The sequence below is a fragment of the Babylonia areolata genome, chromosome 4 (assembly GCF_041734735.1).
Source record: "Babylonia areolata isolate BAREFJ2019XMU chromosome 4, ASM4173473v1, whole genome shotgun sequence".
Classification (NCBI taxonomy): Eukaryota; Metazoa; Mollusca; class Gastropoda; order Neogastropoda; family Buccinidae; genus Babylonia; species Babylonia areolata.
This window is the reverse complement of record NC_134879.1, coordinates 59,282,005-59,354,093: the sequence shown is the minus strand read 5'-3', so window position 1 is coordinate 59,354,093 and position 72,089 is coordinate 59,282,005. Positions and strand designations below refer to the sequence as shown.

General features: G+C 44.7%; 2 protein-coding genes across 5 annotated transcripts in view; one reads left to right on the top strand and one right to left on the bottom strand.

Annotated features, from left to right (window-relative positions):
- The window catches only part of LOC143281346 (uncharacterized), a 25,885-nt gene extending 7,973 nt beyond the window's left edge, over nt 1-17,912 (bottom strand). For 2 of the 3 annotated variants that reach the window (XM_076586548.1, XM_076586549.1), the window contains exons 1-7: nt 17,774-17,912; nt 15,955-16,056; nt 14,762-14,867; nt 12,906-12,986; nt 10,035-10,132; nt 8,139-8,830; nt 1-2,338 (exon numbers count right to left, since the gene is read on the bottom strand). The exon at nt 1-2,338 is cut by the window's left edge and continues 905 nt beyond it. In XM_076586548.1, the coding sequence (XP_076442663.1) occupies nt 1-2,338; nt 8,139-8,830; nt 10,035-10,132; nt 12,906-12,986; nt 14,762-14,867; nt 15,955-16,056; nt 17,774-17,824 (3,468 nt within the window). In that variant the 5' untranslated portion in view covers nt 17,825-17,912. The remainder of the gene's footprint in view (nt 2,339-8,138; nt 8,831-10,034; nt 10,133-12,905; nt 12,987-14,761; nt 14,868-15,954; nt 16,057-17,773) is intronic. The other variant, XM_076586550.1, reaches the window with a different exon arrangement.
- Nucleotides 17,913-19,602: 1,690 nt separating this feature from the next.
- LOC143281786 (solute carrier family 35 member F6-like) lies at nt 19,603-61,107 on the top strand. Of its 2 annotated transcripts, none has more exons than XM_076587082.1 (13): nt 19,603-19,733; nt 20,678-20,769; nt 22,367-22,434; nt 23,538-23,593; nt 23,776-23,837; nt 34,250-34,329; nt 42,790-42,925; nt 45,513-45,607; nt 50,966-51,010; nt 52,890-53,070; nt 55,367-55,449; nt 58,589-58,631; nt 60,772-61,107. In XM_076587082.1, exons 1-13 carry the CDS (start codon nt 19,639-19,641, stop codon nt 61,029-61,031), a joined length of 1,296 nt encoding a protein of 431 aa, XP_076443197.1. In that variant the 5' UTR covers nt 19,603-19,638; the 3' UTR covers nt 61,032-61,107. The 2 variants fall into 2 exon arrangements, with proteins under 2 accessions (XP_076443197.1, XP_076443196.1); XM_076587081.1 differs by lacking the exon at nt 50,966-51,010 and adding an exon at nt 50,448-50,492 and having other exon boundaries at nt 60,772-61,106.
- Nucleotides 61,108-72,089: the final 10,982 nt, after the last annotated feature.

The window sequence follows — 72,089 nt, the reverse complement described above, 5'->3', positions numbered from 1 at the left end:
CGGACCTGATCTCTTTGGGGAGGACGGACCTGATCTCTTTAGGGTGGATGGGCCTGATCTCTTTGGGGTGGATGGGCCTGGCTGGGTACCCGAGGCACTGGGGATGCAGGGACTTCCTGGCTGGGTATCTCCGATCTTGGGGGAGCTGGGACTTGCTGATTGAACCCCTGCAGTTTTCGGGGTGCTGGCATTTCCTGGCTGAGTCACTGATGCCTTAGAACTGCCCAGATACCCAACTGATGTCTTTTCATAGCAAGGCATCTTTGGCTTACAACCTGACTGATGTCCTCTAAAGTGAAGATCAATGACAGAAAACAAAGCTTCATGGGATGAAGAGGACGCAGAAGGGCGGGAGTAGTGTATCACAGGCAGGGTGTCTGAGGAGTCACAGACCAACTTGCTGCTGCTCTGCCCACAAGGTTTGTCTTGCAGACTTGCTGAGGGAGACAACCACCGTGACCTGTTGCTGGAGTGACCTCTCTTTCTCGCTGTCCACTTTGAGCGTCCTTTGTCCCTGGCTTTCTGTGCTGTTCCGGCGCTGCCTGTGCTGGTGCCTGAGCTGTGCCTGCCTCTCCGCTTCCTGCTGTCTGTGCTGGTGCCTGAGCTGTGCCTGCCTCTCCGCTTCCTGCTGTCTGTGCTGGTGCCTGACGACGACCAGCCAGCAAGGGTGTGACGGGGATGCCCAGTGTTGCTGGGCGGATGATCAGGACTGCCAGACACAGGGGAACTGGGACTTTTGTGAGTGCTTCTTTTTCTCACTTCTGGACCGGGGGTATGTGTTGGTTGTTGATGAAGACTGGGGTCAGTGCTTTGTGTGAAGGATGGCTGACAGGAGTGAGGACACTGATGCTGTGTCAAGGTACCTGCGTCTTCACAGCTGAGAGGTGGACACTTCTGTTTGGGGACGGAACCGCCACAAGTGCTTTTAGGTGTCTGGAACAATGGCCTGTGCAGTGAGAAGGCACTAGGACGGTGTGAGCTGAGGGAACACAATCCCCTCTTTGTGGCCTTTTTCAGTCCTTTTGATGTACCTATTTCAGTCCTTGTCTTTGGAGCTGTTTTCTCATCAGGTGATGCATACTTTCTCCGCTTACTTCTATCATGATACAGTGAATGTTGGCTGTCTTTACTGCACTGATTTTCTGACATCTTTCCACTTTGACTTGATTTCCCTCCGTCTGTCACTGCTTTGCCATCTGTACTGAGCGGTCCGTGATCACTGTCAGTCTGCAGACTGCTGGCTGCTCTTTTCACCCCGCTTTTTGAAGAAGGTGAATAGTTTTTCTTTGAGGGTGATTCTGGAGATGAGAACCCCAAATCAATATCCACCACCTGAATGACAGGTTTGGGTAACTGTTTGGAATGCTCAAGTTGAATACATCTTGATGAAGGTGAAAGGTTTGAAATGCTGGCTTTGGTCTTCGGATCACACTGGGACTTGGATGTGTTGTTGCAGACAGTGACCTCACTACTGTTTGCACTTTGGGCGTTCTGTTTTGAGACAGTGGTGTTCCTTGACAATGGGGAGCTGTGGGACTCTTTAGACCTAAACAGGGACATTTTCTGTGTGTGTCCTTGAGCACCAACACAAGTCAAGACCTTGATCTCCGGGTCAGTGAGGTCAGGTAACTCCTGGTCTTGTAAATCACCAGTGCCAGGGATGGACTCCATGGGTGACGTCAATCTCTCTCTTCCACCCCAGGTGGACAGCTCTCTGTCATCCAACTTCTGTCTGTCTCCAGACCCCAGCTCAGAAGTCTTCCATTTGTTCCTGGGCTTCAATGCTACCCTTGTCTGTCTATCTAGTGACTCCAGTTCAGGTGATGATGGTGTCTCTAAGGACTCTAATGTTCTCTGTTTATCTGGTGAGTCCAGTTCAGGTGATGCTGGTGTCTCTAAGGACTCTAAGTCCAATGTTCTCTGTTTATCTGGTGAGTCCAGTTCAGGTGATGCTGGTGTCTCTAAGGACTCCAATGTTCTCTGTTTATCTGGTGGGTCCAGTTCAGGCAATGCTGGTGTCTCAAAGGACTCTAAGTCTAATGTTTTCTGTTTATCTGGTGGGTCCAATTCAGGTGATGATGGTATCTCTATGGACTCTAATGTTCTCTGTTTACCTGGTGGGTCCAGTTCAGGCGATAATGGTGTCTCTAAGAGCTCTGACTTCTTGACTTGTAGTTCCACCCTGTCTACTAATCTGTCCTGTCCATCTGAACGCTTCGCACCAGTGATGGCTGCGGTGGTGACAGCTGTTTCTTCTCCAGAGAACTCCCTTCTTTCTCTGGCTTTCGGTCTCAGTGTCTTTAACAGCTGCTGATGCCTCTCCTCTCTCTTCTTCAGGCTGTCAGAAACAAAATACAAGTTACTGATTAAATCAGTGATATCAAATGTTAGCAGCTGTGCACTGCACCAACTATACATACAAAAGACAAACTTGTACAAAACTATCAGTGTCATACTGTGGTAAATCTCTTTACATATCAGATACATAATCGTTCCTGTAATTAAATCACGTATAATATAAACTAATTACAATATTATTATAATAAATAATTATTCATTTTTCTCTGCCTTGATGTTTACTCCCTCAATTCCTCCACTCAAAAAGGAAATTAAAAACAAAAACAAAAATAATAACATCAAAACCATGTACTTAGATTACTTAATTAGGAATGAATAACTAAAATAAACCTTACAGACATGTACATAGATGCAGGATGAGACAGAATAAAATCATGCAAAATTTGAATGCTGTGTCTATGACCCCTTCAATACCATGCTGATGCAGAACACACACATTACACATGGTTGCTATGCTATCCTATTTATTTTATTAAGGAACTAAATTACTATTGTCAGATTTAAAAAATATGTAGAAGTGTGAAGATGCAAAGTGACATCAGAAGGAAAAAAAGAGGCATGGAAAAGTGAAAAAAAAGGAGGATGAGACACTAACAGACAGGTAGGCAGACAAAGACATAGACAGACAGCATCAAATCAAACACAAGAGCAGTATGATGATGAAAATTGACACTAAGATGTATAGTCTTTGAATTACAATGTTCAAACTTGTGTGATAAAAAAAAACCCATTAGAACCAAGACTGAACCAACAAATGCAGTTTGTGCAGAACAACATCATAAACAAGACTGAACCAACAAATGCAGTTTGTGCAGAACAACATCATAAGTTTGAACTTTAAAAATTAAAATTAAAAACCTAATTTCACCAGTTAGTGCTGTGTTGACTGATGCTATACCCAAACATCCAAATAGGTGTACTTTGTTTTGGTGACAACATAGCAGGAAAGTCATCTTCAGAGCAAGGTGGGGAAAGAGGGGAAAGGTGGAGTGGGGTTATCACTATGTACAAAGTGAACATTTTCTATCCAATTTTTGCTCACCACTGGAAACAAGTGTTTGGTCAACCGTAAGTTGTGAGCTAGCCAACAACTACTGGCATTGCAAAGTTTAATGATAATAATACAGATCTGTCAAAGTCCTACTGGCACTGCAAAGTTTTATGATGATGATAACAATAATAATAATAATAATGGTATTTATATAGCAATGAATCTTGTGCAGAGACAAATCAAAGCGCTTTTGCACCAGTCATTCACAGGCATGCATAACTCTAAAACTGGAGAAACTGAAGACAAGGGAGAGGCCGGAAAGGGAGGCTATTTTGGGAAGAGGTGGGTTTTAAGGCCAGACTTGAAAGAGCTGAGTGTCTAGACTTGACAAAGCAAATGAGGAAGTTCATTCCAGAGAGAAAGAATGGTGGCCAAGAGTCGAATGTTTGAATCTGGGTAGATAATACAGATCTGTCAAAGACCTACTGGTATTGCAAAGTTTTATGATGATAATACAGATCTGTCAAAGACCTACTGGTATTGCAAAGTTTTATGATGATAATACAGATCTGTCAAAGACCTACTGGTATTGCAAAGTTTTATGATGATAATACAGATCTGTCAAAGACCTACTGGTATTGCAAAGTTTTATGATGATAATACAGATCTGTCAAAGACCTACTGGTATTGCAAAGTTTTATGATGATAATACAGATCTGTCAAAGACCTACTGGTATTGCAAAGTTTTATGATGATAATACAGGTCTGTCAAAGACCTACTGGTATTGCAAAGTTTTATGATGATAATACAGATCTGTCAAAGACCTACTGGTATTGCAAAGTTTTATGATGATAATACAGATCTGTCAAAGACCTACTGGTATTGCAAAGTTTTATGATGATAATACAGATCTGTCAAAGTCCTACTGGTATTGCATAGTTTTATGATGATAATACAGATCTGTCAAAGACCTACTGGTATTGCAAAGTTTTATGATGATAATACAGATCTGTCAAAGTCCTACTGGTATTGCAAAGTTTTATGATGATAATACAGATCTGTCAATGTCCTACTGGTATTGCAAAGTTTTATGATGATAATACAGATCTGTCAAAGTCCTACTGGTATTGCAAAGTTTTATGATGATAATACAGATCTGTCAAAGTCCTACTGGTATTGCAAAGTTTTATGATGATAATACAGATCTGTCAAAGACCTACTGGTATTGCAAAGTTTTATGATGATAATACAGATCTGTCAAAGATACTGGCACTGCAAAGTTTTAGGATACAAATCTGTCAAAGTCCTACTGGCACTGTAAAGTTTTATGATGATAATACAGATCTGTCAAAGATACTGGCACTGCAAAGTTATATGACACAAATCTGTCAAAGTCCTACTGGCACTGTAAAGTTTTATGATGATAATACAGATGTGTCAAAGTATTTTCCAACATTTCAATGTTTTATGATCATAATACAAATCTGTCAGTTTCAAACTGTCCCTGTCCTCATCAGCGCTTTCTAACAAAATTATGATTGGGAATCAGACCTATTATCCCATTTCAATTATGTCATCTGACTCATTTAAAATGTTACATTTAAAAACATGACTCAAGACACAGAGAAGCTATTGTGTTTACACTAAGTGTGAAGGTCTTACACTGTCTGCTTTCACACAAGTGATCTTTTGACCCATGAAGGCTTTGCCTCTTGTTTAATAAACTATACAGTAAGTGAGGATGATAAGATCTGTTTGCACCTGTGATGTGCTGGCTCATACAAAAGCGACAACAGCTGTGTTTTACAACTCCCGATGGCTTTGATATCAGGCTGACAATCAGGATGTTGTCAGTACCAGGAGTCAGTGTTTTCCGAACAGTGTATTTTCAGTTTCTGTCTTAAATATTTTCTGTCAAACTAATCTTTTGAAAACCCTGAATATCAATCTTATAATTTTCAAAAATAACAAACTGCTCCATTAACAGACTCTGGCAGTCACTATACTGTTTGAAAAAAAATACTGGTGAAAACTAATCGTACTGTTGCCAGCCAGAAAACTGGAAGCAGACGTGACTACAGAAGTAGCCAGTGGGACAACTGAAGTAGGCTGTGATTTCAAACTAATCAAGATGACCAGTGTTAATGTGTAATACACAGTATGTCACATGGTTTGACAGCAAGCTCCTCACAATACAGTTCAAGTTCAGTCCAATAACCCATGGACATGGGGCAATACCAAAGAGTAACAGAAACACTGATGGATGGAGTCTCCCGCTGGACCGATGGATGAGTAGGCAGGCAGGCTTATCTGTCGGTGTGTGTCCTCATATGGGAGAAGAGGCTGATTCTGGATGCGCAGCACTTCCCACAGGTGTTGCAAGGGAAAACGTCTCCAGAAGTTGAGCCCTGCTTCCTTCGCTCATGCTTCTCCTTAATGGCCAGCGTTCTCTTGCTTTCAAATGTCTTTATGACACGAGAGCACAGCATCCTCCAGCGAGAGCAGTCAAGGGCACCAGTTTCCCAGGAAGCAATGTCTATGTCACAGGCTCTGAGGCAGGGTCTTCTAACGTCATGGTGGCCTTCCTTCAGCTGGCCATACAAGAGCATCTTCGGTATCCTGCTGTCTGTCATGTGGACAACGTGTCCTGTCCAGCATAGCTGGCACTGGATCAGCAGGCTTTCCATGCTGGGCAGGCTGCTCCTCTCTAGGACCTGGAGGTTGGAAACCCTGTCTTGCCACTTTATGCTGAGGATCTTTCATAGGCATAGATATGGACCAAATTATTTTACTCGTTATGAGAAAAATGTGTTTTGGAAGGATGTCTTTAATGCCTTGAAAGATTTTGCAAACATGATTTGGCCACAAAATGAAGCACAAATGTTGGCTGAACCAATATTTTATAATAACAAATTTGTTTTGAATAATCTTGAACTAAACAAAAGGGAATGGATTTGAGAGGGCATCTGTAATGTTGCAGATCTTTATCAAGAAAACAGTAACCTCATGTCATATGTGGAATTTCCAGAAAAGTCTAACATAACCACAAATTTCCCTTCCAATGCAGGTTTACTGAAAGTGATCAAAATTGTCTTGCTAAAATCAAGCATACAAATAGAGAGTAATATGAGAATGCAGTTCCCCGCCTTTTTGACTGAACTATATTCAGTACAAAAAGGTAGCCGTAAATACGACGATCTACTGGGTCAGGGAAAAGACCTTCCTAATTTTTGTCAGATATGGAACAACAAATGTCAGGGAGACATCAACTGGAAAATAGTTCTGAAGAAAATACAAAAAAAAAAGAAAGAAAAGAAATTAAATTAAAGTGGTTTCAGATCAGATCAGTTCATAGGATTCTAGCAACAAATATAATTTTGAAGAATATTGGTTTAGAAATCGAAGATACTTGTACCTTTTGCAAGCGAGAAAAAGAAAATATGCAGCATACTTTTTGGAACTGCAAACGGGTGCACTCCTTCTGGCTACAATTTGAAGGAACTCTGAATGAGAAATGTCTTCACCTCACACTCAGTCACAGAGTTCAAAGTCAGTAAATCATTCATACTCTTTGGTTATTTGGAAAAATTCAAGTCAGATGATGCCTTTCATCTGGTAATTCAACTCGCAAAATTTTTCGTATACAAATGTAAAATGAATAAATACCATTTTTTAATCCTTTTATATATAAAAATATGATATTATATTGAAAAGTATATTGCTGTAATCAATTCTGAATATAACAAATTTACCAATAGTTGGTTCTTCTATACACCACTGTTTGATGATGTGCATGTTTAACATGGCTAAAAACTATCTTATCTGAATCTATAATATTCTCGTATTCAACTGAATAAAAGATATCATAGTACATACGGTGTATTTTCTTTTCCTCGTGAAAAAATTAAAATACCCCCACTTTTTTTCCCCCTCCCTTGTGCTAATCATCTTGTTCCCATGTGCAGACGTGTAACACGAGCTTGTGTGTGTGTGTGTGTGTGTGTGTGTGTGTGTGTATCTATGTCATCATAAGTCTGTGTGATTTCATGTATGTCTTGATTTAGTTTATTTACTTAAGCGTCCAGTTGCAAAAGAAAAAACAAAACATCTTTGTACATTACATCAATATGAATGTATGATATTATGATGTCAAACTATCAATGAGAAGACCTCTTGTGACACTATGTTTAAAACTGTAAACCCAAAGATAGAATTAAAAAAAAGAAAAAAGAAAACACACCCTAAAAACAGAGAATAATGGTTTTCAGTTTCAGTGTGAAGGAGGTGTCAAAGTGTGCAGGCTGACCCATATCATAAGCCACACCACACTGATCTACTTCTAAAAAACACAGCAGATGCCTGCCCTCTGAATAAAACCAGCATGCTGGTCTGGCCTTGAGACCATGCCTTAACTTTCAGTCAAAACTAACATCAAATCAAACACAATAAACAAATAAATAAGTAAATACATTACAGCATAACAAAGTGAAAGATAAATAGAGGGTATGTGGTTGATATAAAATATTGTAACAAATGAGACACACTTAATGAACTTGCATACACCTACTCACGTTCACACACACAAGTGTGCAAATGTGCACACACGCATGCATGCACGAACACACACACACACACACACACACACACACACAAGCACACACGCATGCACACACACACACACGCAGAGATACACACCACACATGCAACAACATGCAGTCTCACAAACACACAGGCCAAGCACTCAACAAAGACAAAGGGACCGTGCACAGTGTTGACGAAGGCACTCACATGTGATGGTGACCAGCACCATGTGTGACGTCAGTCCTCACACAGTCTGCACCGTGACGGTGACCTGCACCATGTGTGACGTCAGTCTTCACGCAGTCTGCACCATGTGTGACGTCAGTCCTCACACAGTCTGCACCATGTGTGACGTCAGTCCTCACACAGCCTGCACCGTGACGGTGACCTGCACCATGTGTGACGTCAGTCCTCACACAGTCTGCACCGTGACGGTGACCTGCACCATGTGTGACGTCAGTCCTCACACAGTCTGCACCATGTGTGGCGTCAGTCCTCACACAGCCTGCACCGTGACGGTGACCAGCACCATGTGTGACGTCAGTCCTCACACAGCCTGCACCGTGACGGTGACCAGCACCATGCGTGACGTCAGTCCTCACACAGCCTGCACCGTGACGGTGACCAGCACCATGCGTGACGTCAGTCCTCACACAGTCTGCACCGTGACAGTGACCAGCACCATGTGTGACGTCAGTCCTCGCAGAGTCTGCACTAGCCTGGGTGCTGGCTGCACCACAGGAACACTGGCTGATCAACGGCACCGACGACACCACCCTCATTTTGGTGTTGTTCGTGGTAGTGGTGGTGGTGGTGGTATGCGTGGTGATGGTTGATGACACTGGCAGGAAATATTGGCTGATGTCAGTGTGGTCTGCACCCTCTCCACTGTGAAGCAGCTGTCAACATGACAGATGTAAAATGGTCAGCACTGTCCATGTGTAAACAGCTTGTTATTTAAAAAAGCATGCACACATTGACATGCTGTGTCAGTAGCCATTAGAATGTAGTACATCAGCCAACACAGACTGACAGACAGCCATGGTCTGACACACAAAGAGGGAAGTTCAACCAACACAGACTGACAGAGAGCCGTGGATTGACACACAAAGAGGGAAGTTCAGCCAACACAGACTGACAGAGAGCCATGGACTGACACACAAAGAGGGAAGTTCAACCAACACAGACTGACAGACAGCCATGGACTGACACACAAAGAGGGAAGTTCAACCAACACAGACTGACAGACAGCCATGGATTGACACACAAAGAGGGAAGTTCAACCAACACAGCCTGACAGACAGCCATGGACTGACACACAAAGAGGGAAGTTCAACCAACACAGACTGACAGACAGCCATGGACTGACACACAAAGAGGGAAGTTCAACCAACACAGACTGACAGACAGCCATGGATTGACACACAAAGAGGGAAGTTCAACCAACACAGACTGACAGAGAGCCATGGACTGACACACAAAGAGGGAAGTTCAACCAACACAGACTGACAGACAGCCATGGACTGACACACAAAGAGGGAAGTTCAACCAACACAGACTGACAGACAGCCATGGACTGACACACAAAGAGGGAAGTTCAACCAACACAGACTGACAAAGAGCCGTGGATTGACACACAAAGAGGGAAGTTCAACCAACACAGACTGACAGACAGCCATGGATTGACACACAAAGAGGGAAGTTCAACCAACACAGACTGACAGACAGCCATGGACTGACACACAAAGAGGGAAGTTCAACCAACACTGCCTGACAGAGAGCCATGGATTGACACACAAAGAGGGAAGTTCAACCAACACAGACTGACAGACAGCCATGGACTGACACACAAAGAGGGAAGTTCAACCAACACAGACTGACAGAGAGCCATGGACTGACACACAAAGAGGGAAGTTCAGCCAACACAGACTGACAGAGAGCCATGGACTGACACACAAAGAGGGAAGTTCAGCCAACACAGACTGACAGAGAGCCATGGATTGACACACAAAGAGGGAAGTTCAACCAACACTGCCTGACAGACAGCCATGGACTGACACAAAAAGAGGGAAGCAAGATGAGGAGAAAGCCATGTGCAGCTACCTTGCCAAAAGCAGAGTTGACTGTGTGTGCAGAGCCCTGCAGTCGTGGGCATACATAGGCCACCAGCTTCACTGACTGAATACCCCGCCACCGGTACCCTGACAACATAATACAACATAGCAAACTTCTACAACTTGAAGATGCATCACCATACAATACAAAGTAATGCAGTATATTACCATAAATTACAATGTAACGCAGTACAAACTGAGACTTATACTGGAATGCATAGAACATGTATCACAGAGCTGCCTGCATGACGAGATAACTCGTCATGGCAAGCATGTATGCTTCGCTGCCACAATGACGAGAACTTATCAAAATATTCTGACTTTCCCTGGTTTGCATTCACTTCGTTGACAAAAATAGTGGTAGCTTTAGCCTGGGGAATCTCTCTAGATTCTATTCATAGCTAGAAACCCCATCTACGTCATGAAGCAGTCCTTTATTTGAACGTTTTGGTTGGGTCACTGTCCAAATGTTTGCCTGACTTCTCTCCTCGCTTGCTCAACAAAATGTCGGACTGACGCCATGCTCAAGACATGCGATCGTGACGAACTAAATCAACCAAGATTTCTTTCTTTAGCTGATGCTCAGAAAGAATTGAAGCGTAAATTCGGAGAAGATAGTGATGAACATTTATAGGACGATCTGATAGAAAATAAATGGAGCAATCAAAAGAGTGGCCAAGTTGCGACAATCAGTGAGTGATGCCGGCTGTACAGATGTTAGCAGTCGACAGAACATGACCGAATTAGCAGCAGAGTGGTATTCTTGGCACGCAGCCAACGCGGTCTGATGAGAACTGAATCAAGTGACTGTGTGAGAGGGGTGAAGAGGAGGGGGGTGGAGATTGAGGGGGCGTGGCCTCACATCCATCTTATCACTTGGAGAAGTCACAATGTATTGTGTATCTATCTCTTAAAAATATATATATATATATTGTGGTTGTTCTAGTATGATTTTGTGTTTGCAGATATCCATTTGTCCAGAAAATATGATGTTTTTGTGCAAATTACCTGACTAATGTTTGTAATGAACAAGTTGAAAATGTGACAAAAAACAAAACACTGATTTCAAAACAACAGCATGTCACTAAAAATATATAAAATGGGAAAACAGCATGTGTTTTGTATTCTTTATTCATTTACCTTTCAGAAAATGTATACTTTTATGGGTCTTTCTCCAATAACAAAGAGCACAGAATTTTTGGAAAATTTATACCCGTTTTTTGTGAAAAAACCCTGGCAAATAGATTTCAATTAAATTTTATTTTTCTGGCAGCGAAAGGGTTAAAGGGAGGCCCATTCTGAGCAGTGATAAGAAACTCTAGGGAGAGCTGGACAGTACAAGGTCTTCAGAGAAGAAGCCCCTCTCAGTCAAGTGTTTCGGCCCTGAATTCCTTACACTCTAAGGGGGCCGGGCCGCACCCAGGTCATGACTCCTGGATGCCCTTGTATTGCCACCTTTTCTTTTTTTTTCCTGGTCCTCAGCAGGTTCAAACCCGTGCCTCCAGTGTGGTCGCCACTTAAGGACTGAGTCAACTTTTCTGGCAGACGTTTTAACCACTGAGCTATCTGACGCCTAGTTTGAGTAGGGAAAATTTAATCCTTATGAAGTTTACTTTCATTTCTCCTCGACCAGATCCAGATGGAACTCTTTTCTGCTGCTTCTGCCATTGCCTTGAGAGCCCATGTCCTCTCTCTGCCAGAAATCGACAGCTGTTTCATGAGGCTGTGGGCAGATGCACTCACAAACTCTCTTGCACCAATCTCTATGGCAAGGACTTTGGCTTGGACGCCAGATTCTCTCAGGCTGCTGGCTAAGCTAGCATACTTCTCAGTCTTGTAGATGTGGGCTTCCTCCATTCTGCTTTCTGAGCACCTGACAACACCAAAGCTTCCTAAAGATCACTGTAATATTACCATACAATGAAATTCAGTAAACAATACCATACAATGCAGGATAATTCAATATATTCCCATGCAATACAATGTAATTTAGTCCAAACTAAGACTTATACTGGCATGTAATGAAACATAGATCATAGAATTCTCTACAGTGAGGCCCATTCTGAGCATCTGACCACACCACAGCCTGCTAAACATCACTGTGCTCTAAACATGTCCCGGTGTTTACGGAAGTGACTCAGCAGCAATGGGGCATCTCCTCTGGTATGTGGTCTCCTAGTGATCAAGCATCAATAGTTCCCTTGAGATTGCCAGTACTGAGACTGATGGATGAACCTGGGCCTTGTTGTGATTGAGGAAGTGGGAGCAATATCATTGAAACAGTGCAGATTATGAGGAAAAAATGTCTTGTGTTTACAGTAACTTGATGGGTTTGTGATAAATGGTGTGCCATCAAACCTCAGGTCAGGTCAGGCTTTATAGAATGAATCAACACTGCACTGCACAAAGTTTCCATTCAGCAACACTGACAACTGATCCACCTGACACCTGTCAATCTCCCTACCACACGCACACACACACACACAAACACATACAGCACAGCATCAAGCAGTGCTGATGACAAGCCCACATGTCACCTGTCAAACTACCTCCTGTCCACACACACATACACACACACGTTTAGAAATAGTTTGTACACAGTTGCGACGTCACTTTGCAAGCAGTTATTATAACAGGTTTCCCCTCAGCTTCCCAAGACCCTATTGCCTAAAATTACTGGCTTTCAAGCATACACCTATCTCTATAAAACTCATCTCTTGATCAAAAACAACAGTGCAGAAAGAGAGGAAGAAACAAAGAATAAGAGAGACAAGCCTGCTGAGCAGTTATTAAAAAGAACTGGAGTCCTTTTGTGCCCACAGTGATACCATTTCTAACTGGGCACTGCCAGGACACTGACCGGAATCAGATGAGGACCTGTTGAGGAGACACTGGTTTTCTCTCTTCTGTTTCAGTGTGAACCCCACTCGTACGCTTGACCCTGAAGCAGTCATTAAATTTAACAATGCACAATGTACTCACAAAAAAAGTAAAACGTTTCCTTTTAATTAGTTGTGGTGGCAGGCTCACATCCAACCAGATCAGAAAACAAATAACAACAATGATGGGGAGGACAGGAACACTGACCCAGAAGACAAGATACAGAAGACAAGATACAGAAGAGGACAGGAACAGTGATCCAGAAAACAAGATACAGAAGAAGACAGAAACACTGACACAAAAGACAAGATACAGAAGAGGACAGAAACACTGACACAAAAGACAAGATACAGAATACAGGACACTGGAGAGGACAGGAACACTGACACAGAAGACAAGATACAGGAGGACAGGAACACTGACACAGAAGACAAGATACAGAAGAGGACAGGAACACGGACACTGAAGACAAGATACAGAATACAAGACACAGGAGAGGACAGGAACACTGACACAGAAGACAAGATACAGAAGACATGAACACTGACCCAGAAGACAAGATACAAAAGACATGAACACTGACCCAGAAGACAAGATACAAAAGACAAGATACAGAAGAGGACAGGAACACTGACCCAGAAGACAAGATACAAAAGACATGAACACTGACCCAGAAGACAAGATACAAAAGACATGAACACTGACCCAGAAGACAAGATACAAAAGACAAGATACAGAAGAGGACAGGAACACTGACGCAGAAGACAGGATACAGAAGAGGACATGAACACTGACCCAGAAGACAAGATACAGAAGACAAGATACAGAAGAGGACAGGAACACTGACCCAGAAGACAAGATACAAAAGACATGAACACTGACCCAGAAGACAAGATACAAAAGACATGAACACTGACCCAGAAGACAAGATACAAAAGACAAGATACAGAAGAGGACAGGAACACTGACGCAGAAGACAGGATACAGAAGAGGACATGAACACTGACCCAGAAGACAAGATACAGAAGACAAGATACAGAAGAGGACAGGAACACTGACGCAGAAGACAAGATACAAAAGACATGAACACTGACCCAGAAGACAAGATACAAAAGACATGAACACTGACCCAGAAGACAAGATACAAAAGACAAGATACAGAAGAGGACAGGAACACTGACCCAGAAGACAAGATACAGAAGAGGACAGGAACACTGACCCAGAAGACAAGATACAGAAGAGGACAGGAACACTGACGCAGAAGACAAGATACAAAAGACATGAACACTGACCCAGAAGACAAGATACAAAAGACATGAACACTGACCCAGAAGACAAGATACAAAAGACAAGATACAGAAGAGGACAGGAACACTGAGGCAGAAGACAGGATACAGAAGAGGACAGGAACACTGACGCAGAAGACAAGATACAAAAGACAAGATACAGAAGAGGACAGGAACACTGACCCAGAAGACAAGATACAAAAGACAAGATACAGAAGAGGACAGGAACACTGAGGCAGAAGACAGGATACAGAAGAGGACAGGAACACTGACGCAGAAGACAGGATACAGGAGGACAGGAACACTGACCCAGAAGACAAGATACAAAAGACAAGATACAGAAGAGGACAGGAACACTGAGGCAGAAGACAGGATACAGAAGAGGACAGGAACACTGACGCAGAAGACAGGATACAGAAGAGGACAGGAACACTGACCCAGAAGACAAGACACAGAAGACATTAACACTGACCCAGAAGACAAGATACAGAGGATATGAACACTGACCCAGAAGACAAGATACAGAAGAGGACAGGAAGACAGGACTCACCTTGAAGACAACTCTGGCTTAATTTATGAAACCCTTTGTCTTTCAACAATCTGTTGTCCCATGTCACATAGTTGGTCAGTACTGGTTTTAACAGTTCTTCTACTTCCTGTGCAAACACAACACACACACACACACACACACACACACACACACACACACACAGGGAGAGTCAGAAACACACACACACACACACACACACACACACACACACACACACACACACACACACACACACAGGGAGAGTCAGAAACACAATTAGTTAGCTACACAAATCAACAATGTGCACTCATTTATTTGTAATTTACACCAAAAACAACAACAACAACAAAAACCACACACAGAGAAATGAGTGTGAATTCCATCATGGTACTGAAAAATGCCATCACATCTAAGACCAAAACTACATAAAATACACAATGCGTTAAAACAGGACTACAAAAATACTAGTACAAAGATATATTTCTAAGAGATGAAGATAGAGAGTTCCACACTTGGATGGGTTGATGAAGGTGAAGACAAAGAGACAGACACTGACACAGATAAAATGAAGACAGACATTTAGAGTGACATACAAAGGAGAGAACAGAGCAAGAAGGTGAAGACAAAGAGATGAAGGTAAAGAAAGACTTTTAGACTAATGAAATTAAGACATGGATTGATGGACACCAAAACAGAGATGAAAGTGAAGATAGATATTTAGATTGATGAAATTAAGACATAGATTTATGGAAACCAAAACAGAGGTGAAAGTGGAGATAGACTTTTAGACTGATGAAATTAAGACATAGATTGATGAAAACCAAGACAGAGTTGAAGGTGAAGACAGACAAGAGACGAAGGTGAAGACAGATCTGTTTATAGACTGATTAAATTAAGTCAGAGTAAGTAATGAAAATGAAGACACAGATAAAAATGAAAGGCATGAAGGTGAAGACAGACATGAAAGTGAAGGCAAAAGTGGTACATACAATATGAAAGTAAAGACAGACAGACAGACAGATATATATATATATATATATATATATATATATAGAGAGAGAGAGAGAGAGAGAGAGAGAGAGAGAGAGAGAGAGCAAGAGACAGAGACAGAGACACAGAGAGAGAGAGAGAGATCTTAAGGTGAAGAAGACAGGTGAAAGTGAAGGTGAAAAGAGACAGGAGAGACAAAAGTGAAGACAAAGTCACAGACTGACCTGCATGTGACGGGGGAGGAACCAGTTGCGGTCAAAATGACACACATGGGAGGGGCTGAGGAAGGGGTGAAGCTCCAGCTGAATCACATCACGAGCGGACACCTGGAACACCACACACTATCAACATCACATCCCTGGATCACCACAACACTGAATTTACATTGTGATACCTAAAATTTATCACCACATCATACAGCTTCTGATAATGCATACAGCTGGTACAACTAATAGAAAAAAACCTGATAATTGCTATAGAACTGACAGCTCAATGAGAATTACTGAACAGATTCTACTGGTTTTCATTCTTTAGTATAGAAGTCTGCTTTTAAAAAAGAAACGAAAAAAACAACCACCATGGTCTTAACTTATATTCTTATCAAATCATTGTTGGAAATGAGAACAAAATTCACTTTTTTCTTCTTTAACTGTGTCTGTTGTTGCTTTGCAAATCAAACAAATTTAGACATCATTCCCAAACCAACATTGCACAAATTTCTTCAAAACGGAACAGAGTCTCTGTGGGCTTTTCCAAATACAACAGACTAAGCAACACACTAGACACCACGTTCTTGGCATCAGAGATCTTTTCCCACCCCTCTTGCGGCCAGTCAGTGACAGTCTCTGTGCGTGTGTGTATGTATGTGTTTGTGTGTCTGTGTGTTTGTGTGCGTGTGCGAGGGTGTAAGTGTACACACTTGTCAGGAGAGCTCTGTGCATGTGTGTGCGTGCATGCGTGTGGTATGTGCGTGTATGCATGTCTACAATGTGGGAGCAACGGAATATTGGAATGTGCGGGTATGCATATATATATTTGTATATATATGTGTGGGGTTGGGGGTGGGGGATATGGGCGTATGTGTGTGTGCTTGTACAAGTGTGTGTGTGTGTGTGTGTGTGTGTGTGTGTGTGTGTGTGTTGGAAGCTGTGATACATAGTCTAGAAATGAGTGTATGTAGGAGGGGGGGATGGGGGAGGGGGGGTAGGGTAATGTGTGTGTGTGTGTTGGGGCTCATGTATGTTTATTTGTATTTGATTGTGCTTTCATATCTGTGAAACTGCATGTTTGTTGCATATCTCTTATGCATGTATGTGTATGCGTGTATGTGTGAATGTGTGTCTGCATGTTTTACATTTATTTGCTTATTTATCATCGTTGTCTTTTTTTTGTTTTTTGCGCTTAGACTTAGAGTTGACTTCATCAAGATTTTGTGCCTTATAATTAAATATTATTATTAGTAGTAGTAGTATTTTATGTATTTTATTTATTTACTTTTTTTTCCTTCAAGGCCTGACTGAATGCTTGGCAGATGTGGTGTAGCCTATATGGATTTGACAGAAAGCAGTGACGCCTCCTTGAGCTACTGATACCGATACTGTTCTGTTGTACATTATTACAGGAACTTTCATCGTAAACATTCTTACATGTAATAGTACTGGCAGGAGGAGTTTGTATTATATTCCATGTTTAGTGTCATATACTGTACCACGTCAAACTGCATAATTATATTTCAAGTATTTACTCCCCTGGGACCTATTTTTAAAGACAATGCCCATGCCCAGTGACATATGTTGATTGATGATGTGAAACACAATGTTCAGTGAACAGGGATGCCTTAAAAAGTAAAAACCAATTATCAAATATGAATTAAGAACGACTCGGAATATTATATTTTGACAAAGACTGAGTGCTTTTATGGTAAACATTTGGCCCGTTTGTAAATTAAATTTTTTCGTGATCCAGATTTTTAATTGTGATAAAAAAAACAAACCCAAACAATTCTGAAAAAGAAACAAGAAACAAATGTAACAAAACACTAACCTGAATAAACTTTAGGCGTTTTTTCCCCATAGACAACCTATTAGGATCCATAACCTAACACAACAAGCGTAACAGCTGTGACTCGACCCACACCGCAAAAATCACCAACAAAAAAGACAGCGGCCTTTCCCAAGTTGAGCTTGAGCTCTCCCCAAACAATCGTTAGAGTTATATCCCTTGTAGCAAGGGCAGCGACCACTGATCTACCTATTTTTAGAACCGAAGTCAATGCATGCTGCGCGCTGACATGCACTGATCGAAACAAAGGGCCTACACTTTCAGATCAGCGGCTGACATCACAAACTTTCGGAGCCTGTTTATTAATATTTACTACCACGGACACACACACACGCACCCCCCCCCCCCCCACACACACACACAGGCAGAGGCGGCTTCCGAGTCCACACACACACACACGCACACACACACACACACACACACACACACATGCACACACACACACACACACACACAGAGACTCGAGATCGAGGGTCAACGTCAGGCCGCAAAATTCATCACCAAGGACTGCAGATCAAGGGATCCAAACTGCGTCACAACAGATTTCCCTTGAGAAATTCGGCCGGGCTGCCGCTCTCCCAAGGAAGAGGTGTCACTGCACTGAGAGCGTCACTTTTTTTTCCATTTTCCTGCCTGCAATTTTCAGCTTATTTCTTCTCCTATCAGAGGATTTTTCTACAGAATTTTGCTAGGGACAAAACCCTTTTGTTGTGTGCACTCAGTGACACCCACCCCATCTGACTCCCCCTCGTTGGATAAATGCACCCACACTGCCACCCACGTACCCCTCTTACTCGATCACCCTCGTTGAAATAAATGCATTGGTAGGCATCTACTTCCACCCACCCCCACTCCCTCTGACTCCCCCTCGATCGATGGATGAATGCATGATTGTCAGGCATCGCCTTCCATGCACCCACACCCACCCCCTCTGACTTCCATTGTCAGGCATCGCCTTCAGTTCCATGCACCCACCCCCACCCCCTCTGACTTCCATTGTCAGGCATCGCCTTCCATGCACCCACCCCCACCCCCTCTGACTTCCCCTCGCGCAAGACCTTCCCCACCTCCTTTACTTGTTTATTTATTTTGATAATGATGATGATGATGAATATTTATTCATTTATTTATTCATTCATATAATTATTCATTGTGCAGATAGACATAATTTTATATGGCGCCCACTCTGACGAAACTGAAAGGAGGAGCAGACGAAGCAGGTAAACCGGAAGTGACGATCAAGAAAACCTGAGAGACTATGATTATCATATTATCATATCAATATCAAGGCATGCAGGCCTGACAAGACCTTTTGCCCGCTTGAAAAGGGGAAGAAAAAGAGTGTCCCCACATATGACGGATGCATTTTTCAACATTGAGTGCGCAATGCTTAAAAAATCGAGAAATATGTAGAGTGAGTTTTGTATTGAAAATACTGTAAATGAATGTCAAGATAATTTAAAAAGTATTCACTGTTCCCGGTGCGGAAACAACGTCTTGTGACAAATTATTCCAAACATTTCTTACTCTGTTAGCAAAAAATAATGTGCAAATCTGCAAAGCCAATGATTCTTTTAGTAAATCTTCGTTAACATTTTCAGTACTGTCTAAATGTTCTTCTTCTTCCATGTCCACCCACGGTCAACATTTTGACTATTATTGGCGTTTTAGAGAGTGCGCAGGGAAAAAAAAGCATACATTTATCCCATAATCTGTGAAATGATTTCGTGATATACAATGTATATCACTGAATAGTTCACAAGCACAACCATAACTCTTCTTTTTTTTTCCAGTGCGAGGACAGTTGTGGGTCATGTGGGCTGCTGAAAGTCACATGATCAGACAAAATGGCGTTGACCTGTGTGCAAGTTGCTCTGATGATCGGCATGCTTATCACTGGCAGCATCAACACTCTCAGCAAAAAAGCGCAAAATGACTGCCAGTAAGTCCATTGTGGTCTGCAAACAAAATCTTTTCATTCGGTAACCAGTTCATACTGAAAGGACCCAACTTCTATGACTCTTCATCTGCTATCTAATGCACTTCCTATCTCAGTATCTGTAACTCGTGCAGTGACGACAGCTGACTACTATTACTAATGTTTTTGTGGACGTGCTGCTCAGTGAGTTCTAAGTAAGGGGCCTTTCAGGGCCATACACGCCCCACCCATGCAGTGCGAATTTCACTTTGGGTGGTTTCTAACATACGCACGCATATTTGTTCATTTATGATATTTCAGTATTTGACATACTTTATGAAATATTCATTTCATATATATTCATTTACTTATTTGTTTATCTTATATGTTAAAATAATTTGGAAAGTGTTGTACATGTTACAAGTTGTTCTTGTATAAGAATTTCATGATAATCATGTTTTGTAACACTAATAACATAAAAATTCAATCACACTGCACAGGAAATTAATGATATTTTAATGTAATGAGCTAACCACTGCAAAAAACAAAAGGTCAGTATTTCTTGACAAGAAAATTGGTGAGAGAGAGAGAGAGAGAGAGAGAGAGAGAGAGAGAGAGAGAGAGAACTTCACATACTGTGACACTTGTGTATACACTAGCACATACATGGACATAGATACTAAAATAGATATACATCACACACACACACACACACACACACACACACACACACACACACACACACACACAAACACACACACAACACACACACACACACACACACACACATCATAAACACAAAAAACATACACACATTATAAACACAAAAAACTTACACACACACACACACACACACACACACACACACACACACACCTATACATACACTGAGTAAGTCACACATTCAAGTGATGTGTGTGTTTGTGTGTGTGTGTGTGTGTGTGTGAGTGCACACTCTCTCACTATAGGGTGAAGGGCTACCTCAACTCCACAGCCAACAACACAGCGACTGCTCACAGCTTCGACCACCCCTGGTTCCAGACCTGGATCATGTTCATAGGTAAGCACCATGAACATTGAATAGCATGAATATGAGTTGACCAATGTGCCCAAATGATCCCAACTATTGCACTGGATAAGGAAAACAATATGAAATTGTCACTATAATTATAAAAGCTAGAAGTGGTTACCATTGCGGACTGTTCATGTGTGGTTGTGGGTAAGGGTTCGATCCCTGTCTGGTCCAGAGCCATATAGTTAATAATATCACAATTGGGTTTTTCAGCCTGTGGTCAGCTCCTACTTAGAGTAAGCTACAGGTTGGAATGGAAAGAAGCAGGGCTGCGTCTTGGCACCCACACTGTTCTCCATTCTCTTCTCTGCCATGCTGATTGACGCCTTCCAAGACTGTGACCGGGGCATCTACATTCAGTTTTGCGCAGATGGCAAACTTTTCAACTTTTTGTAACTCCACGCCAGGTCCAGGGTGTTTGAGGCACTGTTGAGAGAGTTTCTCTTCACTGATGACTGCGTGATTGCTGCACACACCCATGATGACATGCAGTTCATTATGGACAGGTTCTCAACCTCCTGTAGGCGCTTTGGACTCACCATCAGCCTCAGCAAGACCGAGTCCATGTATCAGCCAGCTAGCTCACAGAACGCCAGTGCCTCCCCCCCCAGCCCCCCTGCAATCAAGATCGATGACACAGAGATCAAGTCAGTTGACAAGTTTTGCTACCTGGGCAGCACCCTATGCAGCAACGGAGCCCTTGATGCAGAAGTGATGCTGTGCATCGCCAAGGCCAGCTCCACCTTTGGCAGACTCAACAAGGGCATCAGGCTTAGCACCAAAATCAAAACCTATAGAGCTGTTGTGCTGACCATCTTGTTGTACTGCTGTGAAACATGGACGACGTATTGCCGTCACATTCAACAACTTGAGCAGTTTCACCAGAGATGCCTACAAAAAATCCTCGGCATAAAGTGGCAAGACAGGGTCTCCAACCTCCAGGTCCTAGAGAGGAGCGGCCTGCCCAGCATGGAAAGCCAGCTGATCCAGTGCCAGCTACACTGGACAGGACACATTGTCCCCATGACAGACAGCAGGATCCTGAAGATGCTTTTGTATAGCCACTGCGATCTTGGAAGACCCTGCAAGTGCTTCAAGGACACCTTGAAGACAAACCTCAAAGTCTGTGACATGGACATTGCTTCCTGGGAAACTGATGCCCTTGACTGCTCTCACTGGAGGATGCTGTGCTCTAGTGGCATAAGGATGTTTGAAAACAAGAGAACGCTGGCCATTAAGGAGAAGCGTGAACGAAGGAAGCAGGGCTCAGCTTCTGGAGACGTTTTCCCTTGCAACACCTGTGGGAAGTGCTGTGCATCCAAAATCGGCCTCATCTCCCATATGAGGACACACACTGCCATAAGCCTGCCTGCCTACTCATCCGTCGGACTGACAGGAGACTCCATCATCATAGCCGTGACATGGGTTGATCATGTTTTTGATAACATTATGTGTGTTGTGTATGGAGTATGGCCATGACAGTGCACTCACCTCTAGCAGGGTTGTTCACAGAAGTAGTGCAGCTGCACCAAGTGATGGGGTAGAAAATACTAATATTTGTCTGTACCATGTTGTTTGTTCACAGGAGAATGTTCTTGTTTGTTTGGTCTGTACCTGGCAAGGCGAAAAGAAAGGAAACAGTTCATTAAAGAGGTAAGTGATTCTTCACTTTATTTTGTTAGATTTATTTTTAACTGTGGAAAATTTTCTTGTGTCTTGCAACTTTACAGCGAGTTTTATATCTTATATTTTACATGATTTTTACAGATTTATAGCAGTACTATACGAAGATGAAATAATCTCACAAGAACAGCTGTTCATTCACAAACTTATTTTTCTTTTCTTTTTTTATCATGAATTTATGTGTGTGTTTTGGTTTTATTATATCTATTTCTTACAGCTGCATTCAGTGGCTTGGTACAGAAAAAGTGTCCAAATATTTGTGGCTTTTCAATGTTCTCAAAATGACCCTATACCCCCAGCCCCCCCTCCCCCTCCTCTCCCACCTCCCCCCCCCCCACCCTCAGCCCCCTCACCCCCACCACCCCCCTCTCCACCCCCCATTTTAATTACACATAGTTTACCGTGACCCACAGGTGGGATTCCTGTCCTGTCCAAACTACTAGTCTGCTATGGGGAGAAATCAAGTCTCAAAGTAACTTCATCTCCCCATTTTACCTCTACTTTCTTAATCCTTGTCTGTGATGAGCTTGTGTGTCCAAGTATTGGCTCCTCAGTGAGACAAAATATTCTTTTCTCTCCCCTTTAAAAAAAAAATGCTGTTAAATCTTCTTTGTATTTAAAATGTTCTTATAAGTGTCATAATCACTAATGTAATTGCATAATTTGATACGATATCTTGTTTATTTAAACATGTACATGTATGTCTTTTAAAAGTATATTCCATGTTCGTATTGTGAGGATGAGCAATATGACCACATATTGATTTCTCTTTGGAGATAACAAAGTTGACTTGACAACAGTCCTGTGTGTAAAATATGTCTGTGTGGGTGTGTGTGCATGTGGGTGTGTCTGTCTGTGTGTATGTATCATGTCTGTGTGTCTGTATGTATCATATGTGTGTGTGTGTGTGATATGTGTGTGTGTCATGTGAGTGTGTGTGTCTCATGTGTGTGTGTGTGTGATGTGTGTGTGTGTATGTGTGTGTGTGTGTGTGAGTGTGTGTGTCTCATGTGTGTGTGTGTGTGTGTGTGTGTGTGTGTGGTGTGTGTGTGTGTGTGTGTGTGTGTGTACAGATGAAATGGGCTACTCAACTGGGAAGAGAACCACAGACGCCGCCTGAACACCCCAGGTATGTGAGAGTGACACCTTCTTTTTATCATTTCACCTGGACATGTGTGTGTGTGTGTGTGTGTGTGTGTGTGTGTGAATGTATAATATAATGAGGAGATGCATGTGAAGGGAGATAGAGAGGAGAAACAGTATACACTTGATACCTGCATCATGCTGAATATTTTTTCACCTGATTTTCAGAGTGTTCCAGTGGATCTTCCTGCTGCCAACAGGCTGTGACTTGGTGGGCACCTCTGTCGCTGGTACGGTTCACATTTGACTGCATTGTGCTTGCAGGGTTCATGCACAGTTATGGAAGTCGGGAAAAATCTTATCTGAAAAAATGATAAAACCATTTCCAGGTCTGGAAAAGTCTTTGAAAAGTATGTCTTTGCTTTCTAAGTCTTGGAATTTTGGTAAAATCCTTGACTAGTACCATACAGAAAGAGTTAAATGTTTTTTTTTTTTTAAAGAATAAAAAAGAAAAAAGAAAAAAGAAATGAAAAAAAAAAAGATTGATTCCAGGATATTTGCCAATCACTTATGTCAGGGGTGTGGCAGACATATGTTTGTTGAACTGTGGCTTTGTGTGTGTATTGGAACATGATGAACTGTGGCTTTGTGTGTGTATTGGACAATGATGAACTGTGACTTTGTGTGTGTATTGGAACATGATGAACTGTGGCTTTGTGTGTGTATTGGAACATGTTGAACTGTGGCTTTGTGTGTGTATTGGACAATGATGAACTGTGACTTTGTGTGTGTATTGGAACATGATGAACTGTGGCTTTGTGTTTGTATTGGAACATGATGAACTGTGACTTTGTGTTTGTATTGGAACATGTTGAACTGTGGCTTTGTGTGTGTATTGGAACATGATGAACTGTGGCTTTGTGTGTGTATTGGAACATGTTGAACTGTGGCTTTGTGTGTGTATTGGAACATGATGAACTGTGGCTTTGTGTGTGTATTGGAACATGATGAACTGTGACTTTGTGTGTGTATTGGAACATGATGAACTGTGACTTTGTGTGTGTATTGGAACATGATGAACTGTGGCTTTGTGTGTGTATTGGAACATGATGAACTGTGACTTTGTGTGTGTATTGGAACATGATGAACTGTGACTTTGTGTGTGTATTGGACAATGATGAACTGTGACTTTGTGTGTGTACTGGAACATGATGAACTGTGGCTTTGTGTGTGTATTGGACAATGATGAACTGTGACTTTGTGTGTGTATTGGAACATGATGAACTGTGACTTTGTGTGTGTATTGGAACATGTTGAACTGTGGCTTTGTGTGTGTATTGGAAAATGTTGAACTGTGGCTTTGTGTGTGTATTGGAACATGTTGAACTGTGGCTTTGTGTGTGTATTGGAAAATGTTGAGAGTGGGCAGGAAAAGGTTTGGAGGAAGTATGGAACTTTGTTTGTGGGAACCCTGTGCTTTCTACAGCCCAGGTATATACAGGTTCATTAGTTAAATGCCATTTATTTTTCAAGTCCTTCAAAATCTTTTTAGACATTACTGAAATTTGTTAAAGATTTTAAGTTTGGCTTTTTAGAATGTTTAGGTGAACTCCTCCCCATTATCACTCACATTGTAAATGACAGTCTACAGAGTGGAACATTTCCATCTCTCTTCAAAGTTGCAATTATGAAACCTCTTCTGAAAAAAAATCTAGCCTTGACCCAAACAATCCAAAACTATAGACCAGTTTCAAACTTACCTTTTCTGTTTAAAATCATTGAGAAGTCATTCTCCAATAGCTTCTCTTTTATTTCAGTTCCCATAATCTCATATGCCCCACTCAGTCTGCCTACCACAGCAGCAAAACAGCTTTATTGAAACTAACAAATGACAGTTCGATAGCCCTAGACGATGGAGATGTGTCGCTACAAACTCTTTTAGATCTGTCTGCAGCTTTTGATACTATTGACCATTCTATTCCTTTGGACGACTCCAGTCCTTCTATGGTATTTCAGAAATTGCACTTTCATGGTTTGAGTCCTACCTTTCTCAAAGATCCCATCAGTCTTGGTCAGTAACCTGTGTTCCAAGTCAGTTCGCCTTAATCATGGTGTACCCCAGGGTTCGGTTCTTGGACCTGTACTTTTCATTCTTTATACTCAGCCTCTTGCCTCTCACATCACACTCTGTTTCAAGCCAGTCCTTTGCACTTGCAGATGACACCCTAGCTTCTTGACTCGTGCTCTACTGACCAGATACAACCTACCATTGACAATATTCAGACATGTATCAGTGATGTAAAGTGTTGGATGACAAGTAATATACTAAAACTGAATGACGACAAAACTGAAGCCCTTCTGATCACGACTAATAAGAAACATCTCCTTGATCCATATCCCACGTTCATCAAAGTTTAAACTTCAGAAGTACTTTGCTCCTTCTGCTAGAAACTTAGGCTACATCATCTCTGACTGTATGTCCTTTGACAAGCATGTTTCAAATATATGTAAATCTGTATATTTAGAGATAAGACGTATTAGTTCTGAAGTGTTTACTGTATTTTCAGACATACTTTAAGTTCAATACAGGCATATACACTTGCTTCCTATTAACATAGCCACGTTCTCACTGCACAGTCGAACGCCACTTACCAGACTCAGTGCCAGAGGACTCTCAATGATTGTTACACAGGAATCAGCAGTCCCTTCTCACACATGTCTGTGGGCGAGTGCCTCCCAGTTTGGGTGCTTGGTTTTGCTGTCAGTGCTGATCTGTATATTGCTCTGCCATATTCTTCTAGATCTGTAGCAGATGCCATTTTCCAGTCTGCTCTCGTGGCAGTGTGTTTGTCCCGGCACTGGTAGACCATTACCCACACAGCTGTCCGCTCTTCTCCGGATTGGCTCAGTTGTCTTTCTGGATACTCCTTCCAGGTCACAGGTTACTAATGACGTAGACTCCGTCTGTGTTTCACTACAGTTCTATCCCAGTCTGTAAATACTTAACCACTGAAGCAGCAAACCCCCTTGCCTGTGCTTTTGTACTATCAGAACTGGACTACTGCAACTCCCTTCTTTCTAGCTGTCCACAGTATTATCAGAACTGAACTACTGCAGCTCACTTCTTTCTGACTGTCCACAGTATTATCAGAACTGGACTGCAACTCCCTTCTTTCTGACTGTCCACAGTATTATCAGAACTGGACTGCAACTCCCTTCTTTCTGACTGTCCACAGTGTTATCAGAACTGGACTACTGCAACTCACTTCTTTCTGACTGTCCACAGTATTATCAGAACTGGACTGCAACTCCCTTCTTTCTGACTGTCCACAGTATTATCAGAACTGGACTACTGCAACTCACTTCTTTCTGACTGTCCACAGTGTTATCAGAACTGAACTACTGCAACTCCCTTCTTTCTGACTGTCCACAGTATTATCAGAACTGGACTACTGCAGCTCACTTCTTTCTGACTGTCCACAGTGTTATCAGAACTGGACTACTGCAACTCCCTTCTTTCTGACTGTCCACAGTATTATCAGAACTGGACTGCAACTCCCTTCTTTCTGACTGTCCACAGTATTATCAGAACTGGACTACTGCAACTCCCTTCTTTCTGACTGTCCACAGTGTTATCAGAACTGGACTGCAACTCCCTTCTTTCTGACTGTCCACAGTGTTATCAGAACTGAACTACTGCAACTCCCTTCTTTCTAACTGTCCACAGTATATTCTTTATCAGCTCCGAAAGGTACAGAATTCCGCAGCAAGGCTCATTCTTCGTGGGAAAAGATATGATCATGCTCAACCACTCCTTCAAGCTCTTCACTGGTTCCCAGTCCAAGCACGGATTGAATACAAGTTTGCAATGCTGTCATGATTTTTTCACTGGTTCATCCCCTGTCTGTCTACACACCTTCTAGACAACTGCGCTCATCCTCTGACTCTCGTCTTGTCTGTCTACACACCTTCTAGACAACTGCGCTCATCCTCTGACTCTCGTCTTCTGTCTGTCTACACACCTTCTAGACAACTGCGCTCATCCTCTGACTTTCGTCTTGTCTGTCTACACACCTTCTAGACAACTGCGCTCATCCTCTGACTCTCCTCCCCTGTCTGTCTACACACCTTCTAGACAACTGCGCTCATCCTCTGACTCTCGTCTTCTGTCTGTCTACACACCTTCTAGACAACTGCGCTCATCCTCTGACTCTCGTCTTCTGTCTGTCTACACACCTTCTAGACAACTGCGCTCATCCTCTGACTCTCCTCCCCTGTCTGTCTACACACCTTCTAGACAACTGCGCTCATCCTCTGACTCTCGTCTTCTGTCTGTCTACACACCTTCTAGACAACTGCGCTCATCCTCTGACTCTCGTCTTCTGTCTGTCTACACACCTTCTAGACAACTGCACTCATCCTCTGACTTTCGTCTTGTCTGTCTACACACCTTCTAGACAACTGCGCTCATCCTCTGACTTTCGTCTTCTCTGTCTACACACCTTCTAGACAACTGCTCTCATCCTCTGACTCTCGTCTTCTGTCTGTCTACACACCTTCTAGACAACTGCACTCATCCTCTGACTCTCCTCCCCTGTCTGTCTACACACCTAGACAACTGCGCTCATCCTCTGACTCTCCTCCCCTGTCTGTCTACACACCTTCTAGACAACTGCACTCATCCTCTGACTCTCCTCCCCTGTCTGTCTACACACCTTCTAGACAACTGCACTCATCCTGACTCTCGTCCCCTGTCTGTCTACACACCTTCTAGACAACTGCACTCATCCTCTGACTCTCCTCCCCTGTCTGTCTACACACCTAGACAACTGCACTCATCCTCTGACTCTCCTCCCCTGTCTGTCTACACACCTAGACAACTGCGCTCATCCTCTGACTCTCGTCTTCTGTCTGTCTACACACCTTCTAGACTCTCGTCTTGTCTGTCTACACACCTTCTAGACAACTGCACTCATCCTCTGACTCTCGTCTTCTGTCTGTCCCCAGAAATACAATTAAAACGTATGGTGAAAGAGCTTTCTCTTACAGTGCTCCAAAAGTGTGGAATTCTCTCCCTTTCACTATTCGTCATATAGAAACTGTCCTTGCCTTTCAAAAAGCTCTAAAAACCTGTCTGTTCCAGCATAATAACTGAATCCCCTCCCTTTTTACCACTGTTTTCTGTTTCCATCCAGGTGTTTTACAGTGAATCTGAAATTGTTTTTTTATCAATGATGATGAACATGTATTATGTGTTTTTATCCCTTATTTTCTCTTAAAACTTTCAAATTCATGCATGCTGTTACAGTATGAATCTTATTTGAGCGCACATGCATGCGTGTCTGCATGCGCGCACGCGCATGCGTGCGTGCGTGCGTGTGTGTGTATGTGTGTGTGTATGTGTGTGTGTGTGTGAGATTTGGACATGCGTGTATACACATGCATACATATATCATAATGATGTGTGCGTGCGCGCGCGCGCGTGTCTCTGTGTGTGTGCATGTGTGGGTGTGGGTTCATGGGTGTGTGTGCATCTCGTCTGTGTGTGCTTTTATGCTTGGTTTTTAATTATGTATAAGATATTTGGTCCAGTTCGCTGTTTTAGGGTGACTGTGTTGTTTACACGGAATGGTTTTTGGAGATTTTTTACATGTGGATGTGATTTTTGTGTAGAGTTTTTATTTATTTTATATTTTACTCGTGTAATGTGCCTTGAGCATTACTGTATTTTAATGAAAGGTGCAATATAAATAAACTATTATTATTATTATTATTATTATTATTACATTACTGATAAAAGATGATAGATAGTTTCTGTCTGTCATGCTCCAAGTTCAAAGTAAAATGATTAAAATATAAAAACCCTGATCCAGAGAATGGTTTTTCCCTGTTCAAAATAGCGGTTCACTTCTATGTAGCAGACGAACATTTATGCAGAGGCCATAAATGGGCACTGAAAATACCTTGTCTTTCATATGGGTTCCCAATGCAGTAATTTAAAAAAAAAAAAAAAGATGTTTGGTTTTAAAAAGTTTTTATATTTTATGATATGATATGTACATGAACCCTGAATTTCACTGAGATGTTTGATAGTTGACGATTTGACTCTCTCTGTCTCTTCCTCTCCCTCTCTTTCCCTCTCCCTCTGTTCCTTTCTGTCCTGTCCTTCCTCCTCTCTCCACCCTTTAGGGTCTCCTCTCTGTTTCTCTCCACACATAATTATTGCTTCTTTCATTATCTTCGACATTTCATGAAACACACACACACCCATCTCTCTGTTTCTCTCCACACATAATTATTGCTTCTTTCATTATCTTCGACATTTCATGACACACACACACACCCATCTCTCTGTTTCTCTCCACACATAATTATTGCTTCTTTCATTATCTTCGACATTTCATGAAACACACACACACCCATCTCTCTGTTTCTCTCCACACATAATTATTGCTTCTTTCATTATCTTCGACATTTCATGAAACACACACACACCCATCTCTCTGTTTCTCTCCACACATAATTATTGCTTCTTTATCTTCGACATTTCATGACACACACACACACCCATCTCTCTGTTTCTCTCCACACATAATTATTGCTTCTTTCATTATCTTCGACATTTCATGACACACACACACACCCATCTCTCTGTTTCTCTCCACACATAATTATTGCTTCTTTCATTATCTTCGACATTTCATGAAACACACACACACCCATCTCTCTGTTTCTCTCCACACATAATTATTGCTTCTTTCATTATCTTCGACATTTCATGAAACACACACACACCCATCTCTCTGTTTCTCTCCACACATAATTATTGCTTCTTTATCTTCGACATTTCATGACACACACACACACCCATCTCTCTGTTTCTCTCCACACATAATTATTGCTTCTTTCATTATCTTCGACATTTCATGACACACACACACACCCATCTCTCTGTTTCTCTCCACACATAATTATTGCTTCTTTCATTATCTTCGACATTTCATGAACACACACACACACACACATCTCTCTGTTTCTCTCCACACATAATTATTGCTTCTTTCATTATCTTCGACATTTCATGACACACACACACACCCATCTCTCTGTTTCTCTCCACACATAATTATTGCTTCTTTCATTATCTTCGACATTTCATGACACACACACACACCCATCTCTCTGTTTCTCTCCACACATAATTATTGCTTCTTTCATTATCTTCGACATTTCATGACACACTGACACACCCATCTCTCTGTTTCTCTCCACACATAATTATTGCTTCTTTCATTATCTTCGACATTTCATGACACACACACACCCATCTCTCTGTTTCTCTCCACACATAATTATTGCTTCTTTCATTATCTTCGACATTTCATGACACACACACACACCCATCTCTCTGTTTCTCTCCACACATAATTATTGCTTCTTTCATTATCTTCGACATTTCATGACACACACACACCCATCTCTCTGTTTCTCTCCACACATAATTATTGCTTCTTTCATTATCTTCGACATTTCATGACACACTGACACACCCATCTCTCTGTTTCTCTCCACACATAATTATTGCTTCTTTCATTATCTTCGACATTTCATGAAACACACACACACCCATCTCTCTGTTTCTCTCCACACATAATTATTGCTTCTTTCATTATCTTCGACATTTCATGACACACACACACCCATCTCTCTGTTTCTCTCCACACATAATTATTGCTTCTTTCATTATCTTCGACATTTCATGACACACACACACACCCATCTCTCTGTTTCTCTCCACACATAATTATTGCTTCTTTCATTATCTTCGACATTTCATGACACACACACACACCCATCTCTCTGTTTCTCTCCACACATAATTATTGCTTCTTTCATTATCTTCGACATTTCATGACACACACACACACCCATCTCTCTGTTTCTCTCCACACATAATTATTGCTTCTTTCATTATCTTCGACATTTCATGACACACACACACACCCATCTCTCTGTTTCTCTCCACACATAATTATTGCTTCTTTCATTATCTTCGACATTTCATGACACACACACACACCCATCTCTCTGTTTCTCTCCACACATAATTATTGCTTCTTTCATTATCTTCGACATTTCATGACACACTGACACACCCATCTCTCTGTTTCTCTCCACACATAATTATTGCTTCTTTCATTATCTTCGACATTTCATGAAACACACACACAGACACACCCATCTCTCTGTTTCTCTCCACACATAATTATTGCTTCTTTCATTATCTTCGACATTTCATGAAACACACACACAGACACACATCTCTCTGTTTCTCTCCACACATAATTATTGCTTCTTTCATTATCTTCGACATTTCATGACACACACACACACCCATCTCTCTGTTTCTCTCCACACATAATTATTGCTTCTTTCATTATCTTCGACATTTCATGAAACACACACACACCCATCTCTCTGTTTCTCTCCACACATAATTATTGCTTCTTTCATTATCTTCGACATTTCATGAAACACACACACAGACACACATCTCTCTGTTTCTCTCCACAGATAATTATTGCTTCTTTCATTACCTTCGACATTTCATGACACACTGACACACCCATCTCTCTGTTTCTCTCCACACATAATTATTGCTTCTTTCATTATCTTCGACATTTCATGAAACACACACACAGACACACCCATCTCTCTGTTTCTCTCCACACATAATTATTGCTTCTTTCATTATCTTCGACATTTCATGACACACAGACACACCCATCTCTCTGTTTCTCTCCACACATAATTATTGCTTCTTTCATTACCTTCGACATTTCATGAAACACACACACAGACACACATCTCTCTGTTTCTCTCCACACATAATTATTGCTTCTTTCATTACCTTCGACATTTCATGACACACTGACACACCCATCTCTCTGTTTCTCTCCACACATAATTATTGCTTCTTTCATTATCTTCGACATTTCATGACACACACACACACCCATCTCTCTGTTTCTCTCCACGCATAATTATTGCTTCATTATCTTCGACATTTCATGACACACACACACACCCATCTCTCTGTTTCTCTCCACACATAATTATTGCTTCTTTCATTACCTTCGACATTTCATGACACACACACACACCCATCTCTCTGTTTCTCTCCACACATAATTATTGCTTCTTTCATTATCTTCGACATTTCATGAAACACACACACACCCATCTCTCTGTTTCTCTCCACACATAATTATTGCTTCTTTCATTATCTTCGACATTTCATGACCCACACACACACACACCCATCTCTGTTTCTCTCCACGCATAATTATTGCTTCTTTCATTATCTTCGACATTTCATGAAACACACACACAGACACACCCATCTCTCTGTTTCTCTCCACACATAATTATTGCTTCTTTCATTATCTTCAACATTTCATGAAACACACACACCCATCTCTCTGTTTCTCTCCACGCATAATTATTGCTTCATTATCTTCAACATTTCATGACACACACACACCCATCTCTCTGTTTCTCTCCACGCATAATTATTGCTTCATTATCTTCAACATTTCATGACACACACACACCCATCTCTCTGTTTCTCTCCACGCATAATTATTGCTTCATTATCTTCAACATTTCATGACACACACACACACATCCTGCCAGTCACTCTTCATTGCTGCTGTCTGGGCATTTTGCTGGGAGGAAGTGCTGAGTGTGATTGTTCAGCCATGACTGATGTGTTAGGATGAAAGAGTACATGCTGAGTGTGATTGTTCAGCCATGACTGATGTGTCAGGATGAAAGAGTACATGCTGAGTGTGATTGTTCAGCCATGACTGATGTGTCAGTATGAAAGAGTACATGCTGAGTGTGATTGTTCAGCCATGACTGATGTGTTAGGATGAAAGAGTACATGCTGAGTGTGATTGTTCAGCCATGACTGATGTGTTAGGATGAAAGATTACATGCTGAGTGTGATTGTTCAGCCATGACTGATGTGTCAGTATGAAAGAGTACATGCTGAGTGTGATTGTTCAGCCATGACTGATGTGTTAGGATGAAAGAGTACATGCTGAGTGTGATTGTTCAGCCATGACTGATGTGTTAGGATGAAAGAGAGATCTGCTGTCTCGTGAGGAATGAGTTCTGTGATGTCATATGAAAAACAACAGGAAAGCTTTTGTTTTATAGTTGTTCAGCTGTACAAACCTGCAGTTCTCTTCCTTTCTTCAGTCCATCACTGTCCCTCACTCACGTCCTTTGATACAATTCTAAAACCATTCCACTTCAAGCAGTCTCGGCGTGTTTAAGGCACTCCATTCCATTTCTGATTTCTGTGGATCCGCATCTGTTTATTCCACATGTGTTTGTGTGTGCTTGCATGTGTGTGCATACATGGTCATGTGTGCATGTATGTGTGTGTTCTTGTGTGCTTTGTGGCAATGGCCTGCTGTACGTTGATTATTACTATGTGGTGAATGTGTGACTGTGTCAGGTATCAGACTGCTGTACGTTGATTATTACTATGTGGTGAATGTGTCATTGTGTGTCAGGTATTGGGCTGCTGTACGTTGATTATTACTATGTGGTGAATGTGTGATTCTGTGTCAGGTATCAGACTGCTGTACGTTGATTATTACTATGTGGTGAATGTGTCATTGTGTGTCAGGTATTGGGCTGCTGTACGTTGACGCATCAGTGTGGCAAATGCTGCGTGGCTCCATCATAATTTTTGCCGGCATTTTGTCGGTGAGTCCTGCTACATTCTCTTTCCTTCATTGTTAGCTGTCCTTCATTGTGGGCTGTCCTTGTTTCATTGTTGGCTGTCCTTCATTGTGGGCTGTCCTTCATTGTTGGCTGTCCTTCATTGTGGGCTGTCCTTGTTTCATTGTGGGCTGTCCTTGTTTCATTGTTGGCTGTCCTTCATTGTGGGCTGTCCTTGTTTCATTGTGGGCTGTCCTTCATTGTGGGCTGTCCTTCATTGTGGGCTGTCCTTGTTTCATTGTTGGCTGTCCTTCATTGTGGGCTGTCCTTCATTGTTGGCTGTCCTTGTTTCATTGTGGGCTGTCCTTGTTTCATTGTGGGCTGTCCATTGTGGGCTGTCCTTCATTGTGGGCTGTCCTTGTTTCATTGTGGGCTGTCCTTGTTTCATTGTGGGCTGTCCTTCATTGTTGGCTGTCCTTGTTTCATTGTTGGCTGTCCTTGTTTCATTGTGGGCTGTCCTTCATTGTGGGCTGTCCTTGTTTCATTGTTGGCTGTCCTTGTTTCATTGTGGGCTGTCCTTGTTTCATTGTGGGCTGTCCTTCATTGTGGGCTGTCCTTGTTTCATTGTTGGCTGTCCTTGTTTCATTGTGGGCTGTCCTTCATTGTGGGCTGTCCTTGTTTCATTGTTGGCTGTCCTTGTTTCATTGTGGGCTGTCCTTCATTGTGGGCTGTCCTTGTTTCATTGTTGGCTGTCCATTGTGGGCTGTCCTTGTTTCATTGTGGGCTGTCCTTGTTTCATTGTGGGCTGTCCTTCATTGTGGGCTGTCCTTGTTTCATTGTTGGCTGTCCTTCATTGTGGGCTGTCCTTGTTTCATTGTGGGCTGTCCTTCATTGTTGGCTGTCCTTCATTGTGGGCTGTCCTTGTTTCATTGTTGGCTGTCCTTCATTGTGGGCTGTCCTTGTTTCATTGTGGGCTGTCCTTCATTGTGGGCTGTCCTTGTTTCATTGTTGGCTGTCCATTGTGGGCTGTCCTTGTTTCATTGTGGGCTGTCCTTGTTTCATTGTGGGCTGTCCTTCATTGTGGGCTGTCCTTGTTTCATTGTTGGCTGTCCATTGTGGGCTGTCCTTGTTTCATTGTGGGCTGTCCTTGTTTCATTGTGGGCTGTCCTTGTTTCATTGTGGGCTGTCCTTCATTGTGGGCTGTCCTTGTTTCATTGTTGGCTGTCCATTGTGGGCTGTCCTTGTTTCATTGTGGGCTGTCCTTGTTTCATTGTGGGCTGTCCTTCATTGTTGGCTGTCCTTGTTTCATTGTGGGCTGTCCTTCATTGTGGGCTGTCCTTGTTTCATTGTTGGCTGTCCATTGTTGGCTGTCCTTGTTTCATTGTGGGCTGTCCTTCATTGTGGGCTGTCCTTCATTGTGGGCTGTCCTTGTTTCATTGTTGGCTGTCCATTGTGGGCTGTCCTTGTTTCATTGTGGGCTGTCCTTGTTTCATTGTGGGCTGTCCTTGTTTCATTGTGGGCTGTCCTTCATTGTGGGCTGTCCTTGTTTCATTGTTGGCTGTCCATTGTGGGCTGTCCTTGTTTCATTGTGGGCTGTCCTTGTTTCATTGTGGGCTGTCCTTCATTGTTGGCTGTCCTTCATTGTGGGCTGTCCTTGTTTCATTGTTGGCTGTCCTTCATTATGGGCTGTCCTTGTTTCATTGTTGGCTGTCCATTGTGGGCTGTCCTTGTTTCATTGTTGGCTGTCCTTGTTTCATTGTGGGCTGTCCTTCATTGTGGGCTGTCCTTGTTTCATTGTTGGCTGTCCATTGTGGGCTGTCCTTGTTTCATTGTGGGCTGTCCTTGTTTCATTGTGGGCTGTCCTTCATTGTTGGCTGTCCTTGTTTCATTGTGGGCTGTCCATTGTTGGCTGTCCTTGTTTCATTGTTGGCTGTCCTTCATTGTTGGCTGTCCTTGTTTCATTGTGGGCTGTCCTTGTTTCATTGTTTCAATTCTGGCTTTCTGTCCATGTTTCACTGCTGGCTTTCTGTCCATGTTTCATTGTTGGCTGTCCTTGTTTCATTGTTGGCTGTCCATTGTTGGCTGTCCTTGTTTCATTGTGGGCTGTCCTTGTTTCATTGTTGGCTGTCCATTGTTGGCTGTCCTTGTTTCATTGTGGGCTGTCCTTGTTTCATTGTGGGCTGTCCTTGTTTCATTGTGGGCTGTCCTTGTGTCCTTGTTTCATTGTGGGCTGTCCTTGTTTCATTGTGGGCTGTCCTTGTTTCATTGTGGGCTGTCCTTGTTTCATTGTTTCAATTCTGGCTTTCTGTCCATGTTTCACTGCTGGCTTTCTGTCCATGTTTCATTGCTGGATGTCTATTTTTCACTGCTGGCTTTCTGTCCATGTTTCACTGCTGGCTTTCTGTCCATGTTTCACTGCTGGATGTCTATGTTTCACTGCTGGCTTTCTGTCCATGTTTCACTGCTGGCTTTCTGTCCATGTTTCACTGCTGGATGTCTATGTTTCACTGCTGGCTTTCTGTCCCTGTTTCACTGCTGGATTTCTGTCGAATGTTTCACTGTTTGCTTTCTGCCCATGTTTCATTGCTGGATGTCTGTGTTTCACTGCTGGCTTTCTGTCCATGTTTCACTGCTGGATTTCTGTCGAATGTTTCACTGTTTGCTTTCTGCCCATGTTTCATTGCTGGATGTCTATGTTTCACTGTTTGCTTTCTGTCCATGTTTCATTGCTGGATGTCCATGTTTCACTGCTGGCTTTCTGTCCATGTTTCACTGCTGGCTTTCTGTCCCTGTTTCACTGCTGGATTTCTGTCCATGTTTCATTGCTGGATGTCTATGTTTCACTGCTGGCTTTCTGTCCATGTTTCATTGCTGGATGTCTGTGTTTCACTGCTGGCTTTCTGTCCATGTTTCACTGCTGGCTTTCTGTCCATGTTTCACTGCTGGATGTCTATGTTTCACTGCTGGCTTTCTGTCCATGTTTCACTGCTGGCTTTCTGTCCATGTTTCATTGTTGGATGTCTATTTTTCACTGCTGGCTTTCTGTCCACGTTTCACTGCTGGATTTCTGTCGAATGTTTCACTGTTGGCTTTCTGTCCATGTTTCACTGCTGGATATCTATGTTTCACTGCTGGCTTTCTGTCCATGTTTCACTGCTGGCTGTCCATGTTTCACTGCTGGCTTTCTGTCCATGTTTCATTGCTGGATGTCTGTGTTTCACTGCTGGCTTTCAGTCCATGTTTCATTGCTGGATATCAATGTTTCACTGCTGGCTTTCCGTCTATGTTTCACTGCTGGCTTTCTGTCCATGTTTCATTGCTGGCTGTCCATGTTTCATTGCTGGCTGTCCATGTTTTATTGCTGGCTGTCTCTCTGTATTCAGTTCACTGCTGGCTCTCTGTCCACATTTCATTGCTATCTCTCTGTCCATGTTTCATTCATTGCTGGCTGTCTGTCCATGTTTCATTGCTGTCTTCCTGTCCTTGTTTCTGTTTCACTGCAGGCTGGCTGTCCATGTTTAATTGCTGTCTTTCTGTTTCTGTTTCACTGCTGGCTGGCTGTCCATGTTTAATTGCTGTCTTTCTGTTTCTGTTTCACTGCTGGCTGGCTGTCCATGTTTAATTGCTGTCTTTCTGTTTCTGTTTCACTGCAGGCTGGCTGTCCATGTTTAATTGCTGTCTTTCTGTTTCTGTTTCACTGCTGGCTGGCTGTCCATGTTTCATACCTTTCTGTCTGTCCATGCTGCATTTCTGGCTGTCCATGTTTCATTCATTGCTGGCTGTTTGTCCATGTTTCATTCATTGCTGGCTGTCTGTCCATGTTTCATTGCTGTCTGTCCATGTTTCTGCTGTCTGACTGTCCATGTTTCTGCTGTCTGACTGTCCATGTTTCATTGCTGTCTGACTGTCCATGTTTCTGCTGTCTGACTGTCCATGTTTCATTGCTGTCTGACTGTCCATGTTTCATTGCTGTCTGACTGTCCATGTTTCTGCTGACTGTCCATGTTTCATTCCTGTCTCTCTGTCTGTCCATGTTTCATTGCTGTCTGACTGTCCATGTTTCTGCTGTCTGACTGTCCATGTTTCATTGCTGTCTGACTGTCCATGTTTCTGCTGTCTGACTGTCCATGTTTCATTGCTGTCTGACTGTCCATGTTTCTGCTGACTGTCCATGTTTCATTCCTGTCTCTCTGTCTGTCCATGTTTCATTGCTGTCTGACTGTCCATGTTTCATTGCTGTCTGTCCATGTTTCATTGCTGTCTGACTGTCCATGTTTCTGCTGTCTGTCCATGTTTCATTGCTGTCTGACTGTCCATGTTTCTGCTGACTGTCCATGTTTCATTCCTGTCTCTCTGTCTGTCCATGTTTCATTGCTGTCTGACTGTCCATGTTTCATTGCTGTCTGACTGTCCATGTTTCATTGCTGTCTGTCCATGTTTCATTGCTGTCTGACTGTCCATGTTTCATTGCTGTCTGACTGTCCATGTTTCTGCTGTCTGTCCATGTTTCATTGCTGTCTGTCTGTCCATGTTTCATTGCTGTCTGACTGTCCATGTTTCTGCTGTCTGTCCATGTTTCATTGCTGTCTGACTGTCCATGTTTCATTGCTGTCTGACTGTCCATGTTTCATTGCTGTCTGACTGTCCATGTTTCTGCTGTCTGTCCATGTTTCATTGCTGTCTGACTGTCCATGTTCCTGCTGTCTGACTGTCCATGTTTCTGCTGTCTGTCCATGTTTCATTGCTGTCTGACTGTCCATGTTTCATTCCTGTCTCTCTGTCTGTCCATGCTTCATTGCTGTCTTTCTGTCCATGTTTCATTCCTGTCTCTCTGTCTGTCCATGCTTCATTGCTGTCTTTCTGTCCATGTTTCATTCCTGTATAAATTTACCAGTCTTTCTCTCTGTCCATGTTGCATACCTGTCTTTCTGTCCTTGTTTAATACCTGTCTTTCTGTCTGTCCATGTTTCATACCTGTCTGTCTGTCCCCATGTTTAATACCTGTCTTTCTGTCCATGTTTCATACCTGTCTTTCTGCCCATGTTTCATACCTATCTGTCTGTCCCCATGTTTCATACCTGTCTTCCTGCCCATGTTTCATACCTGTCTTTCTGTCAATGTTTCGTACCTGTCTGCCCATGTTACCTGTCTTTCTGTCCCCATGTTTCATACCTGTCTTTCTGCCCATGTTTCATACCTGTCTTTCTGTCCATGTTTCGTACCTGTCTGCCCATGTTACCTGTCTTTCTGTCCATGTTTCGTACCTGTCTTTCTGCCCATGTTTCATACCTGTCTTTCTGTCCATATTTCGTACCTGTCTGCCCATGTTTCATACCTGTCTTTCTGTCCATATTTCGTACCTGTCTGCCCATGTTTCATACCTGTCTTTCTGTCCATATTTCGTACCTGTCTGCCCATGTTTCATACCTGTCTTTCTGTCCATGTTTCATACCTGTCTGCCCATGTTTGATACCTGTCTTTCTGCCCATGTTTCATACCTGTCTTTCTGTCCATGTTTCATACCTGTCTGTCTGTCCCCATGTTTCATACCTGTCTGCCCATGTTTCATACCTGTCTGTCCATGTTTCATACCTGTCTGTCTGTCCATATTTCGTACCTGTCTGCCCATGTTTCATACCTGTCTTTCTGCCCATGTTTCATACCTGCCTGCCCTTGTTTCATACCTGTCTTTCTGTCCATGTTTCATACCTGTCTGCCCATGTTTCATACCTGTCTTCCTGCCCATGTTTCATACCTGTCTGTCTGTCCATGTTTCATACCTGTCTGTCTGTCCCCATGTTTCATACCTGTCTTTCTGCCCATGTTTCATACCTGTCTTTCTGCCCATGTTTCATACCTGTCTTTCTGTCCATGTTTCATACCTGTCTGTCTGCCCATGTTTCATACCTGTCTTTCTGTCCATGTTTCATACCTGTCTGTCTGTCCCCATGTTTCATACCTGTCTTTCTGCCCATGTTTCATACCTGTCTTTCTGCCCATGTTTCATACCTGTCTGTCTGTCCCCATGTTTCATACCTGTCTTTCTGCCCATGTTTCATACCTGTCTGTCTGCCCATGTTTCATACCTGTCTGTCTGTCCCCATGTTTCATACCTGTCTTTCTGTCCATATTTCGTACCTATCTGTCTGTCCCCATGTTTGATACCTGTCTTTCTGCCCATGTTTCATACCTGTCTTCTGCCCATGTTTCATACCCTTTCTGCCCATGTTTCATACCCTTTCTGTTCATGTTTCATACCTATCTGCCCATGTTTCATACCTTTCTGTCCATGTTTCGTACCTGTCTTTCTGTCTGTCCATGTTTCATACCTGTCTTTCTGTCTGTCTATGTTTCATACTTTTTTTTCTGTCCATTTCATACCTGTCTTTTCTGTCCATGTTTCATACCTGTCTTCCTGTCTGTCCTGTTTGATACCTGTCTGTCTGCCCATGTTTCATACCTGTCTTTCTGCCCATGTTTCATACCTGTCTTTCTGCCCATGTTTCATACCTTTCTGTCCATGTTTCATACCTTTCTGTCCGTGTTTCATACATATCTGCCCATGTTTAATACCTGTCTTTCTGTCCATGTTTCATACCTGTCTTCCTGTCTGTCCTGTTTGATACCTGTCTGTCTGTCTGCCTATATTTCATACCTGTCTGTCTGTCCAGGTTTCATTCATTGCTGGCTTTCTGTCTATGTTTGATACCTGTCTGTCCATGTTTGATACCTGTCTGGCTGTCCCCATGTTTCATACCTGTCTGTCCATGTTTCATACCTGTCTGTCTGTCCATGTTTGATACCTGTCTGTCTGTCCATGTTTCATACCTGTCTGTCTGTCCATGTTTGATACCTGTCTTTCTGCCCATGTTTCATACCTGTCTGTCTGTCCATGTTTCATACCTGTCTGTCTGTCCCCATGTTTCATACCTGTCTGTCCATGTTTCATACCTGTCTGTCCATGTTTCATACCTGTCTGTCCATGTTTCATACCTGTCTGTCTGTCCATGTTTCATACCTGTCTGTCTGTCCCCATGTTTCATACCTGTCTGTCCATGTTTCATACCTGTCTGTCTGTGCCCATGTTTCATACCTGTCTGTCTGTCCATGTTTGATACCTGTCTGTCTGTCCATGTTTCATACCTGTCTGTCAATGTTTGATACCTGTGTGTCTGTCCATGTTTGATACCTGTCTGTCCATGTTTCATACCTGTCTGTCTGTCCATGTTTGATACCTGTCTGTCTGTCCATGTTTGATACCTGTGTGTCCATGTTTCATACCTGTGTGTCCATGTTTGATACCTGTGTGTCCATGTTTGATACCTGTCTGTCTGTCCATGTTTCATACCTGTCTGTCAATGTTTGATACCTGTGTGTCTGTCCATGTTTGATACCTGTCTGTCTGTCCATGTTTGATACCTGTCTGTCCATGTTTGATACCTGTCTGTCTGTCCATGTTTGATACCTGTCTGTCCATGTTTGATACCTGTCTGTCTGTCCATGTTTGATACCTGTCTGTCTGTCCATGTTTGATACCTGTCTGTGTGTCCATGTTTCATACCTGTGTGTCCATGTTTGATACCTGTGTGTCCATGTTTGATACCTGTGTGTCCATGTTTGATACCTGTGTGTCCATGTTTCATACCTGTGTGTCCATGTTTGATACCTGTGTGTCCATGTTTGATACCTGTGTGTCCATGTTTGATACCTGTGTGTCCATGTTTCATACCTGTGTGTCCATGTTTGATACCTGTGTGTCCATGTTTGATACCTGTGTGTCCATGTTTCCTTCATTGCTGGCTTTCTGTGTTTCTCTAGGCTTGCGAGGTATGTGTGTGGGTCAGGCATCTGCTACTTCTGAAAAAAAAAAAAAAGTTTTAAGTGTTGAACCTTGGTGAAATGAGAACAGTGTGGCAGTTTGAAGTGCAGTTACTGAGGTTTGTTTTCTTATCAAGTGAGCCACTGATTTTGCTGATCAAATGAAATCCCCAGAGAAAAAGTACACAGTGATGACTGATAACTGTCATCTGATAGGTGAAGACTTTATCTTATCTCAGTGAGATGACAGCCCTTCACTGATGTACATACTGTGTTGACTGGTCATGACTTTATCTTATCTCAGTGAGATGGCAGCCCTTCACTGACAAACATACTGTGTTTACTGGTCAGCAGCAAAGTGGTTAAGCAGATGCAGTCTAGTGAGTATTGATCAGTCCACACCTTTGACACCTTGACTGAAACTCCAGGTGATACTCAGTGCTTGTGTGTGTGTGTGTGTGTGTGTGTGTGTGTGTGTATGCATGTTTGTGTATGTGTGTGTATGCGTGTGTGTTTGTGTATGTGTGCATGCGTGTGTGATTGTGTGTGTGAATGTGTGTGCATGTGTGTTTGTGTGTGTGTGTGTGTCCATGTGTGTGTGTGTGTGTGTGTGTGTGTGTGTGTGTCCATGTGTGTGTGTGTGTGTGTGTCCATGTGTGTGTGTGTTTGTGTGTGTGTGTGTGACAGAAAGTGTTCCTGAAGCGCAAGCTGTACCCGGTGCACTGGCTGGGGATGGTGGTGGTGATGGGGGGCCTGGTGCTGGTGGGCTGCTCCAGTCTCTTCCGTGCACACCACTCCGTCAGCGCTTCACACACACTGCTGGGTCAGTGAGGCAGTGCTGTGTGGGTGTCGGGGTGTTGGAGAGGGTGCACAGTGCTTTATGTGGGTGTCGGGGTGTTGGAGAGGGTGCACAGTGCTTTGTGTGGGTGTCGGGGTGTTGGAGAGGGTGCACAGTGCTGTGTGGGTGTCGGGGTGTTGGAGAGGGTGCACAGTGCTGTGTGGGTGTCGGGGTGTTGGAGGGGGTGCACAGTGCTTTGTGTGGGTGTCGGGGTGTTGGAGAGGGTGCACAGTGCTTTGTGTGGGTGTCGGGGTGTTGGAGAGGGTGCACAGTGCTTTGTGTGGGTGTCGGGGTGTTGGAGAGGGTGCACAGTGCTTTATGTGGGTGTCGGGGTGTTGGAGAGGGTGCACAGTGCTTTATGTGGGTGTCGGGGTGTTGGAGAGGGTGCACAGTGCTTTGTGGGTGTCGGGGTGTTGGAGAGGGTGCACAGTGCTTTATGTGGGTGTCGGGGTGTTGGAGGGGGTGCACAGTGCTGTGTGGGTGTCGGGGTGTTGGAGAGGGTGCACAGTGCTTTGTGTGGGTGTCGGGGTGTTGGAGAGGGTGCACAGTGCTTTATGTGGGTGTCGGGGTGTTGGAGAGGGTGCACAGTGCTTTGTGTGGGTATCGGGGTGTTGGAGAGGGTGCACAGTGCTGTGTGGGTGTCGGGGTGTTGGAGAGGGTGCACAGTGCTTTGTGGGTGTCGGGGTGTTGGAGAGGGTGCACAGTGCTTTGTGTGGGTGTCGGGGCGTTGGAGAGGGTGCACAGTGCTTTGTGTGGGTGTCAGGGTGTTGGAGAGGGTGCACAGTGCTTTGTGTGGGTGAGAGAGAGGAGAGTGGTGTGTGTGTGTGTGTGAAGAGTGGTACATATGAGAGAGAGAGGGGTGTTTGTTTCAGAGAGAGAGGAGAGTGGTGTGTGTGTGTGTGTGTGTGTGTGTGCATCAGCATGTGTGTGTGTGTGTTTGTGTGTGTGTGCAAGAGAATCAGAATCAGAATGATTTATTCACATTTTACTTTTAGGCCTCAGCCTCAAGGGAAGGAGTTGTAAAGAGAACAGAAATGAATGTATACCAGCATCCTATAGTTTGATAAATTTTCGTATATGTTTAATCTGTTGAGGGTATGTTTTTGTGCTTGTTTTGTTCCACAATATTGGACTGAAGTTGTGATTCAACATACATGTATATATTGTTATTGTATCCTGCATACCCACAAAAGGGGCAAAAGGATTACATGTTGAATCCTTTGAAAGTGAAAGATGTGTGTTTGTGTGTGTGTACTGCAGGCATCCTGCTGATTATGGGCAGCCATTGTGTGTATGTGTGTACTGCAGGCATCCTGCTGATTATGGGCAGCCATTGTGTTTGTGTGTACTGCAGGCATCCTGCTGATTATGGGCAGCCATTGTGTGTGTGTGTGTGTACTGCAGGCATCCTGCTGATTATGGGCAGCCATTGTGTGTGTGTGTGTGTACTGCAGGCATCCTGCTGATTATGGTCAGCCATTATGTGTGTGTGTGTACTGCAGGCATCCTGCTGATTATGGTCAGCCATTGTGTGTGTGTGTGTGTGTGTGTGTGTGTGTGTGTGTGTGTGTGTGTGTGTACTGCAGGCATCCTGCTGATTATGGTCAGCCATTGTGTGTGTGTGTGTGTGTGTGTACTGCAGGCATCCTGCTTATTATGGTCAGCCATTATGTGTGTGTGTGTGTACTGCAGGCATCCTGCTGATTATGGTCAGCCATTGTGTGTGTGTGTGTGTACTGCAGGCATCCTGCTGATTATGGTCAGCCATTGTGTGTGTGTACTGCAGGCATCCTGCTGATTATGGGCAGCCATTGTGTGTGTGTGTGTGTACTGCAGGCATCCTGCTGATTATGGGCAGCCATTGTGTTTGTGTGTACTGCAGGCATCCTGCTGATTATGGGCAGCCATTGTGTGTGTGTGTGTGTACTGCAGGCATCCTGCTGATTATGGTCAGCCATTATGTGTGTGTGTGTACTGCAGGCATCCTGCTGATTATGGTCAGCCATTGTGTGTGTGTGTGTGTGTGTGTGTGTGTGTGTGTGTGTGTGTGTGTGTGTACTGCAGGCATCCTGCTGATTATGGTCAGCCATTGTGTGTGTGTGTACTGCAGGCATCCTGCTGATTATGGTCAGCCATTGTGTGTGTGTGTACTGCAGGCATCCTGCTGATTATCGTCAGCCATTGTGTGTGTGTACTGCAGGCATCCTGCTGATTATGGTCAGCCATTGTGTGTGTGTGTGTGTACTGCAGGCATCCTGCTGATTATGGTCAGCCATTATGTGTGTGTGTACTGCAGGCATCCTGCTGATTATGGTCAGCCATTATGTGTGTGTGTGTGTGTACTGCAGGCATCCTGCTGATTATGGGCAGCCATTGTGTGTGTGTACTGCAGGCATCCTGCTGATTATGGTCAGCCATTGTGTGTGTGTACTGCAGGCATCCTGCTGATTATGGGCAGCCATTGTGTGTGTGTGTACTGCAGGCATCCTGCTGATTATGGTCAGCCATTGTGTGTGTGTACTGCAGGCATCCTGCTGATTATGGGCAGCCATTGTGTGTGTGTGTACTGCAGGCATCCTGCTGATTATGGGCAGCCAGCTGATCAGTGCTGCCCAGATGGTGATTGAGGAGCGCTTCTTGAAGAACCGCAACTTTCATCCCCTGCAGGTGATGGATGGATTGATCGCCCCTCCCACCCCTCCCACCCTCCAACCCCTCCCTCACTTCACACTGCAACACCTACTGTCCCCCACCCTCCCACCCTCACTTCACACTGCAACAACTACTGTCCCCCACCCTCCCCTCCCTCACTTCACACTGCAACACCTACTGTCCCCCACCCTCCCACCCTCACTTCACACTGCAACAACTACTGTCCCCCACCCTCCCCTCCCTCACTTCACACTGCAACACCTACTGTCCCCCTCCCTCCCCTCCCTCACTTCACACTGCAACACCTACTGTCCCCCCCTCCCTCCCCTCCCTCACTTCACACTGCAACACCTACTGTCCCCCACCCTCCCACCCTCCCTCACTTCACACTGCAACACCTACTGTCCCCCTCCCTCCCACCCCTCCCTCACTTCACACTGCAACACCTACTGTCCCCCTCCCTCCCCTCCCTCACTTCACACTGCAACACCTACTGTCCCCCACCCTCCCCTCCCTCACTTCACACTGCAACACCTACTGTCCCCCACCCTCCCACCCCTCCCTCACTTCACACTGCAACACCTACTGTCCCCCACCCTCCCCTCCCTCACTTCACACTGCAACACCTACTGTCCCCCTCCCACCCCTCCCTCACTTCACACTGCAACACCTACTGTCCCCCTCCCACCCCTCCCTCACTTCACACTGCAACACCTACTGTCCCCCTCCCTCCCACCCCTCCCTCACTTCACACTGCAACACCTACTGTCCCCCACCCTCCCCTCCCTCACTTCACACTGCAACACCTACTGTCCCCCTCCCTCCCACCCCTCCCTCACTTCACACTGCAACACCTACTGTCCCCCTCCCACCCCACCCTCACTTCACACTGCAACACCTACTGTCCCCCACCCTCCCCTCCCTCACTTCACACTGCAACACCTACGGTCCCCCTCCCTCCCCTCCCTCACTTCACACTGCAACACCTACTGTCCCCCTCCCACCCCTCCCTCACTTCACACTGCAACACCTACTGTCCCCCTCCCTCCCCTCCCTCACTTCACACTGCAACACCTACTGTCCCCCACCCTCCCCTCCCTCACTTCACACTGCAACACCTACTGTCCCCCTCCCTCCCACCCCTCCCTCACTTCACACTGCAACACCTACTGTCCCCCACCCTCCCACCCCTCCCTCACTTCACACTGCAACACCTACTGTCCCCCTCCCTCCCCTCCCTCACTTCACACTGCAACACCTACTGTCCCCCACCCTCCCCTCCCTCACTTCACACTGCAACACCTACTGTCCCCCACCCTCCCCTCCCTCACTTCACACTGCAACACCTACTGTCCCCCTCCCTCCCCTCCCTCACTTCACACTGCAACACCTACTGTCCCCCACCCTCCCCTCCCTCACTTCACACTGCAACACCTACTGTCCCCCACCCTCCCCTCCCTCACTTCACACTGCAACACCTACTGTCCCCCACCCTCCCCTCCCTCACTTCACACTGCAACACCTACTGTCCCCCACCCTCCCACCCCTCCCTCACTTCACACTGCAACACCTACTGTCCCCCACCCTCCCCTCCCTCACTTCACACTGCAACACCTACTGTCCCCCTCCCACCCCTCCCTCACTTCACACTGCAACACCTACTGTCCCCCACCCTCCCCTCCCTCACTTCACACTGCAACACCTACTGTCCCCCTCCCTCCCACCCCTCCCTCACTTCACACTGCAACACCTACTGTCCCCCACCCTCCCACCCCTCCCTCACTTCACACTGCAACACCTACTGTCCCCCACCCTCCCCTCCCTCACTTCACACTGCAACACCTACTGTCCCCCACCCTCCCCTCCCTCACTTCACACTGCAACACCTACTGTCCCCCACCCTCCCCTCCCTCACTTCACACTGCAACACCTACTGTCCCCCACCCTCCCCTCCCTCACTTCACACTGCAACACCTACTGTCCCCCACCCTCCCACCCCTCCCTCACATCACACTGCAACACCTACTGTCCCCCACCCTCCCCTCCCTCACTTCACACTGCAACACCTACTGTCCCCCTTCCACCCCTCCCTCACTTCACACTGCAACACCTACTGTCCCCCACCCTCCCACCCCTCCCTCACTTCACACTGCAACACCTACTGTCCCCCTCCCACCCCTCCCTCACTTCACACTGCAACACCTACTGTCCCCCACCCTCCCACCCCTCCCTCACTTCACACTGCAACACCTACTGTCCCCCACCCTCCCCTCCCTCACTTCACACTGCAACACCTACTGTCCCCCACCCTCCCCTCCCTCACTTCACACTGCAACACCTACTGTCCCCCACCCTCCCACCCCTCCCTCACATCACACTGCAACACCTACTGTCCCCCACCCTCCCCTCCCTCACTTCACACTGCAACACCTACTGTCCCCCTTCCACCCCTCCCTCACTTCACACTGCAACACCTACTGTCCCCCACCCTCCCACCCCTCCCTCACTTCACACTGCAACACCTACTGTCCCCCTCCCACCCCTCCCTCACTTCACACTGCAACACCTACTGTCCCCCACCCTCCCACCCCTCCCTCACTTCACACTGCAACACCTACTGTTCCCCACCCTCCCCTCCCTCACTTCACACTGCAACACCTACTGTCCCCCTCCCTCCCCTCCCTCACTTCACACTGCAACACCTACTGTTCCCCACCCACCCCTCCCTCACTTCACACTGCAACACCTACTGTCCCCCTCCCTCCCACCCCTCCCTCACTTCACACTGCAACACCTACTGTCCCCCTCCCTCCCCTCCCTCACTTCACACTGCAACACCTACTGTCTCCCACCCTCCCCTCCCTCACTTCACACTGCAACACCTACTGTCCCCCACCCTCCCTCACTTCACACTGCAACACCTACTGTCCCCCACCCTCCCCTCCCTCACTTCACACTGCAACACCTACTGTCCCCCACCCTCCCCTCCCTCACTTCACACTGCAACACCTACTGTCCCCCACCCTCCCTCACTTCACACTGCAACACCTACTGTCCCCCACCCTCCCCTCCCTCACTTCACACTGCAACACCTACTGTCCCCCTCCCACCCCTCCCTCACTTCACACTGCAACACCTACTGTCCCCCACCCTCCCCTCCCTCACTTCACACTGCAACACCTACTGTCCCCCTCCCTCCCACCCCTCCCTCACTTCACACTGCAACACCTACTGTCCCCCACCCTCCCCTCCCTCACTTCACACTGCAACACCTACTGTCCCCCACCCTCCCACCCCTCCCTCACTTCACACTGCAACACGTAGTGTCCCCCACCCTCCCCTCCCTCACTTCACACTGCAACACCTACTGTCCCCCACCCTCCCACCCCTCCCTCACTTCACACTGCAACACGTAGTGTCCCCCACCCTCCCCTCCCTCACTTCACACTGCAACACCTACTGTCCCCCACCCTCCCACCCCTCCCTCACTTCACACTGCAACACCTACTGTCCCCCACCCTCCCCTCCCTCACTTCACACTGCAACACCTACTGTCCCCCACCCTCCCACCCCTCCCTCACTTCACACTGCAACACGTAGTGTCCCCCACCCTCCCCTCCCTCACTTCACACTGCAACACCTACTGTCCCCCACCCTCCCACCCCTCCCTCACTTCACACTGCAACACGTACTGTCCCCCACCCTCCCCTCCCTCACTTCACACTGCAACACCTACTGTCCCCCACCCTCCCACCTCTCCCTCACTTCACACTGCAACACCTACTGTCCCCCTCCCACCCCACCCTCACTTCACACTGCAACACCTACTGTCCCCCTCCCTCCCACCCCTCCCTCACTTCACACTGCAACACCTACTGTCCCCCACCCTCCCCTCCCTCACTTCACACTGCAACACCTACTGTCCCCCACCCTCCCCTCCCTCACTTCACACTGCAACACCTACTGTCCCCCTCCCTCCCACCCCTCCCTCACTTCACACTGCAACACCTACTGTCCCCCTCCCACCCCTCCCTCACTTCACACTGCAACACCTACTGTCCCCCTCCCTCCCCTCCCTCACTTCACACTGCAACACCTACTGTCCCCCACCCTCCCACCCCTCCCTCACTTCACACTGCAACACCTACTGTCCCCCTCCCTCCCACCCCTCCCTCACTTCACACTGCAACACCTACTGTCCCCCTCCCTCCCCTCCCTCACTTCACACTGCAACACCTACTGTCCCCCACCCTCCCCTCCCTCACTTCACACTGCAACACCTACTGTCCCCCACCCTCCCACCCCTCCCTCACTTCACACTGCAACACGTACTGTCCCCCACCCTCCCCTCCCTCACTTCACACTGCAACACCTACTGTCCCCCACCCTCCCCTCCCTCACTTCACACTGCAACACCTACTGTCCCCCACCCTCCCACCCCTCCCTCACTTCATACTGCAACACCTACTGTCCCCCACCCTCCCACCCCTCCCTCACTTCACACTGCAACACCTACTGTCCCCCACCCTCCCACCCCTCCCTCACTTCACACTGCAACACCTACTGTCCCCCTCCCACCCCACCCTCACTGTCACATTTGATAGTTTCATGACTGCAACTGAAAAGCGTGTTGTTTTTAAACAGTGTCTTTTTTTCAAACATGTCACAATACACAACACTTATAGATAAGCAGAGGAAGAAAAAAGTCTTATGCAATCTTGTCTTGATATAATTACACCTATATACCTGGTATTGTGTGTTACTGCCAGAGTGTCCACTTTTATACGGGAAGGTTGTGGTGTGTATCAGTCGATGTGTTTGTTTTTGTACCTGAAAGGTGTGTTGTTTGTCACAGGTTGTTGGCATGGAAGGCTCCTTTGGACTGTTCCTGATGACTTTTGTACCTGAAAGGTGTGTTGTTTGTCACAGGTTGTTGGCATGGAAGGCTCCTTTGGACTGTTCCTGATGACTTTTGTACCTGAAAGGTGTGTTGTTTGTCACAGGTTGTTGGCATGGAAGGCTCCTTTGGACTGTTCCTGATGACTTTTGTACCTGAAAGGTGTGTTGTTTGTCACAGGTTGTTGGCATGGAAGGCTCCTTTGGACTGTTCCTGATGACTTTTGTACCTGAAAGGTGTGTTGTTTGTCACAGGTTGTTGGCATGGAAGGCTCCTTTGGACTGTTCCTGATGACTTTTGTACCTGAAAGGTGTGTTGTTTGTCACAGGTTGTTGGCATGGAAGGCTCCTTTGGACTGTTCCTGATGACTTTTGTACCTGAAAGGTGTGTTGTTTGTCACAGGTTGTTGGCATGGAAGGCTCCTTTGGACTGTTCCTGATGACTTTTGTACCTGAAAGGTGTGTTGTTTGTCACAGGTTGTTGGCATGGAAGGCTCCTTTGGACTGTTCCTGATGACTTTTGTAAGTACACTGCCCAGCAGGCATGGTTCTTCTTCCTTCATGGGCTGCAACTCCCACATTCACTCCTATGTACATCGGTGGGCTTATACGTGTATGACTGTTTTTACCTGCCATGTAGGTAGCCATACTCCATTTTTAGGGGTGCATCGCATGGTTAAAAGTTATGGTTAGAATTCCCATTGATGTGTTTGGCGACAGGGGACAGTGACTTCACTTCACGGTGTCCAGGGCTCAGCCCAGGAAGGCAGGGCCCGGCTCTCGGCCTCCACCCTTTAACTCACTCCCTACTTGGCCACTTGTAAGCACGTGTTCCTCTTTATACTGGGCATTTGTATAGGTTTTCGAAAGAAAAAAAAGATAAAACACAGCCACATGAAATTTGAAAAATTGATAGTTGAGAAATTGAATAAGTGCAGCACATAGTCTTCAGCTCTTACATGTATGATATTTTTCTTGCAGCAGGAGGCAAAAAATATTTTTATGAAGTAAAATTTGAGGGAGGTAGGGTATGTGCATAATTTATTATTCGTTTTTGTTTTTTTCAATTTTTTTTTTCAAGAGAAATCAGAGAATGCTCTAAATAATTGCAAATGAGCAGTACAGCCATGGCATCCCTGAAGATTCAGTCTATAAGTCTTTAATTTTGGCCTCTGTATTAACTTTTAATTTTTTATCGTCTGCATTATAGATGACCAAAAAATAAAACACAAAAAACCAACAACAATAAATCACAGCTGTGGAACATTCCACCAAGATTTTAATCTGAAGTAAAAGAATGATGAATGATTAAAAAAAAAAGAAACCCATCACACTCCCAAAAGAATCTTTGTAGGCACTTAAAATGTCATACATTTCTTCCTGGTTCCTGCTAACATTTTGGCCGCTGAAGTTTGATCATTTTAAGTTTTGGAGATTTGGGTTTTTTTGGTTTTTTGTTTTTTGTGTGTGTGTGTGTTGTTGTTTTTTTTTTGCATCTGTGCATGTATGCTTAAAAATTGTGATTAAAAACATGTATGAACCATGTGACCTGATATGATGCATGTGACATGACATGATGTATGTGACATGACATGATGTATGTGACATGACATGACATGCTGTATAACGTGACATGACATGCTGTATGAACCATGTGCCATCACATGATGTATAACATGCTGTATGAACCCTGCGACATGACATGCTGTATAACGTGACATGACATGCTGTATGAACCCTGTGACATGACATGCTGTATGAACCCTGTGACATGACATGCTATATAATGCGACATGACATGCTGTATGAACCCTGTGACATGACATGTTGTATAACGCGACGTGACATGCTGTATGAACCCTGTGACATGACATGCTGTATAACGCAACATGACATGCTGTATGAACCCTGTGACATGACATGCTGTACGAACCCTGTGACATGACATGCTGTACGAACCCTGTGACATGACACGCTGTATGATCCCTGTGACATGACATGTTGTATAACATGACATGATGTATGAACCCTGCGACATGACATGCTGCACGAACCCTGCGACATGACATGCTGTATGAACCCTGTGACATGACACACTGTATGAACCCTGTGACATGACATGCTGTATGAACCTTGTGACATGACATGCTGTATGACATGACATGACATGTTGTACGAACCCTGTGACATGACATGCTGTATAACATGACATGACATGCTGTATGAACCCTGCGACGTGACATGCTGTATAACATGACGTGACATGCAGTACGAACCCTGTGACATGACATGCTGTATAACATGACATGACATGCTGTACGAACCCTGTGACATGACATGCTGTATAACATGACATGACATGCTGTACGAACCCTGCGACATGACATGCTGTACACTACAGGCGGTGCTGCCCGCCATGTACTTCATCCCGGGGTCAGGGCTGAACGGTCGCTATGAGAACAGTGTTGACGCCCTGTACCAGATCGCCAACAGTCCCCGCCTCCTGGTCTTCTGTCTCCTCTACCTCATCTCCATCGCCTTCTACAACTACTTTGGTCTGGCCGTCACCAAGTCACTGACAGGTCAGTGGGCCTTCTGTCAGTCTGTCTGTCTGGCCGTCACCAAGTCACTGACAGGTCAGTGGGCCTTCTGTCAGTCTGTCAGTCTGTTGGTCTGGCCGTCACCAAGTCACTGACAGGTCAGTGGGCCTTCTGTCAGTCTGTCGGTCTGTTGGTCTGGCCGTCACCAAGTCACTGACAGGTCAGTGGGCCTTCTGTCAGTCTGTCGGTCTGTTGGTCTGGCCGTCACCAAGTCACTGACAGGTCAGTGGGCCTTCTGTCGGTCTGTCAGTCTGTTAGTCTGGCCGTCACCAAGTCACTGACAGGTCAGTGGGCCTTCTGTCAGTCTGTCAGTCTGTCACATAGCTATGTCCTGTGAAACAACCGGGTTCAGTATCTGGACATGTCCACCCCTATTTTGGGTTGTTTTTTTTGTTTAGCAAGCCATGACACGTTTTTTTCTTCTCTTTTTGTCTGTGACAGACCAGTACAGTGGTGGTCTGGTGGTAATGTGCCTGACAGGAAATGAGTGTGTTCTATTCCACATACAGACCAGTAGAATGTGCCTGACAGGAAATGAGTGTGATCTATTCCACATACAGACCAGTAGAATGTGCCTTACAGGAAATGAGTGTGATCTATTCCACATACAGACCAGTAGAATGTGCCTTACAGGAAATGAGTGTGATCTATTCCACATACAGACCAGCAGAATGTGCCTGACAGGAAATGAGTGTGTTCTATTCCACATACAGACCAGTAGAATGTGCCTTACAGGAAATGAGTGTGATCTATTCCACATACAGACCAGTAGAATGTGCCTTACAGGAAATGAGTGTGATCTATTCCACATACAGACCAGTAGAATGTACCTGACAGGAAATGAGCGTGATCTATTCCACATACAGACCAGTAGAATGTACCTTACAGGAAATGAGTGTGTTCTATTCTACATACAGACCAGTAGAATGTACCTGACAGGAAATGAGTGTGTTCTATTCCACATACAGACCAGTAGAATGTACCTTACAGGAAATGAGCGTGATCTATTCCACATACAGACCAGTAGAATGTGCCTGACAGGAAATGAGTGTGTTCTATTCCACATACAGACCAGTAGAATGTGCCTTACAGGAAATGAGTGTGATTTATTCCACATACAGACCAGTAGAATGTACCTTACAGGAAATGAGTGTGTTCTATTCTACATACAGACCAGTAGAATGTACCTGACAGGAAATGAGTGTGTTCTATTCTACATACAGACCAGTAGAATGTGCCTTACAGGAAATAAGTGTGTTCTATTCTACATACAGACCAGTAGAATGTGCCTTACAGGAAATGAGTGTGTTCTATTCTACATACAGACCAGTAGAATGTGCCTTACAGGAAATAAGTGTGTTCTATTATACATACAGACCAGTAGAATGTACCTGACAGGAAATAAGTGGGTTCTGTTGCCACCAGCAGACAGTGATTTTTACTCCCCCTCATCCTTGGCATCAAAAAGGACTGTCTCTAGCAAAATCATGTTGAAAAGTCTACTTTGATTTGATTAACAACAAAAAACAACAACAAAAAACCCTGCAAAGCTGCAGACAACAAAAAAGCTGGTGCTGTACAAAGGTGACATGCTCTCCCTACAAACAGGGGCCTGGATTTCACTGCACCTTTAAGTCCAAAGCACTTTGGAGACTGAAAAATGCAAGTATTTTATTGTAAAAATCCATATAAACAGTTGTAGGCATTGATTTATAAGAAAATGCCTCTGGGTAGGTACATGTGTGGTTGTATTGTGTTTGTACCAATACGTGTGTATGATTGACATGATTGTTTTCATGTTACAGCTGTTCACAGAACGTGTGTATGATTGACATGATTGTGTGTTTCCATGTTACTGCTGTTCACAGAACATGTGTATGATTGACATGATTGTGTGTTTCCATGTTACAGCTGTTCACAGAACGTGTGTATGATTGACATGATTGTTTCCATGTTACAGCTGTTCACAGAACGTGTGTATGATTGACATGATTGTGTGTTTCCATGTTACTGCTGTTCACAGAACATGTGTATGATTGACATGATTGTGTGTTTCCATGTTACAGCTTTTCACAGAACGTGTGTATGATTGACATGATTGTGTGTTTCCATGTTACAGCTGTTCACAGAACGTGTGTATGATTGACATGATTGTGTGTTTCCATGTTACAGCTTTTCACAGAACGTGTGTATGATTGACATGATTGTGTGTTTCCATGTTACAGCTGTTCACAGAACGTGTGTATGATTGACATGATTGTGTGTTTCCATGTTACAGCTGTTCACAGAACGCTGATTGACGCCTGTCGAACCATCCTGGTGTGGGTAGCAGATCTCGTCATCTACTACGGTGTTGACAAGGTGAGTGCAGTCACACGGCATCCTTCTCTCTTCATCAGAATAATAGTTAGAATGATGATAATGAACACTAGTCATTAGAACCATAAGCACCTCCTATCAAACAGTAATAGTTAGAATGATGATAATGAACACTAGTCATTAGAACCATAAGCACCTCCCATCAAACAGTAATAGTTAGAATGATGATAATGAACACTAGTCATTAGAACCATAAGCACCTCCCAGTCATTAGAACCATAAGCACCTCCCATCAAACAGTAATAGTTAGAATGATGATAATGAACACTAGTCATTAGAACCATAAGCACCTTCCATCAAACAGTAATCATTTATATCATATAATGGCAGACATCAGCACATTAAAACAAATTAAGGAAAAAAATATCTATCTAAACCATAGCATGTTGTTAATGTAAATCATCAAAGTAAAAAAAGAAAGCCCAATATTGCTATGTAAATAATCAAAACAAAAAAAAGCCCAATATTGCTAATATAAATAATCAAATTATTAAAAGCTCATTATATGTGTTACACACACAGGTCTTCTTACAATAAAAAAGGTAACCACAGACCAGGTCTGCACAATTTTCAGGACATTTGAAAGGTAACCACAGACCAGGTCTGCACACTTTTCAGGACATTTTAAAGGTAACCACAGACCAGGTCTGCACACTTTTAAGGACATCTTAAAGGTAACCACAGACCAGGTCTGCACACTTTTCAGGACATTTTAAAGGTAACCACAGACCAGGTCTGCACACTTTTAAGGACATCTTAAAGGTAACCACAGACCAGGTCTGCACACTTTTAAGGACATCTTAAAGGTAACCACAGACCAGGTCTGCACACTTTTCAGGACATTTAAAAGGTAACTACAGACCAGGTCTGCACACTTTTAAGGACATTTAAAAGGTAACTACAGACCAGGTCTGCACACTTTTCAGGACATTTAAAAGGTAACTACAGACCAGGTCTGCACACTTTTCAGGACATTTAAAAGGTAACTACAGACCAGGTCTGCACACTTTTCAGGACATTTAAAAGGTAACCACAGACCAGGTCTGCACACTTTTCAGGACATTTAAAAGGTAACTACAGACCAGGTCTGCACACTTTTAAGGACATCTTAAAGGTAACCACAGACCAGGTTTGCACACTTTTCAGGACATCTTAAAGGTAACTACAGACCAGGTCTGCACACTTTTCAGGACATTTAAAAGGTAACTACAGACCAGGTCTGCACACTTTTCAGGACATCTTAAAGGTAACCACAGACCAGGTCTGCACACTTTTAAGGACATCTTAAAGGTAACCACAGACCAGGTCTGCACACTTTTCAGGACATCTTAAAGGTAACTACAGACCAGGTCTGCACACTTTTAAGGACATCTTAAAGGTAACCACAGACCAGGTCTGCACACTTTTCAGGACATCTTAAAGGTAACCACAGACCAGGTCTGCACACTTTTCAGGACATTTTAAAGGTAACTACAGACCAGGTCTGCACACTTTTCAGGACATTTTAAAGGCAAACACGCTCACATTGGGTAAAATTCTGGGTTTTTTTGTTGTTTTTTTCATTATTGAGACTTGTGGCTCTGCACATTTCCAGGACATGTGTGAGGCAGGTCTTTGGGGTTTATTCAGAACAACACTGTCCTGAGAAGTCCTGTGCAAAGTGTGTGTTCCATTCTTTCTGTTTGCTGTTAACAGGCTTCTACTGTGTATGAATTACTTGTGTAAGGAGCCTGAAAATAAACAGTGCTGTTGACAGTGGACGATGGATGATAGCTGGATCCCCAAGGATCTTCTTTATGGAGAAGTGGTACAGGGAATACATTGTCCAGGCAGACACCAACTGCACAATAATGTCATCTGCAAGAGAGATCTGAAGGCCTTGAATATCGACCTGAAGGTTGAATGAGAGGATAAGGCCCCTTCCCATGCCATGTCCTAGACACAGTGGACATGAAATCACTGCCTTCCTGTGCCATGTCCTAGACACTGTGGACATGAAATCAATGCCTTCCCATGCCATGTCCTAGACACTGTGGACATGAAATCACTGCCTTCCTATGCCATGTCCTAGACACAGTGGACATGAAATCACTGCCTTCCTATGCCATGTCCTAGACACTGTGGACATGGAATCACTGCCTTCCTGTGCCATGTCTTAGACACAGTGGACATGGAATCACTGCCTTCCCATGCCATGTCCTAGACACTGTGGACATGGAATCACTGCCTTCCCATGCCATGTCCTAGACACTGTGGACATGGAATCACTGCCTTCCCATGCCATGTCCTAGACACAGTGGACATGAAATCACTGCCTTCCTGTGCCATGTCCTAGACACTGTGGACATGAAATCACTGCATTCCTATGCCATGTCTTAGACACAGTGGACATGGAATCACTGCCTTCCCTTGCCATCTCCTAGACACAGTGGACATGGAATCACTGCCTTCCTATCCCATGTCCTAGACACTGTGGACATGGAATCACTGCCTTCCTATGCCATGTCCTAGACACAGTGGACATGGAATCACTGCCTTCCTATCCCATGTCCTAGACACTGTGGACATGGAATCACTGCCTTCCCATGCCATGTCCTAGACACTGTGGACATGAAATCAATGCCTTCCCATGCCATGTCCTAGACACTGTGGACATGAAATCAATCCCTTCCCATGCCATGTCCTAGACACTGTGGACATGGAATCAATGCCTTCCCATGCCATGTCCTAGACACTGTGGACATGAAATCACTGCCTTCCTATGCCATGTCCTAGACACAGTGGACATGGAATCACTGCCTTCCCATGACATGTCCTAGACACAGTGGACATGGAATCACTGCCTTCCCATGCCATGTCCTAGACACAGTAGACATGAAATCACTGCCTTCCTGTGCCATGTCCTAGACACAGTGGACATGAAATCACTGCCTTCCTATCCCATGTCCTAGACACTGTGGACATGGAATCACTGCCTTCCCATACCATGTCCTAGACACAGTGGACATGGAATCACTGCCTCAGTGGCCATGGAAATGTTATTGAATCTCTAATCTTTCATAATGTCACAATGAGGAAAGGTTTTTATCAAATTTATGTGGTTATATTTGTCTTTTTTCAGAAATTTGGTGAAGAATTTGATAAATCCTACGGACTGCTTCAAGGTAAGATTGACTTTCACTGTCCATCTGTCTTCTCTTCCTTCTTCTTCTTCCCTCTTACCTGACCACACTGTAGTGTCTACCTTTGTCAAAGCAGAGTGCAGGTGTCTGTCTGTCTTCTCTTCCTCCTTCTTCTTCCCTCTTACCTGACCACACTGTAGTGTCTACCTTTGTCAAAGCAGAGTGCAGGTGTCTGTCTGTCTTCTCTTCCTCCTTCTTCTTCCCTCTTACCTGACCACACTGTAGTGTCTACCTTTGTCAAAGCAGAGTGCAGGTGTCTGTCTTCTTCTCTTCCTCCTTCTTCTTCCCTCTTACCTGACCACACTGTAGTGTTTACCTTTGTCAAAGCAGAGTGCAGGTGTCTGTCTGTCTTCTCTTCCTCCTTCTTCTTCCCTCTTACCTGACCACACTGTAGTGTCTACCTTTGTCAAAGCAGAGTGCAGGTGTCTGTCTTCTCTTCCTCCTCCTTCTTCCCTCTTACCTGACCACACTGTAGTGTCTACCTTTGTCAAAGCAGAGTGCAGGTGTCTGTCTTCTCTTCCTCCTCCTTCTTCCCTCTTACCTGACCACACTGTAGTGTCTACCTTTGTCAAAGCAGAGTGCAGGTGTCTGTCTTCTCTTCCTCCTCCTTCTTCCCTCTTACCTGACCACACTGTAGTGTCTACCTTTGTCAAAGCAGAGTGCAGGTGTCTGTCTGTCTTCTCTTCCTCCTCCTTCTTCCCTCTTACCTGACCACACTGTAGTGTCTACCTTTGTCAAAGCAGAGTGCAGGTGTCTGTCTGTCTTCTCTTCCTCCTCCTTCTTCCCTCTTACCTGACCACACTGTAGTGTCTACCTTTGTCAAAGCAGAGTGCAGGTGTCTGTCTTCTCTTCCTCCTCCTTCTTCCCTCTTACCTGACCACACTGTAGTGTCTACCTTTGTCAGAGCAGAGTGCAGGTAAAATGACCCCTCCCTCCCCCCCCCCCATTGTACAGTGTGTTGTGTTGTAGCAGTGGTATGTGTCATTGTGCATCATGTGGTGTGTAACAGCATTGATGGGCAGGAACGCACTTACAAATTGCCCAGTAGGGAGTGAGTTTTACTATTAGTATTACCGTAAAGTTCGGTCTATTGAGCGCACTGGTATATAAGCTGCACCCACTAAATTTTGGAAAAAATTGAACTTCATACATACATAAGCCGCACTGGCTTATAAGCCGCACTTATTTCCGGTACCAGTACACATACTGATACTACAGAAAAGCTGTCAATACTGCAGGTTATGAAATAAACACAAGCGGGAACAACACAAAGAAAAGCAAGCGAAAATACTGCTGGTGCCACAAAAAATAAAAAATAAACACAATGAAAATAAGATCCATAATTTAGGGATAATCACATTTATTCAACGCCATCTTGCTCAATGAATCCACTGAAATCTTCGTCTTCAGTGTCCGAGTTGAAGAGAACCAGCACAGCTTCCTCCACCATCTTGTCACTGACTTCAGCCTAGCTTTCACTTCATGAACATGAAGGTGGAGGTCGCTGCTGGTTCGCCACTTGCACTGTCGTCTGCTAGGTTGATCGCCTTCAGTTTGAAGGCTGCATCATAGGCATTTGTAGCGTTTTCGGCATGATGAGGGTGTACGCTTGAGCAGAGTAGAACTGAATGCTGATCTGAAGGCTTTAATGTGTAGGGATTTGATTTATAAAATGTGAACAGTTAGCACACTATCCTGAAGCTCATCCAAAAATTCATGGACAGAAATGATGATTTTGGTGAGATGAAGGGCAGCTAAGAATAGACGAGAACGTGACACTCCCGGGATCGTTAAAATCCGCAAATAAGCCGCATCATTGTATAAGCTGCAGAAGTTGAAGCTGGGGTAAAAAGTCGCGGCTTATAGACCGAACTTTACGGTATTCTTGCAAGTTGGTGTGTGCTGTGGTGTGTGTTGCAATGATCTGCTATGTGTTGAGGGCTACATGATGTGTACTGTGCAGTGTGTGGCAGTGACAATGACGAGGTGTGTGCCGTGTTTCCGTGGACACATGATGTGTACTGTGTGGCAGTGACAATGACGAGGTGTGTGCCGTGTTTCAGTGGACACATGATGTGTACTGTGTGGCAGTGACCATGATGAGGTGTGTGCCGTGTTTCAGTGGACGGCTTCATGTTCCTGGTGGTGGGCACTATGCTGTACAACCAGGTGATGGTGGTGCCTTGTCTTCCCTGGTGCAACCCGCCGGTCCAGGTGGAGCTGGAGGCCATCATCCGCCGCCCAGACAACGATGAGGGCCCCACGGTCCAGGGAAGTGACACCGGTCCTGTCGACATCCTAGAACCGAACCTCTCCTCCAACGAGAACACGGCTCTGCTGTCTGATGCTGGCAGCATCTCGCGCGGTGCATCCTACACCTGAAAGCAGCTGTTTGACCTTTAACCTTCCTTCCACCCGGGGGGGAGGGGGTGGGGGGGACAAGTTTTGAGGAGCACAGAGAGAGAGAGAGAGGGAGGAGAGGGAGGAGTGTAGATGAATGGGACATGGGGGGGAGGCAGTGTGGATGAATGGGACATGGGGGAGGGAGGCAGTGTGGATGAATGGGACATGGGGGGGGGGGGCAGTGTGGATGAATGGGACATGGGGGGGGGGGCAGTATGGATGAATGGGACATGGGGAGGGAGGCAGTGTGGATGAATGGGACATGGGGGGGGGGGAGGCAGTGTGGATGAATGGGACATGGGGGGGGGGAGGCAGTGTGGATGAATGGGACATGGGGGGGGGGAGGCAGTGTGGATGAATGGGACATGGGGGGGGCAGTGTGGATGAATGGGACATGGGGGGGGGGCAGTGTGGATGAATGGGACATGGGGGGGATGAATGGGACAGGGGGGGGGGGGCAGTGTGGATGAATGGGACTTGGGGGGGGGGAGGCAGTGTGGATGAATGGGACAGGGGGGGGGGGGCAGTGTGGATGAATGGGACATGGGGGGGGGGAGGCAGTGTGGATGAATGGGACATGGGGGGGGGGAGGCAGTGTGGATGAATGGGACATGGGGGGGGGGGAGGCAGTGTGGATGAATGGGACATGGGGGGGATGAATGGGACATGGGGGGGAGGCAGTGTGGATGAATGGGACATGGGGGGGGCAGTGTGGATGAATGGGACATGGGGGGGGATGAATGGGACATGGGGGGGAGGCAGTGTGGATGAATGGGACATTGGGGGGGGGGACATTGGTTGGGGGGGGGGGGGCAGTGTGGATGAATGGGACATGGGGGGGGGGGGGAGGCAGTGTGGATGAATGGGACATGGGGGGGAGGCAGTGTGGATGAATGGGACATGGGGGGGGGGCAGTGTGGATGAATGGGACATTGGTTGGGGGGGGGGGGGGCAGTGTGGATGAATGGGACATGGGGGGGGGAGGCAGTGTGGATGAATGGGACATGGGGGGGGGGCAGTGTGGATGAATGGGACATGGGGGGGGGGCAGTGTGGATGAATGGGACATGGGGGGGGGGAGGCAGTGTGGATGAATGGGACATTGGGGGGGAGGCAGTGTGGATGAATGGGACATGGGGGGGGAGGCAGTGTGGATGAATGGGACATGGGGGGGGGAGGCAGTGTGGATGAATGGGACATGGGGGGGGGCAGTGTGGATGAATGGGACATGGGGGGGGGGGGCAGTGTGGATGAATGGGACATTGGGGGGGGGCTTCTAACCTCAGAAGTACATTCCAGGCTGGAGGGTTAGGTTGTGAGTGAGGAGCAGAGAGAGAGTGTGTGGAGTGTGAATGTTGGGTGGGAAGGAGAAGTGGGGGGGTGGAGGTGTGAGTTGTGAGTGGATCAGATTGTGGTGACCGACTGTCATGCTGCTGGGAAAGTGCGACAACCTGTTGTTGGGAAAGTGCGACAACCTGTTGTTGGGAAAGTGCGACAACCTGTTGTTGGGAAAGTGCGACAACCTGTTGTTGGGAAAGTGCGACAACCTGTTGTTGGGAAAGTGCGACAACCTGTTGTTGGGAAAGTGCTACAACCTGTTGTTGGGAAAGTGCTACAACCTGTTGTAAACTGAAATGTAAGGGTTCATGTTTGCAATATCTGACCATAGGAAACTGACAATTAGTGTGACAAATGAGAAAGAAGAGAGGGAGAGTTTTAGGCAGGGGAGGTTGGGGTAGGGGAGGGGGCAGGGGAGAGGGTTTGCAGGGACAGGACAGATATATATATATATATATATGTTTTTTTATTTTTAGGGTCAAGCATTGTCTAGTTCTGGAACATGTGTACAAAAATGTCAGTTTCCAGATTGGGGTCAATAAGTCATTGGGTGAACTGGTCGGTCTCTTGCAGTTGCACCCCTTTATAATTTTTTCCAGTGTTGAATCCAGTGTGTGAATCCAGTGTGTGAGACAGTTCATGTATTGATTTCATGGTCTTCTTTTCCTGTTCATTGTTTCAGTCCAAAGAAAAGAAAAGAACAAAGAGAAAAAAGCCAGGAAGGACAAAGCAAAAACAAAGAAAAACTTAGAGAAATCCAAAGAAACCAAAGTGATGTAATGTGGACCTGCACTGTGGTGTGGGTGTGATCAGGAACTGTTGTTTTGCACGTTATCTGTGTTGGTTTTATTCATTGTTTCATTTCATGTTAATGTTTGATGTGTCTAGGGTAGGTTGTCAAGGCCTGACCAGCAGGTCGGCCATCTGCTGCGTAGATATATGTAAGGTGTGTGTTGTGGTCATTGTCATTGTGTTCAGTTTGTATCATGTGCCATGGAAAGGTCTCCAGGTGTGTATGTCAAACAGATGAAGGTGTCATGTGCCATGGAAAGGTCTCCAGGTGTGTATGTCAAACAGATGAAGGTGTCATGTGCCATGGAAAGGTCTCCAGGTGTGTATGTCAAACAGATGAAGGTGTCATATGCCATGGAAAGGTCTCCAGGTGTGTATGTCAAACAGATGAAGGTGTCATATGCCATGGAAAGGTCTCCAGGTGTGTATGTCAAACAGATGAAGGTGTCATATGCCATGGAAAGGTCTCCAGGTGTGTATGTCAAACAGATGAAGGTGTCATGTGCCATGGAAAGGTCTCCAGGTATGTATGTCAAACCTGATGTGTACTTTTCAAAGGTGTGTCCTTTTCTAAGGTGTGTCTGAATATATGTTGGATTACTTTACACTTTGGTTTGTGACCTTTCATTTTTTGAATTGATTAAATTACTTTTTTCTTGCAGCTTTTCCTTCCAAGAAGAAAAATCTTGAATTGTTCAAATTAGAGTTAACTTAAAATAGTTGCACTTATTCAATGCAATGGAAAATGTTGATTTGGAGTGTGTGTGCTGATATGGCTTAGAAAACAAAAATTGCACAAATCGAATGCATCGGAAAATGTTGATTGAAGTGTGTGCATATCTTTTCCTTTGTGTTTAATTTGATCACTTTCAAGCATGAAAGTCTTTCTCCCAAGCGAAGGACCAACGCTTTATGTATTCCTCCAACACTGCAGGTGCTTGTAACCAGCAGTCCTGTTGAAGGTGAGGGTGGCTGGAGTGAACTGGACAGTAGTGGACGTCTCATGCGTAAGATGGTCACTGACTATTGTGTCCTGTGACATTCTTCACCCCTCACCACACACACTGACTGGCACACTGACATGCAGTTGTATGACAATGACATGGTGTGGTGATGTGATATATGGATGACAATGACATGGTGTGATATGATATGTGGATGACAATGACATGGTGTGATGTGATATGTGGATGACAATGACATGGTGTGATGTGATATGTGGATGACAATGACATGGTGTGATATGATGTGGATGACAATGACATTGTGTGATGTGATATGTGGATGACAATGACATGGTGTGATATATGTGGATGACAATGACATGGTGTGATATGATGTGGATGACAATGACATGGTGTGATGTGATATGTGGATGACAATGACATGGTATGATGTGGTGATGTGATATGTGGGTGGCAATGACATGGTGTGATGTGATATGTGGATGACAATGACATGGTGTGATGTGGTGATGTGATATGTGGATGACAATGACATGGTGTGATGTGGTGATGTGATATGTGTATGACAATAAGGTGTGATGTGGTGATGTAATATGTGGATGACAATGACATGGTGTGATGTGGTGGTGTGATATGTGGAAAACAATGACATGGTGTGATGTGGTGGTGTGATATGTGGAAAACAATGACATGGTGTGATGTGATATGTGGATAATAACGTGGTGTGATGTGATGGTGTGATATGTGGATGACAATGCATAGTGTGATGCGGTGGTGTGATATGTGGATGACAATGACATGGTGTGATGTGGTGGTGTGATATGTGAATGACAATGACATGGTGTGATATGTGGATGACAATGACATGGTCTGATATGTGGATGACAGTGACATGGTGTGATGTGATATGTGGATGACAATGACATGGTGTGATGCGATATGTGGATGACAATGACATGGTGTGATGTGGTGGTGTGAAATGTGGATGACAGTGACATGGTGTGATGTGATATGTGGATGACAATGACATGGTGTGATGTGATATGTGGATGACAATGGCATGGTGTGATATGGTGGTGTGATATCTGGATGACAATGACATGGTGTGATGTGATATCTGGATGACAGTGACATGGTGTGATGTGATATTTGGATGCTGTATGACATGAACTTGGTGTGATGTGGTGTCATTCTTTTCATTGTGGATTTTCAAGACTGCTGCAATATTGTGTCATTTTGTACAAGCATTTTTGTAACAAAGGGAATTCAGCAAACCAACATTTGTGTGTGTGTGTGTGTGTGTGTGTGTGTGTGTGTGTGCAAACATATGTGTGTGTCAAGTCCAGATTTTATTTCATGATGGTAAATTGAATAAGCAACAATTGCATTTTTACAAACGTGTGTTTGGCATGTTCCTGCAGTACGAGTCTTAGTGAGATGTGTCAGTGGATGTAAGTATGTGTGGTGTGTGAGTGGGTGGGGCTATGTACATGGTGTGGTGGGTGGGGCTATGTACATGGTGTGGTGGGTTGGTCGGCACTATCTTCATCAGCATCACCTTTGTGGCTTGGAGCCCACCAACTGCAAAGGAACATTAAAAGTTAACAAAATCAAAGGTCCCTTTCCCTTTTTCAGCCATCAGGGCCGTGAACTATCCACGGTGTCAGGGCTGGGCATAGGGAGGCAGTGAACTCCTATCCACTGTGTCAGGGTTCAGCATAGGGAGGCAGTGAACTGCTATCCACTGTGTCAGGGCTGGGCATAGGGAGGCAGTGAACTGCTATCCACTGTGTCAGGGCTGAGCATAGGAAGGTAGTGAACTATCCACTGTGTCAGGGCTGAGCATAGGGAGGCAGTGAACTGCTATCCACTGTGTCAGGGCTGGGCATAGGGAGGCAGTGAACTGCTATCCACTGTGTCAGGGCTGAGCATAGGAAGGCAGTGAACTGCTATCCACTGTGTCAGGGCTGAGCATAGGAAGGCAGTGAACTATCCACTGTGTCAGGGCTGGGCATAGGAAGGCAGTGAACTGCTATCCACTGTGTCAGGGCTGAGCATAGGAAGGCAGTGAACTGCTATCCACTGTGTCAGGGCTGAGCATAGGAAGGCAGTGAACTATCCACTGTGTCAGGGCTGGGCATAGGAAGGCAGTGAACTGCTATCCACTGTGTCAGGGCTGAGCATAGGGAGGCAGTGAACTGCTATCCACTGTGTCAGGGCTGGGCATAGGAAGGCAGTGAACTGCTATCCACTGTGTTAGAGCTGGGCATAGGAAGGCAGTGAACTGCTATCCACTGTGTCAGGGCTGAGCATAGGAAGGCAGTGAACTGCTATCCACTGTGTCAGGGCTGAGCATAGGAAGGCAGTGAACTATCCACTGTGTCAGGGCTGGGCATAGGAAGGCAGTGAACTGCTATCCACTGTGTCAGGGCTGAGCATAGGAAGGCAGTGAACTGCTATCCACTGTGTCAGGGCTGAGCATAGGAAGGCAGTGAACTATCCACTGTGTCAGGGCTGGGCATAGGAAGGCAGTGAACTGCTATCCACTGTGTCAGGGCTGGGCATAGGAAGGCAGTGAACTGCTATCCACTGTGTCAGGGCTGGGCATAGGAAGGCAGTGAACTGCTATCCACTGTGTCAGGGTTCAGCATAGGAAGGCAGTGAACTATCCACTGTGTCAGGGCTGGGCATAGGAAGGCAGTGAACTGCTATCCACTGTGTCATGGCTGAGCATAGGAAGGCAGTGAACTGCTATCCACTGAGTCAGGGCTGAGCATAGGAAGGCAGTGAACTGCTATCCACTGTGTCAGGGCTGAGCATAGGAAGGCAGTGAACTGCTATCCACTGTGTCAGGGCTGGGCATAGGAAGGCAGTGAACTGCTATCCACTGTGTCAGGGCTGGGCATAGGAAGGCAGTGAACTGCTATCCACTGTGTCAGGGTTCAGCATAGGAGGGCAGTGAACTGCTATCCACTGTGTCGGAGCTGGGCATAGGAAGGCAGTGAACTGCTATCCACTGTGTCAGGGTTCAGCATAGGAACGCTGGGCCCAGTCCTCTCCTGCCACTTTCCCCAATCAAGTTCAGGTACCCATTCACACCTGGATGGAGTGAGGAAAACAGTGAAGTGCCTTTCCCATGGACACAATGTCATAGCTAAACAGGGCCTTGAATTAAGATCACTGGTGACCACTTGATCAGAAGTCCAGCACCAAACTGATCACTGGTGACCACTTGATCAGAAGTCCAGCACCAAACTGATCACTGGTGACCACTTGATCAATAGTCCAGCACCAAACTGATCACTGGTGACCACTTGATCAGAAGTCCAGCACCAAACTGATCACTGGTGACCACTTGATCAATAGTCCAGCACCAAACTGATCACTGGTGACCATTTGATCAGAAGTCCAGCACCAAACTGATCACTGGTGACCACTTGATCAGAAGTCCAGCACCTGACTGATTCTGCCACGGTGCCTCCTGTAGGCCATTCCAGGGCTGAACACCATCAGTGGACAGGTGGATGTACATCTGTGGATGTGAACAACATGAAGAACATTCAAACCAAACATGAAAACTGTCAGTGTACAGGTGGATGTATGTCTGTGGATGTGAACATGAAGAACATTCAAACCAAACATGAGTGAACAACATGAAGAACATTCAAACCAAACATGAAAACTGTCAGTGGACAGGCAGATGTATGTCTGTGGATGTGAACAACATGAAGAACATTCAAACCAAACATGAAAACTGTCAGTGGACAGGTGGATGTATGTCTGTGGATGTGAACAACATGAAGAACATTCAAACCAAACATGAAAACTGTCAGTGGACAGGCAGATGTATGTCTGTGGATGTGAACAACATGAAGAACATTCAAACCAAACATGAAAACTGTCAGTGGACAGGCAGATGTATGTCTGTGGATGTGAACAACATGAAGAACCTTCAAACCAAACATGAAAACTGTCAGTGGACAGGTGGATGTATGTCTGTGGATGTGAACAACATGAAGAACCTTCAAACCAAACATGAAAACTGTCAGTGGACAGGTGGATGTATGTCTGTGGATGTGAACAACATGAAGAACATTCAAACCAAACATGAAAACTGTCAGTGGACAGGTGGATGTATGTCTGTGGATGTGAACAACATGAAGAACCTTCAAACCAAACATGAAAACTGTCAGTGGACAGGTGGATGTATGTCTGTGGATGTGAACAACATGAAGAACCTTCAAACCAAACATGAAAACTGTCAGTGGACAGGTGGTTGTATGTGGATGTGAACAACATGAAGAACATTCAAACCAACATGAAAACTGTCAGTGTACAGGCAGGTGTTTGTGGATGTGAACAACATGAAGAACATTCAAACCAAACAATCATAATATTGTCTGTCTTTTTTTTGTTTTACATTTTTATTCAAGAAGATTTCTGATTGATTTCATCAAAGGAAGCTGTTCAATGATTGATTTGATCAAGGAAACTGTTCAATGAAGTTGTAGAGAACACCACATACAGAATGATCAGACAGATGTGCCTCTGGGCCCTCAAAACATCTACAGCACAAGATTCCATTTCCACCACCGACTGAACAATACAGTGACAAATGAACATTCAACATAATGAGTGGATGCTTAACTTTTGCATAAGTGTGCAGTGATGTTTATACTGCAGTGAACAGGGAGAAAAGAAGTGATGGTTTATACTGCAGTGAGTGATGGTTTATACTGCAGTGAACAGGAAGAAGTGATGGTTTATTCTGCAGTGAACAGGAAGAAGTGATGGTTTATACTGTAGTGAACAGGAAGAAGTGATGGTTTATACTGCAGTGAACAGGAAGAAGTAATAGTTTATACTGCAGTGAACAGGAAGAAAAGAAGTGATGATTTATACTGCAGTGAACAGGAAGAAAAGAAGTGATGGTTTATACTGCAGTGAACAGGAAGACGTGATGATTTATACTGCAGTGAACAAGAAGAAGTGATGATTTATACTGCAGTGAACAGGAAGAAAAGAAGTGATGATTTATACTGCAGTGAACAGGAAGAAAAGAAATGATGGTTTATACTGCAGTGAACAGGAAAAAGTGATGATTTATACTGCAGTGAACAGGAAGAAAAGAAGTGATGATTTATACTGCAGTGAACAGGAAAAAGTGATGATTTATACTGCAGTGAACAGGAAGAAAAGAAGTGATGGTTTATACTGCAGTGAACAGGAATAAGTGATGGTTTATACTGCAGTGAACAGGAATTGATGATTTATACTGCAGTGAACAAGAAGAAGTGATGATTTATACTGCAGTGAACAGGAAGTGATGATTTATACTGCAGTGAACAAGAAGAAGTGATGGTTTATACTGCAGTGAACAAGAAGAAGTGATGGTTTATACTGCAGTGAACAGGAAGAAGTGATGATTTATACTGCAGTGAACAGGAAGAAAAGAAGTGATGGTTTATACTTCAGTGAACAGGAATAAGTGATGGTTTATACTGCAGTGAACAGGAAGAAAAGAAGTGATGATTTATACTGCAGTGAACAAGAAGAAGTGATGATTTATACTGCAGTGAACAGGAAGAAGTGATGATTTATACTGCAGTGAACAAGAAGAAGTGATGGTTTATACTGCAGTGAACAGGAAGAAGTAATGATTTATACTGCAGTGAACAGGAAGAAAAGAAGTGATGGTTTATACTGCAGTGAACAGGAATAAGTGATGATTTATACTGCAGTGAACAGGAAGAAGTGATGATTTATACTGCAGTGAACAAGAAGAAAAGAAGTGATGGTTTATACTGCAGTGAACAGGAAGAAAAGAAGTGATGATTTATACTGCAGTGAACAGGAAGAAAAGAAGTGATGGTTTATACTGCAGTGAACAGAGAGAAAAGAAGTGATGATTTATACTGCAGTGAACAGGAAGAAGTGATGATTTATACTGCAGTGAACAGGAAGAAAAGAAGTGATGGTTTATACTGCAGTGAACAGGAAAAAGTGATGATTTATACTGCAGTGAACAGGAAGAAAAGAAGTGATGGTTTATACTGCAGTGAACAGGAAGAAAAGAAGTGATGGTTAATACTGCAGTGAACAGGAAGAAAAGAAGTGATGATTTATACTGCAGTGAACAGGAAGAAAAGAAGTGATGATTTATACTGCAGTGAACAGGAAGAAGTGATGGTTTATACTGCAGTGAACAGAGAGAAAAGAAGTGATGATTTATACTGCAGTGAGTGATGGTTTATACTGCAGTGAACTTTAACAAAAGAAGTGATGGTTTATACTGCAGTGAACAGAGAGAAAAGAAGTGATGGTTTATACTGCAGTGAGTGATGGTTTATACTGCAGTGAACTTTAACAAAAGAAGTGATGGTTTATACTTTAGTGAGTGATGGTTTATACTGCAGTGAACAGGAATAAAAGAAGTGATGGTTAATACTGCAGTGAGTGATGGTTTATACTGCAGTGAACAGGAAGAAGTGATGGTGTATACTGCAGTAAACTTTAACAAAAGAAGTGATGGTTTATACTGCAGTGAACATGAAACACAAACACTGACAACCAAGGCACATCTGTTTGAAGGAAACAATAGATGAAAAACAAGGACATCAATGGCACTGGGTAAAATCAGATGGAAAAAAGTTTCAGTTTCAGTTTCAAAGAGGTGTCAAAGCAAGTGGAATGATCCATATAAGGCGTACCACATCTGCTAAAAAAAAAAAAAAAAAAAAAAAAAAATTCCATAAACAAGCAGATGCCTGCGCAGATCAACCAACGAAATTTGGTCCCTGTGATAATCATGTCTGTATGAAGGAATCAAACTTGAAATCCACTGAAGGGTAGCAAAGCCAACATAGCACTGTCCATGTCCATTAAACACAACATCAGACACTCCACTCCAGTGTGTACTGGTGTTGTCCATCTTCCTGTATGTATGTGAGACACAGATGAAAAAATGGTGACTGCTGGACCCTTTACAATGAAGTTAGAAGTGATAAAAGGTGGTGTCAAATCAAAGGTACCTCAAGATGAAGGTAAAAACACATTTCGAGTCTTAGGCTCTTACAAGTGAAGAGGCGTTGGCAGGCCGAAGTGGTCTGTACTGAGGAGGTGAGTCATAAAGCTTATAGCAGATTTAGAAAAAAGAATACAAGCCATGGAAATATGCTGTTATCTCCGGATACTGAACATCACATACACTGATGACATCATCAGTCAGCAAGAGTGTCGCACCATCAAACAGCATATAGGACAACATCATCATCTGCTGACATCAGTTAACAAGTGTGTGACACCACCAAACAGCATACAGGATGACATTATCATCTGCTGACATCAGTTAACAAGTGTGTGACACCACCAAACAGCATACAGGATGACATTATCATCTGCTGACATCAGTTAACAAGTGTGTGACACCACCAAACAGCATACAGGATGACATTATCATCTGCTGACATCAGTTAACAAGTGTGTGACACCACCAAACAGCATACAGGATGACATTATCATCTGCTGACATCAGTTAACAAGTGTGTGACACCACCAAACAGCATACAGGATGACATTATCATCTGCTGACATCAGTTAACAAGTGTGTGACACCACCAAACAGCATACAGGATGACATTATCATCTGCTGACATCAGTTAACAAGTGTGTGACACCACCAAACAGCATACAGGATGACATTATCATCTGCTGACATCAGTTAACAAGTGTGTGACACCACCAAACAGCATACAGGATGACATTATCATCTGCTGACATCAGTTAACAAGTGAAAACCATTTTGGTCTGGGTGTGAAACAAGATCCAATGGCCTTACTTAAACAATCATCCAAGAACTGTTGACAGAGGGAGATGGAGGGGTGAAACCAGTGGGCTGACATCACTGCACAGTGGGCACAGAGACCCAGCATGGACTGACATCA

Coding starts and splice junctions, on each gene's coding strand:
- LOC143281786 (XM_076587082.1), top strand. CDS start 19,639: ATGGCGTTGACCTGTGTGCAAGTTGCTCTGATGATCGGCATGCTTATC. Junction 45,608..50,965: donor GCAACTTTCATCCCCTGCAG/GTGATGGATGGA, acceptor TGTTTGTCACAG/GTTGTTGGCATGGAAGGCTC. Junction 51,011..52,889: donor GACTGTTCCTGATGACTTTT/GTAAGTACACTG, acceptor TGTACACTACAG/GCGGTGCTGCCCGCCATGTA.